This window comes from Stomoxys calcitrans, chromosome 1 (assembly GCF_963082655.1).
Source record: "Stomoxys calcitrans chromosome 1, idStoCalc2.1, whole genome shotgun sequence".
Taxonomy (NCBI): domain Eukaryota; kingdom Metazoa; phylum Arthropoda; class Insecta; order Diptera; family Muscidae; genus Stomoxys; species Stomoxys calcitrans.
The window spans coordinates 31,071,342-31,125,791 of NC_081552.1; the positions used below are offsets into that span (position 1 = coordinate 31,071,342).

Consider the following 54,450-nt stretch of genomic DNA (forward strand, 5'->3'; position numbering starts at 1 on the left):
CACCTGTTGAATTACAAGCTGTGTCTGATAGACTGGTTCATTGGCTAGGGAGATATACTCTGCTTGTGTCAGCATATAATATATACTTGTGGGAAGGAGGGACACGAAGGTCATTTTCATTCCGAAAGCAGGAAAACCTTACCACACAAAGGCGAAAAATTTTCATCCTTTATGCTGAAGACTCTTGAGAGGTTGATAGAATCATATCTTAGGGCAAAGTCCCTGGAGATGGCAGTGGACTTGCCTCCACTGAAGCAGCCCTTCACGGCCTAGTCGGTTACATAGAGAGTTCTCTCGCTGTCAAGGAATATACAATGGTAGCATTTCTTGACATTGAAGGTGCTTTCAATCATGTAAACCCGACGTCAATCATGAAAGAGTTGGAGTTTCTAGGCATCAACTCTACCGTATGAAAGTTTATGAATAACTTACTTACTAAAAGATGCATTACGGCAGGTTTGGCATCTGTGGATCTAAAAAGATGGCTCAGCAGAGGAACGCCTGAAGGAGGAGTACTGTCTCCACTACTTTGGCATATAGCCATTACCAATATATTATTGTCTCTGGAAAAAATGTGTAAAAGCGTATGCTGATGACGTGGCTATTGCGGTTAGGGGAAAGTTTCCCAGCACTCTAAGAGATATACTTCAGGAAGCTCTATGTGTAACAGCGAAGTGGACTACCGAAAGTAGTCTAGGTATGAGTCCGTGCAAGACAGAAGTAGTTGTTTTCAGCAGGAGATACAAGGTGCCTACAGTGGAACCTGTCTCATTGGGAGGAGAAAAAGTTCCATTTACAGAAAGCTCAAAATAGCTGGGTGTTTTGAGGGACAGGAAATTGAACTAACATTTTGGAAAGGGCAGGAAAGGCAACTCTTGCTCTATGCACCTGTAAGAGAGCCATTGGCAAAAGTTGGGGTTAAGACCGCGTATCATGAATTGGTATATATACTGTAGGGGTCAGACCTATAATGCTATATGGTTTTGTGGTCTGGTGGAAGGCGCTTCAAAAGTCCACCTACTGCTCAATATTCAACCGGATCCAAAGTATGGCTTGCTTGTACATCACAGCCGCACTGAGGACGACACCATCTGATGCACTGAATTGAATGCTACATCTAATGCCTCTGGACATTGTGGCCACACAAATTGTGGCGACCACTGCCTTGAGGCTAAGGGAGCTTTCTTTTTGGCCCTGTGGCGGCTACGGACATTGTGTTATCCTTGATACAATATCCAATGTTCCAGGCAGTGTGGATTACACCCTACCTGAGCCGCTTTTTGATAAAAAAAAAGTACTATACCACTCACTATTCCTGATAGAACCGCTTGGAACTACGATATCCCTGGTAATAGAAGTTACATAGACTTCTATATGGATGGTTTCAAACTAGATGACCAGGGGGCTTTGGGGTGTACTCTAAAGATCTAGAACTGGTCATATCGAAAATGTTACCCGAACATTGCAGTGTTTATCAAGCGGAGATCTTTGCAATTTAGGAAGTGATGGAATGGCTAAGATATAATGTCATAACAACGATTGGCATAAATATCTTTTTCCGACAGCCAGGCAGCCATTAAATTTCTAAACACAAAAACCGCTCTCGACTGTTGCAGAGCTCTCAACGAGATGGCTGAACAGTTCAAAATTTATCTGTTCTAGGTGCCGAGCCACAGAGATATCCCAGGGAATTGTAAAACGGACCCTTTACATTCCAAGGATACTGGAATCTGTGGGTATGCCTCTAGCGACATGATAGCTAAGTTTTCAGGATCAGGCCCGAAAGACTACGAATGATAGATGGTCACAAAGAGGGGGCTGTGAGCATTCCAAAACTATGTGGCCTAATCTAGACTGGAAGAGGTCTACCGCTTTGCTGTCATTGGCTAGAACGGACGTCACAGTCATTGTGTCCGTCATGACAGGTCAATGTCTAATCGAAAACATGCTAACAGGCTGAAGGTTGCCAGCAACGACTTTTGCAGAAGCTGTGAGGACTTCGGAGAAGAAGAGACTATAGAACACTTTAGGTTCTCGCTTCTTTGAGCACCTCTCTGATTTAGCGGATATGAGCATTCGCAAGTTTTTGGGCTTTTTAAAGCGAGCTGGATGGTTCAACGATAGGAACTAGAAGGCATTTTTCTTCTTCTGTTCCTGTGGTATCACAATGGACGAAGACGTCTAAGTGAGTCTGATGGCAGATTGCCACTCAAACCTAACCTAACCTACCTTGGTTTGCACAATTGACAAAACATTACTATGAACTATGAAATACTTCTCTATTAGAAAATATTTAGGCAATCTTATAGAAGAGCTTTACTGTAATCTACTTTTGTCTCCCACTCTCTCTTTCTCCTTGCAAGTACTTCAAACTTCAAAATACTCTCAGCTGTATAACTTAATGTCCGTTACTTGCAATACAATTAAGCTTAACTTAAAAATGATAGAGGCGTTCCGAGAAATGTCATATACAAGTACATGTATCAACATACAAACATACATACCAACGCAGTTTCTTAGCATACACAGATATGTATGTGTGTAGATATTTGTAGAAATGTGAATAGTATATTAAGTTTCGATAAAACATTTTAATCGTACTTGTGACTACACTTGCAACACACTCGCTTTGCTATGAAAATAATCGCGTAAAAGTATAAAACACAACCAACAAACACTCAAACAAAAGTAAATGGAATAAAACTCATATAATATAGAAGAAGAGGAAGAGGAAAAAAACAACATACAAAAAAAGTGGGAAATCAACCAGCATGCGGTTGATTAAAATAAAATAAAATAAAAAAACAACAACAATGGCAACAAAATGTGAAACATTAAAAATTCACAAAAGTTAGTCAATTTATTTCACTTGCAGCCAGTTGCCATTCGAATCTTGAAAGCGATCATTGTCTTCGACATTAACTCCTCCCAAGACGACTTTGTTTAGTTATTGCACACGGAAAAAAACTGAAAATAGACTTGTTAAGCGCGCAACCAGGCAATAGAGTCTGCTAGTAAAAAATCGATTAATCGAAAGTAAAAAATTATTAAAAAAAAAAATACTCATAATAGAAATAAAACAAACTGGAAATTATTATTTAACCATGAAAGTGAATAGTGTTGCACTAAAGAAATCTGTTTTGTTAAGAATATTCAAAATCTTAAAACATTTAGAGTTAATGGCTTTTGTGTAATTTTAAATATTTAAAATGTTTGAAATGACAAGTGCTAAGTTCGGCCGGGTCGAATCATATATAGCCACCACCATTGATCGCATTTGTCGAGTTCTATGCGCGGTATCTCTTTTTAGACAAACATAGAATATTGAATAAGAAATGTTATGCTATTTGGAGCTATATCAAGTTAAAGTCCGATTCGGACCATAAATGAATGCTGAACATTGTGGAAGTCATTGTGTAATAATTCAGTTCATTCGGATAAGAATTGCGCCTTGTAGGGGCTTAAGAAGTAATATCGGGTGAAAGGTTTATATGGGAGCTGTATCAAGTTTTAGATCGATTCCGTCCCTATTAGACCCGTATGTTGAAGGTCATGAGAGAAGCCGTTGTACAAAATTTCAGCCAAATCGGGTGAGAATTGCGTCCTCTAGAGGTTCAAAAAGTCAAGATCCCATATCGGTTTATATGGCAGCTATATCAGGTTCTATACCGATTTACGACATGCTTAGTTCAGTTATTGGAATTCATAACAAAACATCTCATGCTAAATTTCAGCCAAATCGGATGAGAATTGCCCGCTCTATTGGCTCAAGAAGTCAAGATCCAAGATCGATTTATATGACAGCTATACCAGATTATGAACCGATTTGAATCATACTTAGCACAGTTGTTGAAAGTGATACCAAAACACTACGTGCAAAATTTCAGTGAAATCGGATGAGAATTGCGCCCTCTAGAGGCTCAAGAAGTCAAGATCCAAGATCGGTTTATATGGCAGCTATATCAAAACATGGACCGATTTAAACCATATTTAGCGTAGTTGTTGGAAGTGCTACCAAAACACTACGTGCAAAATTTCAGTTAAATCGGATGAGAATTGCGCCCTCTAGAGGCTCAAGAAGTCAAGATCCAAGATCGGTTTATATGGCAGCTATATCAAAACATGGACCGATGTAAAGCATATTTAGCGTAGTTGTTGGAAGTGCTACCAAAACACTACGTGCAAAATTTCAGTTAAATCGGATGAGAATTGCGCCCTCTAGAGGCTGAAGAAGTCAAAACCCAAGATCGGTTTATATCGCAGCTATATCAAAACATCTACCGATGTAAAGCATACTCAGTACAGTTGTTGGAAGTGCTACCAAAACACTACGTGCAAAATTTCAGTTAAATCGGATGAGAATTGCGCCCTCTAGAGGCAGAAGAAGTCAAGATCGGTTTATATGGCAGCTATACCAAAACATGGACCGATTTGGCCCATTTACAATACCAAGCGACCTACACTTATAAAAAGTATTTGTCCAAAATTTCAAGCAACTTGCTTTACTCCTTCGAAAGTTAGCGTGCTTTCGACAGACAGACGGACGGACACGGCTAGATCGACTTAAAATGATAAAAAACACTGTTTTTATACTCTCCACCATAGGATGTGGGTATACTAATTTCGCCATTCTGTTTGTAACTCCTCGAAATATTCGTCTAAGACCCCTAAAGTATATATTTTCTTGATAGTCATGACATTTTAAGCCGAACTAGCCATGTATGTCCGTCCGTCTGTCTGTCGAAAGCACGCTAACTTTCGAAGGAGTAAAGCTAGAAGCTTGAAATTTTGCACAAATATATCTTATTGGTGTAGGACGGTTGGGATTGTAAATGGGCTATATCGGTCCACGTTTTGATATAGCTGCCATATAAACCGATTTGGGATCTTAACTTCTTGAGCCGCTAGAGGGCACAATTCTTTTTCGATTTGGCTGAAATTTTGCATTAGGTGTTTTATTACGATTTCCAACAACTGTGCTGAGTATGGTTCAAATCGATTAATAACCTGATATAGATGCCATATCAACCGATCTGGGGTCTTGACTTCTTGAGCCGCTAGAGGACGCAATTATTATCCGATTTGGCTGAAATTTTGCATGAGGTGTTTTATTATGACTTTCAACAACTGTGCTAAGAATAGTTCAAATCGGTCCATAACCTGATATAACTGCCATATAAACCGATCTACGGTCTTGACTTCGTGAGCCTCTACAGAGAGCAATTTCTATCCGATTTGGCTGATATATTGCGTGACGTATTTTTTTGTATGACTTCCAACAACGGTATTAAGAATGGTTCAAATCGGTCCATAACCTGATATAGCTGCCATATAAACCGATCTGGGGTCTTGACTTCTTGAGCTACTAGAGGACGCAATTATTATCCGATTTAGCTGAAATTTTGCATGACGTGTTTTGCTATGACTTCCAATAACTGTGCTAAGTATGGTTGAAATCGGTCTATAACCTGATATAGCTGCCATATAAACCGATCTGGGGTCTTGACTTCTTGAGCTACTAGCGGACGCAATTATTATCCGATTTAGCTGAAATTTAGCATGACGTGTTTTGTTATGACTTCCAATAACTGTGCTAAGTATGGTTGAAATCGGTCTATAACCTGATATAGCTGCCATATAAACCGATCTGGGGTCTTGACTTCTTGAGCTACTAGAGGAGGCAATTATTATCCGATTTAGCTGAAATTTTCCATGACGTGTTTTGTTATGACTTCCAATAACTGTGATAAGTATGGTTGAAATCGGTCTATAACCTGATATAGCTGCCATATAAACCGATCTGGGGTCTTGACTTCTTGAACTACTAGAGGACGCAATTATTATCCGATTTAGCTGAAATTTTGTGCACTGGCTTCTCTCATGACCTTTTACATATGTGTCGAAAATGACATGAATCGGTTTATAGCCTAATGCAGCTCCCCTACAAACCGATCTCCTTATTTTACTTCTTCAGCCCCTAAAGTGCGCAATTCTTAATAGATTTTTCAGAAATTTTACACAATGACTTCTACTATGGTCTCCAATATTCAGTTCAATTATGGTCCGAAATGAACCATAATTTGATATTATTCCTTTCATTTGAGTCCCATATTGTCATTATCAGTTTATATTTTTTTTGGTTGGTGGCTTTAAAGTTGGGGCGGCCCCCTATATATCCCACCCTAAATAAGGATACAAATTTCTGTATTCAAGCAATTATAAATAAACTAAATTGTGCACCCACGTCCTTAGCCCTGAAAATATATCAGCATCAAGCTCTACTCTCAAATTTCTTTAATTTAAGCCCCAATTGCCATTGGTTGGGGGTAAGTTTATGGGGTGACACGATCCCCAAACATTTGGGCTCAAAATTGGATATCAAATTCGTTTTCTACTAACAAATGGGCAATCATGATCGGTTTAAATGGAGTTCAGGGGCGGCAGCATCGTGCTACAGAACGATTTTGTTTGAGTCCCATAATGTCAAACATTTTGAAGGAGCCTATCAAAATATTCAGAGCTAGGGGGTCTCGTTCAGATTCACACTTATTAAATTTTTTTTATTGGTTATCTACATGGAAAATCATATTTCAAAGCGACCACAACTGGGGTACCACATTCTTAATGATCCGCAGGTCCTCCTAAGTCCATCCCAATTTGAGGGTAAAAAGTGTACTCTACTACCAAAGACCTTTTATTTCTGTCGTATTCTATCCTGATCGGCCTTCATATATTATTTCATATTATTCATATATTTTTTTTTTAATTCCTTTTTTTGGGTAGAATTGGGGGAGGGGGAATGCCCTCTGGCACGTCCTTTCATTTGAGTACAATATATTCTCGGTCATCCTACATGACAGTTTGGCGTTGCATTTATTGGGAGGAGAGAGTCGTTCCCCCCGACGCTAAGAACCAAACGACAATTTATTTGAGTCTTTTATTGTCGCGATCTACTGTCTTGCGGAACGGTAGGACGTGACCTAGATACTTGAATCCTTATAACAACATTCGATTTGAAATATATTGTCATATACCTTTCGTTAAATTCCCATATTATCCCAATCGAACTACACGTCCTATTGGAGGGTATTTTGTGGATGGGCCGGTCCCAGACGCTGTCCTAATTGTGAAAACCAAATTTATAGTCAACTCCCAAAGACCTTTCATTCGATACCCATTTTGTGACGTTGGACATTTATGGCCGTTTTGAGGGTTTTTTGGGGTTGGGGAGGCCCCGTAGACACCAAAAAAAAATTTTTTGTGTCAGATTTGTATTCTAATTTTAAATAACTGTATTTGATACCCATATTGCACAAAGTGGTTAAAGTGTCCTGTTGGGTGGTGTTTTTTTTTTTTGGGGTGGGAGGCCCCCGACACTTAGGGTAACATTTTAATCCCAAGTTCGTACTCTACTCTTAAATACCTTTCATTTGATACCCATATTGCCCAAAGCGGTGAAAGTGTCCTCTTGAGTCTTTTTTGTGGGTGGGGGACCTCCACGAAAATTAAGAGTAAAATTTGTACACCAAATTCGTACTCTACTCTTAAATACCTTTCATTTGATACCCATATTGTTCCAATCGGTACACATGTCCGTTCGGGTGAGTTTTGGGATGGGGCGTCCCCCCAGTTTATTTGGCCCAAAATATTTTTACCAATTTCGTGTTTTTGGAGTATCATAAAGTGGCATACAAATTTTCGCTTAAATCGGTGCACGCATCTCCGAGATCTGGCGTTTTTGAAAATTGTCTTCAAATAAACAAATTTTGTCTTCAAAAGATAATTTCGAGGCGGGTCCGGCCCGTGATGAAGTTTTATCATAAGAAAGTAATTTAAGCTCGGGCCTGAGGTAACTGTCTGTATCAGTTACCAGATTTCCTTCTTTGTCTCTGCAGGAGGTTCACGAATTTATTTCTTTGGTAAAATTTTCGGACTTCATTGTGGAATATATCGATTCACACACACTCAGGACTTTAAATTTCCTCCTTCTTCTTGAGGAAGAGACGTTTATCCTCTCTCCTTTTCTCCCGATACCTCTCCTTCGCCGCGTTGCTACTGACTGCAAGGCTGTCCTGTATGCCACATTCTTGGCTTCAGTAGCTTTTTGGCACTACTGGTCGTACCACGGCTTCCATGGGAGAGGCTTTTGGTACCCAAGTATGGATGTTGCGGCTCTTTGCATGGAGGGGCAATGGATTCTCATTGCGCCGCTATACTATAGCGACAGGCAGTACTTTCATCAAGCAATTGGGTCAATCGAGTGGATTATGCCGATGCCACCTGTTTGCAGCTTTCCGATGTCCAGCTTCCGTGCAGTGTCAGATAGTACGTTTCTCGCCGTACTACGAGTGCGAACCTTTGTTGTAACCAGGTAATGATCCGAATCTATATTTGCCCCTCGGATCGTTCGTACATCTAACACACAGGTTGAATGACTTCCATTTCTCATAATATAATACATTTGGTTTCTCGTGTTTTAATCGGGTGACAACCATTTGGCCATGTGAATCCTCCGATGTTGGAATCTGGTGCTGCTACCTACCACATTCTTTGCCGCGGCGATGCCTATTAGCCTCAACTTATTATCGGAAGTTTCTAACATTTCCGACTTTTGGGCCAAAGGTATTTTGGCCTAGATCGGTTCAGATTTGGTTATAGCTGCCGTATAAACCAATCCTCCGATTTAGGGTCTTAGGCCCATAAAAGCCACATTTATTATCCGATTTTGATGAAATTTGGGACAGTGAGTTGTCTTAGGCCCTTCGACATCTTTCTTCAATTTGGCCCTGATCGGTTCAGATTTGGATATAGCTGCCGCTATAGCTATAGACCGAACTCTCGATTTAATGTTTTGGGCCCATGAAAGGCGCATTTATTGTCTAATGTCGCCGAAATTTGGGACAGTGAGTGAAGTTAAGCGCCTTCACATGCTTCTGCAATATCGCTCAGATCGGTTCAGATTTGGAAGCTGCCATATAGACCAGTATCTCGGTTTTAGGTTTTCGGTCCATAAAAGGCGCATTTATTGTCCGATGTCGCTGAAGTTGAGACAGTGGGCTTAGTTAGGCTCTTCGACGTCATTCTTCAAATTGGCCCTGTTCGGTCCAAATTTGAATATAGCTCCATATAGATTGATCTCTGGATTTAAGGTTTTGGGCCGTTTACATTTATTGTCCGATTTCGCCAAAATTTGAGACAGTGCTTTGGGTTAGGCTCTTCGACTTTTTACTGCAACTTGGCTCAAATCGGTCCAGATTTGGATATAGCTGCCATGTACACCGATATCTCGATTTAAAGTCTTGACCCCATAAAAGGCGCATTTATAATCCGATTTCACTGAAATTTGACACAGTGACTTATGTTAGGCTTTTCGACATCCGTGTCGTTTATGGTTCAGATCGGTTTATTTTTAGATATATTGGGTTGCCCAAAAAGTAATTGGTCAAATAACCGATTTTGGGAGGTAAAACACCACCTAGGTTCTTGGACACAAAGTTTAATGTCATATTCGTAATCTGCTCTCAAATACCTATCATTTGAGTTTCATCAAGCTATGATTGAGTAGTATTCCCATTTGAGGATCTTATCGGGGATGGGGCGACTATCAATTATTTGGACCTCGTTTTTTTATGTCATATTCGTAGTCTACTCCCCAATACCTTTCATTTGAGCCCTATATTGATATATACGTCCAATATGTCTAATTGAGCAGTTTTCGGGCTTGTGCTGCCCCTTGGATACTTGAACCCACGTTTTTATACCACATTGGCTTTCTATTCTCCAATATCTTTCATTTGATACCCATATTGTCCCTATCGGTCAACTTTTGATTTTGGGTGGCGTTTTTCAACAAATTACATAGCCTATGCCTCCTTTCTGACGATATTCGTAATCTACTCCTGAATACCTTTCATTCGATTCCCATTTTGTCATTATCATCCAATAAACCTATTTTGGGGGCGCCTCCCCCAATTACTTGGAACCAATTTTTAATATGAAATTTGTACTCTACTCTTGAATACCTTTCATTTAAGTCCCATATTGTCCAAATCGGTCCACTTTTATTTTTGGCTGGTACTTTTAGGGTGAGGGGGAGGGTCCGCCCCCAATGCGATATCGAGAAATTATTTAGCCTATTGCTCCTTCCGGACCACTCCCCACAATCTGTGAAAATTTCAAAGAAATCGGTTCAGCCATTTTTGAGTCTATACGGAACAAACAAATTTACACACCCACAAACAAACACAAACAGATAGATAGATAGATAGATAGATAGATAGGTAGATAGATAGATAGATAGATAGATAGATAGATAGATAGATAGATAGATAGATAGATAGATAGATAGATAGATAGATAGATAGATAGATAGATAGATAGATAGATAGATAGATAGATAGATAGATAGATAGATAGATAGATAGATAGATAGATAGATAGATAGATAGATAGATAGATAGATAGATAGATAGATAGATAGATAGATAGATAGATAGATAGATAGATAGATAGATAGATAGATAGATAGATAGATAGATAGATAGATAGATAGATAGATAGATAGATAGATAGATAGATAGATAGATAGATAGATAGATAGATAGATAGATAGATAGATAGATAGATAGATAGATAGATAGATAGATAGATAGATAGATAGATAGATAGATAGATAGATAGATAGATAGATAGATAGATAGATAGATAGATAGATAGATAGATAGATAGATAGATAGATAGATAGATAGATAGATAGATAGATAGATAGATAGATAGATAGATAGATAGATAGATAGATAGATAGATAGATAGATAGATAGATAGATAGATAGATAGATAGATAGATAGATAGATAGATAGATAGATAGATAGATAGATAGATAGATAGATAGATAGATAGATAGATAGATAGATAGATAGATAGATAGATAGATAGATAGATAGATAGATAGATAGATAGATAGATAGATAGATAGATAGATAGATAGATAGATAGATAGATAGATAGATAGATAGATAGATAGATAGATAGATAGATAGATAGATAGATAGATAGATAGATAGATAGATAGATAGATAGATAGATAGATAGATAGATAGATAGATAGATAGATAGATAGATAGATAGATAGATAGATAGATAGATAGATAGATAGATAGATAGATAGATAGATAGATAGATAGATAGATAGATAGATAGATAGATAGATAGATAGATAGATAGATAGATAGATAGATAGATAGATAGATAGATAGATCTATCCGATCTCCCAACATGTGGTCTAAAGATGCATTTATTATACGATTTCGGTGCAATATGAGACATTGAGTTTTATTAAAACTCCCGATATCCAACCCAAATATGGTCCGTATCTGACTATATTTGGATATAGCTACCATATAGATCGATTTGCCGTTTAAGGGTATTAATCCAATAAAAAGTAATTTATTGTCAGATTTCGTTGAAACTGTGACTTGTATATGATCGGCATGGCTCTCATATCTCCACTTATGCTATGGCAACACAAAGTCTGTTGGACTTGCAGTATTATTATGCTGCAACGTAGCTAAATCGTCCTAGGTTTTAATATCGAAATACTTTTATCGGGCCTGAAATGTGTTGCTAAGGAAATGACAAATTTGTATATCCCATACAATGGGAAGATGTGCCTTATACCCACAGCTACAAGGGACATCCTTCGAGGGCTTCAATAATATCGCTTATATTCACCATCATAGGTGGATATGGACACCAATGAGTCTCTCGTTTCATTGTTAACTAGTGTAACTATCAAAAAGAGTCTATTCCCATCATATCACACTTGCAATAATGACAATAAATTAAACGTGATTCACTATACACTTTGTATTACGGTGGTGTTTTGTAAACTTAACTCGTTTTGTTAAAAGTGATCTCTTAAAAATACGTGATTTGAATAAAATAGGCAATTTTGATATAAAACATCTCAAGCAATCTGAGAAACGTATTGTATATGCATAAGGGCGGGTAGATTTTTTTTTTAAATCGTATAGCACAAAAATAAACTAATACTAAGAAATTTTCTTCGAAGATACCATGTGTCTAAAAGAAGCCAAACAATATACTTCTAAGATTAAAAATGATGAGATTTTGTACGCTTTTGTGTGTGTACGTTAGGGCGGGTTGATTTGTATGGATGAAAAAAAAGATGTATATCGTATAGCTTAAACATAATCTACATAAAATTCTCCGAAGAACCATGGATCTAAAATAAAATCCTAATCCGCGCCTCTCGACTTAAAAACACATATGACAGTCTTTCCCAAAAAAATAAATAAATAAATAAATGGTAGAAATAATAGCTTCGAATTGCAGATCAGATCTAGTGGTTAAAGGGGATATTAATGAAGGTATATTCGATAATAAAATATCAAGGGTAGATGGATTGGACGCAGATCGAGAAGACTTAAGATTGGTTTTAATATGTGGAATTTCGGTGAAACTAATAGTTCTTTTAACAATAATGGCCACACCTCCGGCTAAACCATCACGGTCGCGCCGTAATATTTTATAATTTACGCTGTGAAATTTAATATGGGGTTTGAGCCAAGTTTCTGTAAAAAAACATATGTCAATGTTATTCCTATTTAAAATATCAAAAAATTCATGAATTTTGTTGCAGACGGAAGGTTGGAAATTGTTTTGTTGTTTTTGGATATTCGTAGCTCTCCTTTAATGGTTTTCTCTCATTTCTAGATAAGCAGCGGGATTTGGTTTGATTTGTGGTTGTTGTTAAAATTTGCACAACAGTCACATGTCTGCCAGCACATACACCACATTTTGGTTTAACATTACATCCTCTTTCTCCATGCCCATACATCTGGCATTTACGACATTGTACAGGCTTGAATTTATGTTTTCTCTGGAAATCCCATTGGGCAATTGTATAGAACAAAGCTTTCGTGTTTTTACAAAGATCATGCATTCTTACGATGGCCCTCTCAAAGTAAATGATGTAAATTGAATCAGAATACATATCACATGTCCGAATGACTTTTTTTAACATGTAAAAATTTATATCCGAAACGAATAAGTTCGGTTTTGACTTCAGCTTCTGTCTTTCCATAAAGAACGACCTTAAGTGGCCGACCTTAAATGGTTCCTCAAATTTTCTTTCATGGATAAAGAACTGGATATTTTCCGATTTAAGCAGCATAGTTATTTTTTCAAATATTTCGAAATCAATGGTTATTATTTTGAGACCGTAAATAATTTTAAAAAATACTTAAAAATTTGGATATCCACCACCTCGGGCATATGTGTATGTAAACCCCATTTCGTCACAATCCGGTGAAAATTGGATAACTTAAGCACCCAAGTTCGGCACGCACATTGAATGGTCTAATATATATGTCACTAATCAATTTTGCAGATATATCCAATTATAAACCGATCTGAACCATATTAAGGTCGGATATCGTGAAGCTCAAAAAAACTCACTGATTAAAATTTTAGCGAAATCGGGTAATAATTAAATTTTTTATGGCCTTCAGACCGTTTATCGGCAGATCGGTCTATATGACAGCTATATCTAAATATAATCCAATCTGTACCATATTTAGGTAGGATGTTGGGATGTGTTCACCTACTCACTGCTTCAAATTTTAGCGATCTTTTAGTCCGATCTGAACCACATTTAGGTTAGATGTCGGGAGGCTTAAAATAATCCACTCCATGGTCTTCAGACCCTTCATCGGGAGATCGATCTATACGACAGCTACAATATATCTAAGTATAGTCCGATCTGAACCATATTTACGTCAGATGTCGGGAGGCTTAAAATAACCCTACCGTTTTAAATACCAGCGAAATTGGGTAATAAAGAAAGCTTTTATGGTCTTCAGAACCTCTATCGGGAGATCGGTCTATATGGTAGCTATATCTTAATATAGTCCGATCTGAACTATATTTGGGTCAGCCTAAAGCTGCTCACTGTTTCAAATTTCAGCGAAATCGGAGAAAAAAATAAACTTTTAATGGGATTAGACCCTTTATCGGAAAATCTGTCTATATAGCAGCTATATCTAAATATGGTCCGATTTGGCCCGTTCAAGAACTTAACCAGCGTGCATCAAAAAACCTATCTGTGTCAAATTTCAGCTCAATATCTCAATTTTTGAAGGCTCTAGAGTGATTACAACAGACGGACGGACAGACACACGGACATCGTTAAATCGTCTTAGAATTTTACGACGATCCGAAATATGTATACTTTGTAGGGTCGCAAAATTGTTATTTCAATATGTTGCAAACGGAATGACTAAATGAATATACCCCTTATCCTACGGTGGAGAGTATAAAAAGGGGTGCAAATTTTAGATATTTTTATACTGCTGTTGTACAAGGAAAAGTGATAGACCCATTAACAAGCATACCGATCGACTCAGAATCACTTTGATTCGATTTAGCTATATCCATCTGTCTGTGTGTTTGTCTATCTGCCTGTCTTTTTTTTGTGTCACTGGAGGTGTGGAATCTTCGAAAGATGAACAATTTGCACGATTTCTACGTAATAATCGGCACCGCCATCTCTTGTCCCGAACTGCCAGATGGTATTATTTTGCGGGGGTCCGACTCAAGTATAGCCTTCCTCCCCTTTCTCAGCCACCATCTACACTTATATACGCGTCTAGCATGACGGTTCCGGTTGCCCAAAAAATAATTGCGGATTTTTCATATAGTCGGCGTTGACAAATTTTTGTCACAGCTTGTGACTCTGTAATTGCATTCTTTCTTCTGTCAGTTATCAGCTGTTACCTTTAGCTTGCTTTAGAAAAAAAGTGTAAAAAAGTATATTTGATTAAAGTTCTTTCTAAGTTTTATTAAAAATGCATTTACTTTCTTTTAAAAAATCCGCAATTACTTTTTGGGCAACCCATATTTTGTCTGCCATTAGCTGCTCATATATGAAAACCTCCAATATGTTGCGACACATAGCGAATCTTGGACATGTAAATACCATATGTTCTGTATCCTCCTCTATTGTAGGAAAATTTGGGCACCGTGGAGAGGTGTCATGTCCGAAGTGATATAGGTAGCTATGGGAAATTATCCCATCGCCTCTGCCAATTTTCCATCGTTGCTTTTCTCATATATCAAAGGGGATCATACCTGCTACCACGTGTGCTGCGCCGCTTGAGATGGTTCTGTAGCCATTGCACACTCGGATACAGTTTCGTCGAGCTATGGATGTCATGTATTGTAGGATCTTGAAGACGTCCTTAGCTACGGTTCCCAAACAGGGGCCCCATACAATAGACAAGAATTTACAACACTTGCAAGTAGTACTCTTCGGCTTTATCTCGGGCCGCCTATGTTTGGCATCCTTCTGGAAAGTGCGCTGTGCACATTCGATGCGTTTTTAACAGCATATTCTACGTGCTGATTGAATTTCCAGAGGTCGTCTATCAGGACTCCAAGGTATTTCAGACTTTCGGCTTCTTTTTATTCTTCTTTTTATACCCTCCACCATAGGGTATACTAATTTCGTCATTCTGTTTGTAACTACATCTGAGACCCCAAAAAGTATATATACTCTTGATCGTCGCGACATTTTATGCCGAACTAGCCATGTCCGTCCGTCCGTCTGTCTGTCGAAAGCACGCTAACTTCCGAATGAGTAAAGCTAGCCGCTTAAAATTTTGCACAAATACTTCTTATTAGTGTAGGTCGGTTGGTATTGTAAATGGGCCATATCGATCCATGTTTTGATATAGCTGCCATATAAACCGATCTTGGGTCTTGACTTCTAGAGGGCGCAATTCTTATCCGATTGGAATGAAATTTTGCACGACGTGTTTTGTTATGATATTCAACAACTGTGCCGAGTATGGTTCAAATCGGTTCATAACCTGATATAGCTGCCATATAAACCGATCTTGGGTCTTGACTTCTTGAGCCTCTAGAGGGCGCAATTCTTATCCGATTGGAATGAAATTTTGCACGACATGACTTCTTGAGCCTCTAGAGGGCGCAATTCTTATCCGATTTGAATGAATTTTTGCACGAAGTATTTTGTTATGATATCCAACAACTGTGCCAAGTATAGTTCAAATCGGTCTATAACCTGGTATAGCTGCCATATAAACCGATCTTGGGTCTTGACTTCTTGAGCCTCTAGAGTGCGCAATGCTTATCTGATTGGAATGAAATTTTGCACGACGTGTTTTGTTATGATATTCAACAAATGCGACAAGTATGGTTCAAATCGGTTCATCTTTTGATATAGCTGCCATATAAACCGATCTTGGGTCTTGACTTCTTGAGCCTCTAGAGTGCGCAATTCTTATCCGATTGGAATGAAATTTTGCACGACGTGTTTTGTTATGATATTCAACAACTGTGCCGAGTATGGTTCAAATCGGTTCATAACCTGATATAGCTACCATATAAACCGATCTTGGGTCTTGACTTCTTGAGCCTCTAGAGGGCGCAATTCCTATCCGATTTGGCTGAAATTTTGCACGACGTGTCTTCTTGAGCCTCTAGAGGGCGCAATTATTCTCCGATTTGAATGAATTTTTGCACGAAGTATTTTGTTATGATATCCAACAACTGTGCCAAGTATGATTTAAATCGGTTCATAACCTGATATAGCTGTCATATAAACAGATCTTGGGACTTGACTTCTTGAGCCTCTAGAGTGCGCAATTCTTATCTGATTGGAATGAAATTTTGCACGACGTGTTTTGTTATGATATTCAACAAATGCGCCAAGTATGGTTTAAATCGGTTCATCTTTTGATATAGCTGCCATATAAACCGATCTTGGGTCTTGACTTCTTGAGCCTCTAGAGTGCGCAATTCTTATCCGATTGGAATGAAATTTTGCACGACGTGTTTTGTTATGATATTCAACAACTGTGCCGAGTATGGTTCAAATCGGTTCATAACCTGATATAGCTGCCATATAAACCGATCTTCGGTCTTGACTTCTTGAGCCTCTAGAGGGCGCAATTATTATCCGATTGGACTGAAATTTTGCACGACGTGACTTCTTGAGCCTCTAGAGGGCGCAATTCTTATCCGATTTGAATGAATTTTTGCACGAAGTATTTTGTTATGATATCCAACAACTGTGCCAAGTATGATTTAAATCGGTTCATAACCTGATATAGCTGTCATATAAACAGATCTTGGGACTTGACTTCTTGAGCTTCTAGAGGGCGCAATTCCTATCCGATTTGGCTAAAATTTTGCATGACGTATTTTATTATTACTTTCAACAATTGTGTTAAAAAGGTTTAAATCGGTTCATAACCTGATATAGCTGCCATATAAACCGATCTGGGATCTTGATTTCTTGAGCCTCTAGAGGTCGCAATTATTATACGATTTGCCTGAAATTTTGTACGACGGATCCTCTCTAGACCATCAACATACGTGTTTAATATGGCCTGAATCGGTCTATAGCCCGATACAGCTCCCATATAAATCGATCTCTCTATTTTACTTCTTGAGCCCCCAAAGTGCGCAATTCTTATTCGAATTGGCTGACATTTTACACAGGTCTCCAACATATATGATATTGCTCTAATAGCAGAGCAAATCTTTTCTTATATCCTTTTTTGCCTAAGAAGAGATGCCGGGAAAAGAACTCGACAAATGCGATCCATGGTGGAGGGTATATTAGATTCGGCCCGGCCGAGCTTAGCACACTTTTACTTGTTTAGACTAAAATTTGAATATAACATTTGCATATTTTTAACTAACCCTCCGATGGTTGACTGATTCGTTGCCCTTATACGAAGTACAATGTCCACAGGGGAACGATGAGGCGTCCCTCAAACACATGGCCCCAATATTGGTTATCAAATTCGTTTTCTTATCTCAAATACCTTTAATTTTAGCCACATATTGGCATGGTCGAAAAATGTTTACCCTTTTTGGGGTGTTTTAGTCAAGGGGTGATGCCCTAAATACATGGTCCTACATTTGGATATCAAATTCGTATTCAACTCCCAAATACCTTTATTTAATCCCCATATTGCGCTACTCAGTAAAAAATTGCTGTTTGTGGGGTATTCTGGGAAAGGGGTAGAGGCCCAGAAAATTGGTGCCGAAAGTGGGTTTAAATTTTTGCTCTGCCCCCAATACCTTTCATTTAAGCCCCATATTGACATGGTCGGTAAATATGCCATGGTCGGTAAATATGGTAAATATGTTTGTGGGGTATTCTGGGAAAGGGGTAGAGGCCCAGAAAATTGGTGCCGAAAGTGGGTTTCAATTTTTGCTCTGCCCCCAATACCTTTCATTTAAGCCCCATATTGACATGGTCGGTAAATATGCCCGATTTAGGGGGTGTTTTGGGGAGTGGGGTGGTCCCCCAAACATTAAGCCCTGAAAATATATCAGCAACGTGCTCTATTCTCATATAACTATATATCATTTATTTGAACCCCATATTACCATGGACCGCAAAATTGGATATCAAATTCGTTTTCTAATCTCAAATACCATTCATTTAGACCCATTATTGCAAAAGCCAGGTTTGGTTTAGGGTATGGGCCCTAAAAACTATGAGTATCGAGCTCCACTGTCTTGAAGCCCCAAATTGTCTTGGTGATCAAATACGTCCTATTTGGCGGTTGTTATGGTGGAGGGACGTCCCCCTAGACAGTTGGTCCCGAATGTTGATATCAGATTCATGGTCTACTCCCAAATACCTTTAATTTTAGCCCCATATTGCTATGGTCGAAAATTGTCCGATTTTGGGGTGTTTTGGGGGTTGGGGTGGTCCCCCAAACACTTGATCCGACAATTGGATATTAGATTCGTTTTCTAATCTTAAATGCCTTTCATTTGAGTCCCATATTGCAGTTGTCAGTAAATAAGTCATGTTTGGGGGGTGTTTTGGGGGAGGGGTGGACCCCCAAAAACTTAGACCCATATTTGGATATTAGACTCGTATATCACACTCAAATACCTTTTATTTAAGCCCCATATTGCCATGGGCAGTAAATAAGTCTTGCTTGGGGGTGTTTTGGGGGAAGGAGTGGACCCCCAAACACTTGGTCCCTCATTTGGATATCAAATTCGAATTTTAAACCCGAATATCTTTCATTTGAGCCCCATATTGTCATGGTCGGTAAATATGTCAGATTTTGGGGTGTTTTGGGAGTTGGGGTGGTCCCTCAAACACTTGGTCCGTCAATTGGATACCAGATACGTTTTCTTATCTTAAATACCTTTCATTTGAGTCCCATATTGTCGTGATTGGTCCAAATATATGTTTGGTAGGTTTTAGAGTGGGGCGGTCCCCCTAGGTACCCCATCCGAAATTTGGATACCAAATTTTTATTTTTAGGGTACTATATGAGAGCACACAAAAAATTCGCACCACCCATCTCCGAGATCGGGCGTTTCTGAAAATTAGGGTAAGGGGGAGGGTCCGCCCCCCCTTCAGATATCAAAAAATGTAGTACCCTATTTTCACCTCGTGATCATTATGCACCATCTGTGAAAATGTCAAGAAAATTGGTTCAGCCGTTTCTGAGTCTATAAGGAACACACAAATAAACAAACAAACACAAATTGGTTTTTATATATAAGAAGATAAAGGTATAATGAATGTTAGAAGAATAAATTGTATACCCACCATCATAGGATGGGGTATACTTATCAAGTCATTTCTTTTGTAACACCTCGAACTATTTGTCTAAGACCCCATAAAGTATATATATATATATATATATTGATTTAGTTGAAATTTTACACGCAATGTTCTGTTACGGTTTTCAACAACTGTTCCAAGTACGGTTCAAATCGGTCTATAACCTGGTATAGCTCCCATATAATTTTTGTCCGATTTGGATAACATTTTGCACATAGTGTTCCCCTTTGAATTCCGACAACTGTGCCAAGTCAGATCAAATCGGTCAATAACATGATATAGCTCCCATATAAACCGATCTCTCGATTTGATTTCTTGAGCCCTTGAATGCCGCAATTTTTGTCCGATTTAGCTACAATTTTGTACACAGTGTTATGTAATCACTTCCAACAACTGTGCCAAGTATAGTTCAAATCGGTCTATAACCTGATATAGCTCCTATAGAAACCAATCTCTCGATTTCACTTCTTGACTCGGTGTTCTGACGTACGGTTCTGTTCTATTCAAGTACGGTTCAAATCGTTCTTTAACCTTATATAGTTCCCATAAAAACCGGTCTCTCGATTATCCTTGAACATTGGAATTGTTTTTTCTTACCTTTACATTAAATGCTTCCATTGCGATCCGTATCCTTGGATATGGAGTTATGCTGTTATGCAGTTATGCAGCATCAGTAGAAATGACCGCCGTCTGTCACTTCTTTTTATTGGCTTCATCTCGTTGTATGAAATAAAAGCAGCTAATGCGGCAATGTCCATCATATTATAAAACATGGCCAATGGCCGGCGGTTTGTTGTATTTGTACCAAGCATCTGGTCCATTGTATCAGCGCGAGATTTGTTGGCGTTGTAATCCAAAATAGCAAACGGCTTCTTCTTTTCAGTTTGCATGTCCACACCGCAAGTACAATGTTGTGTCTATAGCAAAATAACCGCTTTCTTCTTCTTGGGCACATATGAACATAGTGCTATATCGCCTTCGTCGAAGCCGAACAATGTGCTGTTGACAGGACGCGTATGATTTTTTTTTTTTTTTTTGAATTCCCGAGGCACATTTCCAACATATGCTGTTTTCTTCCTGATCAAAGTACGCGCCAAATCCAAAGTTTTGAGAAAATTGTCGGCATAAATTGTGCGGTCTGTATTCAAATATCTCTCAGAATGTTGAATTACAACATTCTGCCCTTGATTCGCCTCTCGTGCCTGGTCAGGCAATTTCCCAGAGTAAAGCAATGCTTTGACAGGATAAAATGATTTTGAGTCGCACAACCACCATATCTTTATATCGTACTTGGCAATAACGGCTCTTCATGCGGAGTGTAAGCTGCTGCCAAGTGAGTCTGGAACATCTGCCATACATCACCAATAGCCGCAGTTTTGCTGTTGATTAGTAGCTGCTGTCGCATATTTCCATTATCGAATCTATGGCATTGTTTTATGCACTTCATACGATCTAATTATAATGCAACTTTGTATATTGGACAGCACGCGTGGGCCTCATAACTCTTCAAGAGGTTCACTATTCGATTTAGTGAGTCCAGGATACAAAATAATAGCCCAAAAAAAGCATGGAACTCTTTCAAAGTGATTGGTTTCCATTCCGATTTAATACGCGTATTATGATGTACGCCATGTCTTCGGTGATGAACGAGGATCATATGTGTTTCCTACTGGTCAGTCCAGAGACCCTTTTCATACGTCCCCGTACTAAACACATTTAAATCTCAATAGAAACTAAATAATAGTTTAGTTGAGCAATTGGTCGGATCGCTTTGCAAGTATTTTTTTCTAAACGATCCTAGATAAAATTTCCTTCGAATACATGTGGGGGTGGGGCATACTTCCCATGGACTATCAAGGAGTAAATTCGATTGAAAATGAAAAGGAACCCCAGGGACCTTCTCATTTCGATATTACGGAAATTTCAATCATAGTTTTAATTGGATCAATTAAAAAATTAGTTGAAAATTTCAGTCACTTTTTGAATTGAATATGGAATTTTTTTTATACCCACCACCGAAGGATGGGGGTATATTCATTTTTTTGTCATTCCGTTTGCAACACATCGAAATATCCATTTCCGACCCTATAAAGTATATATATTCTTGATCAGCGTAAAAATCTAAGACGATCTAGACATGTCCGTCCGTCTGTCCGTCTGTCCGTCTGTCTGTTGAAATCATGCTACAGTCTTTAAAAGTAGAGATATTGAGCTGAAATTTTGCACAGATTTTTTTTTTTGTCCATAAGCAGGTTAAGTTCGAAGATGGGCTATATCGGACTATATCTTGATATAGCCCCCATATAGACCGATCCGCCGATTTAGGGTCTTAGGCCCATAAAAGCCACATTTATTGTCCGATTTTGCTGAAATTCGGGACAGTGAGTTGTGTTAGGCCCTTCGACTTCCTTCGTTAATTTGGCCCAGATCGGTTCAGATTTGAATATAGCTGCCATATATACCGATACTCCGATTTATGGTCTTAGGCCCATAAAAGCCACATTTATTATCCGATTTTGCTGAAATTTGGGACAGTGAGTTGTGTTAGGCCCTTGGACATCTTTCTTCAATTTGGTCCAGATCGGTTCAGATTTGGATATAGCTTCCATATAGACCGATTTTTTGATTTATGGTTTTGGGCCCATAAAATGCTCATTTATTGTCCGATGTTGCCGAAATTCGGAACAGTGAGTTGCGTTAAGCCTCTTGACATACTTCTGCAACATCGCACAGATCGGTCCAGATGTGGATATAGCTGCCATATAGACCGATATCTAGGTTTTAGGTTTTGGTGCCATAAAAGACGCATTTATTGTCCGATGTCGCTGAAATTTGAGATAGTGAGTTTGGTTACGCTCTCGACGTCCTTCTTCAATTTGGCCCAGATCGGTCCAGATTTGAACATAGCTGCCATATTGACCGATCTCTCGATTAAGGGTTTTGGGCCCATAAAAGAGGCATTTATTGTCCGATTTCGCCGAAATTTTGGATAGTGCTTTGTGTTAGGCTCTTCGACATTTCGACAAATCGGTCCAGATTTGGGTGTAGCTGCCATGTGGATCGATATCTCGATTTAAAGTCTTGGCTCCCTAAAAGGCGCATTTATAATCCGATTTCACTGAAATTTGACACAGTGACTTATGTTATGCTTTTCGACATCCGTGTCGTATATAGTTCAGATCGGTTTATTTTTAGATATAGCTAGTGTACTTAATAATGTTTGGTCCAAATCGGAACATATTTTGATATAACTAATATGGGACATAAAGTATGAAATTTTCACCGAATTTTAATGAAAGGTGGTTAAATATATACCCGAGGTGGTGGGTATCCAAAGTTCGGCCCGGCCGAACTTAACGCCTTTTTACTTGTTGTTATTATCATTTTCGTGATTGAAGCAATTTAAATTAAAATATTAATTGGATCAATTAATTTTGTGATTGAAACCAATTTTTATTTTTTTCTGTGTTCTATAAAAATAACAAATTTTGTTTTTTATTCCAAAACATTTTTGAAATCATTTTTTTTTTAAACATTTTTTTCTACATTGTCCGGAGTTGGGCAAATTGTTCGACTCCGACGCCGCAGCCCTGGTCACAATGATCCATTAGATAGAAACCTGTTATCAAATATGTCACCAGCAGGCTTCATCAATGTTTCTTACGGCAATACATTTTGTTGTCTTCTTTATCGCAATATAAAAACATTGTTGAGTCTCCAACCCCAACCCCCATCAAAAAGCGGAAATTCCCTTAGTATTTTTTTTTAACAAATCATTGGCTATATTCTCAATGGCTTCAAAGTAAATACATGTGTATAAACAATTAAATAAAACTCATTAGGAATATGATACCTAATCGTTGGGTTGTTTGTTATATCTAAATTGTTATATATTAACTAGGCGGATGAGAGTGTGACATTATTTACCAAGCCATGGTAGTTTCTAAGATTTAATATTTAATTAATTTCCAGAAACTCAAACTAACTCCTAATGACTGCCCAAGCTAAAATTGTGTAATCAAGTAAAAATGAATTTAAAAGTAGTGTTGTTAATTACAACTCTCTCACAAACACTACAATGGTCAAGCTGTGTCATTACCAAAGATTATATAGGTAAGTTAATATGGCTTATTTAATTATATAGACACTCAAAGAAATAAAATATGTAGTTACATTTTAAAAGTGTGAATAAAAATATTGTTAATCGCGAGTGGGAGATTTATGGTGAAATTAAAAATTATGCGTGGTACAAAAATGGTTTAAATACCAAAGTAATTAAATAAACATATTTTTGTAATAAAAAATAAATTTTTTTATATATAAAAAAAAACTTGAAAAATGAAAAATTCGGCAGAGCCTGGCCAGGATTCGAACCTGGGCACACAGAGCAACAGCGAGAGCCATTGCCTTTGTCTTAGCGTTCGAAGCCATCAATACAACTTCCAAAAGATGAACAAAATCATGTGCGCTACGGAAGAAGTGTAATTTACCACAGACAGAATGTCTGCCATTGCACAAAAATACATGCATTGGGAAAAAGTACAGCTAATAGACAGGGTTGTCGAGCGTGGTTAATGTGGTAATTGTATCATAGATGCGTTTTCGCAATTAATACGATTCAAATACAACATACCAACGCATGACCCTTTAAGCCATCACACCTAATATGGTTGAAAAGTCTTCTAACCAAAGACGAAACGCGTCCCATAGTGTGTGTTGCTATCTTTGGCTTTCCTTTTCCGATCAGTGAGCTCGTCTCCAAAAAGAAACAAACAAAAATTGTAAAATTTCATGATCTCGCCCTAACAGGCAAAAACAAAACTTGAAAAATATAAATTTGAATTAAAGTTAATGGGTCGATTATGGATGGCAGCCCAACTTTATAGTTTTTCACAAATTACTTGGTAGCTCAACGTTCAAAACACTGATATTTACTAAAACTACCCAAAATTGACAACGTTGTACTAATTATACCCACCACCGTAGTATCGATTCCGACGCTACAAAGTATATATATTTGGGATCGTTGTAAAATTCTAAGACGATTTACCGATGTCCGTGTGTCTGTCCGTCAGTCTGTTGTAATCACTCTACAGGTTTCAAACATTGAGATATTGAGCAGAAATTTGACACTATACGTCTTTTTAATGCACTCTGGTTAAGTTCTTGAACGGGCCAATTAGGACCATATTCGGATATAGCTGCTTATAGACCGATCTGCCGATAAAGGGTCTAATGCCGATAAATGCTTTATTTTTTATTCGATTACGCTGAAATTTGAAACAGTGAGTAGTTTAAAGCTTCCCGACATCTGACCTCAATATGGTTCTGATCGGACTATATTTAGGTATAGAGCTTTATTTATTACCCGATTTCGCTGAAATTTGAAAAGTGAGTTATTTTAAGCCTCCCTATATGTGATCTAAATATGGATCAGATCGGACTATATTTGGATAAAGCTGCCGCATAGACCGATCTCCCGCTAAAGCGTCAGAAGTCCATAAAAGCTTTATTTTTCATCCGATTTCGCTGACATTTGAAACAGTAAGTCGTTTTAGGCCTCCCCACAAAGGGTCTTAATACGGTTCTGATCGGACTTTATTTAGATATAGCTGCCATGTAGAGCGATCTCCCGGTAAAGGGTCTGAAGCCCTTAAAAACTGTATTTTCTACCGATTTCGCTGAAATTTTAAGCTGTGAGTATATTTAGGTATAGCTGCCATATAGACCGATTTGCCGATAAGGGGTCTGAAGCCCATAAAAACTTTATTTATCACCCTATTTCGCAGAAATTTGATACAGTAACTTTTTTTGAGCCTCCCGATCAGAATATGGTTCTGATCGGACTATATTTAGGTGTAGCTGCCATATAGACCAATCTGCCGATAAGGGGTTTGAAGTCCATAAAAGCTTTATTTATTACCCGATTTCGCTGAAATTTTAAAGAGTGAGTAGTTTTTAAGAGTAGAGTAGTCCCAACATTCGTCCTCAATATGGTTCTGATCGGACTATATTTGGATATAGCTGCCATATAGACCTGTCTTCCGATAAGGGGTCTTAGGCCCATAAAAACTTTATTTATTACCCCATTTCGCTGAAATTTGAAACAGTGACTTTTTTGAGTCTCCCGACATCCGCCCCAAATATGATTCAGACCGGACTATGTTTAGATATAGCTGCCATATAGACCGATCTGCATCCGACCCAAATATAGTAAATATCGGAATGTATTTATATATAGCTCCCGATATGCCGATTAATGGTCTGAAGCTCATTAAAGTTTTATTTATTACCCGATTTCATCGAAACTCGAGGCTTTGTTTAAGCCTCGCGACATCCGACCCACATCTAGATAAGATCAGACTATAGACTGTCATATAGACCGACCTTCCAATTTATGGTCTTAATCCCTTAAAAAGCATATTTATTGTCTGAAAATGTTACTTGTACATGAGTTCTCGGGACCTGAAAAAATATGATCGAGACCAGCCCTATTAAGATATAACTACGTATAAAGTAGTTGAACTATAATAAAATAGGATGATTAATTTGGTCCAGATTTCTTTATAGATGCCATATAAAACACTATCTCGATTTAAAATCTTTGCCCTATAAAAAGCGCATTTATTATTCGATTTCGTTGAAATTTTACGCAGTGATTCATGTCCTATTTGGTTCAGATCGGTCTATATTAGGATGTAGCTACCAAAAAGATCAATATTTTGTTCTACAAAATTGAACAGTGACAATTGAATGTCCGTGCCGAATTTGGGTGCTTAAGATATCCAATTTTCACCGGATTGTGACAAAAGGGGGTTTACGTATATACCCGAGGTGGTGGGTATCCAAAGTTCGGCCCGGTCGAACTTAATACCTTTTTACTTGTTTTTATTTCATTGGTTTATCTCCTGGCGACACAACTATAGTTGAGTTGAAATCCATAATAGAGCCATTAAGAGATCGCGATTTCGAAGGAAACCAATGCTTCATTTTAATTCCAGTAATTGAAATGCAGGCCTCCGTCTGTGAAGCTGAATGCATACATTAAAAACTTCTGCCCTGAATGGACTCGGCTATAAAAAGTAGGTCCCTTATGGCTAAGCTTAAACTTGAATCTGACATCACTAATCGATATGTGAATAGTTTGCCCCTGTTCCTTAATGGAATGTTCGTTAGAAAATTTGCAAAATTTCTATTAAAATGGGCCTTTGATGGTATATGGTATGGACATTGGAAAGCATTTTTATAAGAAAGCAAAAGAAAATGTTTTAATTTTTTTGTTTTTTTGGGTAGTTGTCCCCTTTTCCCCCAAGGAAAATATCTAGCTACGCCAATGGCCATAGCACAACTCATTGTTCCAAATTTAAGCGAAATGATGGGTCCAGCGGTTTTTACGGGCCTATGACCCTAAATCGGCAGGTCGGTCTGTATGACAGCTAAAGGCCAAATAAAGTCCGATTTGGCCTATTCAAGAACTTAAGGTGTGTATGGATGAAATACGGAACTGTGTCAAATGTCAGCTCACTAACTTAATCTTTTAAGTCTGTAACGTGATTACAACTGTAGAATATACAAACAGACGGGCACGAGGATATCGTTAGATCAACTTAGAATTTTATTACGTTCACAAATTTATGTATTGGGTTGCCCAAAAAATTATTGCCGATTTTTCATATAGTCGGCGTTGACAAATTTTTTCACAGCTTGTGACTCTGTAATTGCATTCTTTCTTCTGTCAGTTATCAGCTGTTACTTTTAGCTTGCTTTAGAAAAAAGTGTAAAAAAAGTATATTTGATTAAAGTTCTTTCTAAACTTTATTTAAAATGCATTTACTTTCTTTTAAAAAATCCGCAATTACTTTTTGGGCAACCTTGTAAGGTTGGAAATGAATATGCCTATCTTATAAAAAAATGTATGGGTAATTCAGTCAATGATGGCTTGAAGCATTAAATGGGAATAAATAGACATTGGGGGTTGCATTAATATTGGGTTGCCCAAAAAGCAATTGCGGATTTTTCATATAGTCGGCGTTGACAAATTTTTTCACAGCTTGTGACTCTGTAATTGCATTCTTTCTTCTGTCAGTTATCAGCAGTTACTTTTAGCTTGCTTTAGAAAAAAAGTTTAAAAAAGTATATTTGATTAAAGTTCATTCTAAATTTTATTTAAAATGCATTTACTTTCTTTTAAAAAATCCGCAATTACTTTTTGGGCAACCCAATATATTTACATAATTCAAACTCTATTAGGACAAGGCTTGAAATAGCCGTTTAACATTTACAAAGTTGTCCACCGAGTCGTATACGCAACAGGCCTGATATTCTTCGCTTATGAAGTATACGTCACCTAGGCAAGTGAAGCAAACCATAGATAATCTCATGGTACAATTAAGAGGTAGTGTCAATAGCACAACAACAAAGATCTACCCTCAAAGAAACTACCTTGCTTGATAAAATGCCGTCAATGCAAATGTCAAAGTAGGTTGAGAAATAAACGTTGTTTTACAAATAGTCTTCTTCACATGTGTTTTAAACTTGCATCATTATAACACTGTTTTGTTGCTTATGTGCAGAATACCGGATCAAATAGAACATCTTTCTAAGATTTTTGAAAAATATCACAGCTGTGATATCAAACCTTTGACAATAAGATTTATTGCAAAATCAAAACAAAAATAAGACCAGTAAAGAAAGGCAAAAGTCGGCGGTGCCGACTGTATAGAACCCTACAAAAATATGCAAATATTGCCCATGAACATTCCACTAAGGAACAGGGACAAACTTCTCACCTATCAACGAGTGCAGTCCGATTCAAGTTTAAGCTCAATGGTAAGAGGCCTCCTTTTTATAGCCTAGTCCGAATGGGGTGCCGCAGTGCGACACCTCTTTGGAGAGAAGTTTTACATGGCATAGTACCTCACAAATGTTGCCAGTATTAGGAGGGGAAAACCACCGTTGAATTTTTTTTTCTGATGGTCTCGCCAGGATTCGAACCCAGGCGTTCAGCGTCATAGGCGGACATGCTAACCTCTGAGCTACGGTGGCCTCCCTACACCTACCCCAAAAAGTACAAAGTGGGAGCTATATCTTATTGTGAACCAGTTTTGATGGACCTCGCCGGATATTTTCAGATGGGCTATTAAACAATCCGTATCAAGTTTCGAGAAAATATGTTGCAATTGTAAAAACGACGGTTGACAAATGACAACATTATTGCATATTTTTATATAATATGTAAATCTAAACCGATTTCGACCAAACTTCTTAGATAATGTGGTAATCGTAGAGGAAAGCGTTTTGCAAATTTTTGGCAAGATTGGTCAATAAATGCGCTTGCAGTGGCTTTAGAAGTGAAAATCGGGCGAAATACAAATATGGCAGCGATATCTAAATCTGAACCGATTTCTATGAAATTCATCAGTAATATTAAGAGTCATAAGAAAATCCTTCCTGCCAAATTTCGAGAGAATCGGTTAACAAATAATCATTTTTTAGCAATATTTCTCAAAATCGAATGAACATATATATGAGAGCTTCATCTAAATCTAAATCGATTTCTACCAAACTCTATAGATATTGTATTGGGTTGCCCAAAAAGTAATTGCGGATTTTTTAAAGGAAAGTAAATGCATTTTTAATAAAACTTAGAATGAACTTTAATCAAATATACTTTTTTTACACTTTTTTTCTAAAGCAAGCTAAAAGTAACAGCTGATAACTGACAGAAGAAAGAATGCAATTACAGAGTCACAAGCTGTGAAAAAATTTGTCAACGCCGACTATATGAAAAATCCGCAATTACTTTTTGGGCAATAGTAGTCGTCAGAACCGATTTCTATGAAATTCGCCAGTTATGTTGAGAGTCAAGAGAGAATCCTTTCTGTTAAAATTCCCGTTCCCGGATCCGTTAACAAATGTCGGTATTGCAATATTAGTCCAAATCGGACGAACATATAGAAGGGGGGTATATCGACTTCGTCTCTGCGCCAAATTAACATGGACAGACGCATAGACAGTCGGACAAACAGATAGACGCACAGACAAGGACATAGCTAAATGAAATCAGAAAGTGATTCTAAGACGATCGGTATACTTATCGATTAGTGTATCTCTCTTCCATCTGGGTGTTACAAATAAATGCACCAAGTTATAATACCCTGTACCACAGTGGTGGTGTAGGGTATAAAAAAGGGCTTTTGGGGTGGACTGGCCAGCAACTATAGGGTTCTCAAATAAGAGGTCTTATTTTAAATCACCCGGTATGGTCCATTAATGGCATACCTTTCTCTTTATTATGTTATAAATTTCCTATCATTTATTTCAATAAATGAAATTTTTCTTCGAATACCAAAATTACACATCTTACAGGAAAACCCTGTGCCCAGGGGTAGGAAACACCATATAGGGAGGACACACCATGTGTTCTTTCAACAATCAAGGTAGCAACCGTCTTCTCCCTTCTTAATAACTCCCTCGGAGTTGAATTCATCAACATGCGACTGCAGCCTTTTGGACTATTGGTGTGCCTTTGGTAAATAAGAAAAAGGGCCTTTTGGGGTAGCCTGGCCCACATCTATGTTCAGATACCTATCAAGGGAGTCCTTCTTTTTATATGTATGACACACCATGCATCTTATTAAGAGGATTGATGTGCGTAGCATTAGCATTAAGATATGCTATTCCTCCTTTTGTCGAATGGCGAGCTTCAAATTTGCCACACCCCTATTTAAGGTCTACTTTAGTATCTTTTACCGAAAGCCTTACTGATCTTCTTAGCCTCGTTTTCTTACGATCCTGATCTCACATACGACTTTCGTCGTTCTGCCGACCGTCTCACTGTGCCACATTGCAAGATGCGCGTTCTTTTCCCAAGCTCTTAAATTGGATTGCATCGCATTGAAGGGCTTCGTATTCGCAATGTTTACAGATAGCGGCCCTCTGGCACTTAGAACCTAGTCGTCTACTTGGTCGTTCCCAACTTACTCCGTTTTGCTCCTGCATGACCGAGTTATGGTCAAGCGGCCGAAAACTGTCTCTGTCAGTCTTTTGGGTCTTCTGGTCTTCTGGGGACAATAAAAGCACGTTTGTTACTCAATTTCGCTGAAATTTCGACACAGTGAGCTGTGTTAAGCTCCACAAAATTTGTGTTCCACATGGTTAAGATCGGTCATTATCTGGATACAACTGTCATATACATATACCGATCTACCGATTAAAGTTCTTAGGCCCATAGTAGGTGAATTTTTTAACCGATGAATGTGGTACAATGAGGGATGCTAGACCTTTACATAGCCTTCTTGAAAATGATGGAGATCGGACTATATTTTGATATAGCTGCTATGGGATCATAAATAAAGCATTTTTCACTGTATTATAACGATAGGTTTTTAATATTGGGTTGCCCAAAAAGTAATTGCGGATTTTTTAAAAGAAAGTAAATGCATTTTTAATAAAACTTAGAATGAACTTTAATCAAATATACTTTTTATACCCACCACCGAAGGATGGGGGTATATTCATTTTGTCATTCCGTTTGCAACACATCGAAATATCCATTTCCGACCCTATAAAGTATATATATTCTTGATCAGCGTGAAAATCTAAGACGATCTAGCCATGTCCGTCCGTCTGTCTGTTGAAATCACGCTACAGTCTTTAAAAATAGAGATATTGAGCTGAAATTTTGCACAGATTATTTTTTTGTTCATAAGCAGGTTAAGTTCGAAGATGGGCTATATCGGACTATATCTTGATATAGCCCCCATATAGACCGATCCGCCGATTTAGGGTCTTAGGCCCATAAAAGCTACATTTATTATCCGATTTTGTTGAAATTTGGGACAGTGAGTTGTGTGAGGCCCTTCGACATCCTTTGTCAATTTGGTTAGATCGGTCCAGATTTGGATATAGCTGCCATATAGACCGATCCTCCGATTTAGGGTCTAAGGCCCATAAAAGCCACATTTATTGTCCGAATTCGCTGAAATTTGGGACAGTGAGTTGTGTTGGGCCCTTTAACATATTTCTTCAATTTGGTCCAGATCGGTTCAGATTTGGATATAGCTGCCATATAGACCGATCCTCCGGTTTAGGGTCTTAGGCCCATAAAAGCCACATTTATTATCCGATTTTGACGAAATTTGGGACAGTGAATTGTGTAAGGCCCATCGACATCCTTCGTTAAATTGGCCCAGATCGGTTCAGATTTGGATATAGCTGCCATATAGACCGATCCACCGATTTATGGTGTAAGGCCCATAATAGCCACATTCATTATCCGATTTTGCTGAAATTTGGGACAGTGAATTGTGTAAGGCCCATCGACATCCTTCGTTAATTTGGCTCAGATCAGTCCAGATTTGGATATAGCTGCCATATAGATCGATCCACCGATTTATGGTGTAAGGCCCATAATAGCCACATTCATTATCCGATTTTGCTGAAATTTGGGACAGTGAGTTGTGTTAGGCCCTTTGACATATTTCTTCAATTTGGTCCAGATCGGTTCAAATTTGGATATAGCTGCCATATAGACCGATTTCTTGATTCATGGTTTAGGACCCATAAAATGCTCATTTATTGCCCGATGTCGCCGAAATTTGGAACAGTGAGTTAAGTTAAGCCCCTTGACATACTTCTGCAATATCGCACAGATCGGTCCAGATTTGGATATAGCTGCCATATAGACCGATATCTAGGTTTTAGGTTTTGGGGCCATAAAAGACGCATTTATTGTCCGATGTCGCTGAAATTTGAGAGAGTGAGATTGGTTAGGCCCTTCGACGTCCTTCTTCAATTTTGCCCAGATCGGTCCAGATTTGAATATAGCTGCCATATAGACCGATCTATGGATTTAAGGTTTAGGGCCCATAAAAGAGGCATTTATTGTCCGATTTCGCCGAAATTTGGGACAGTGCTTAGTGTTAGGCTCTTCGACATGTTTATGCAACTTGGCCCAAATCGGTCCAGATTTGGATATAGCTGCCATGTAGGCCGATATCTCGATTTAAAGTCTTGGCCCCCCCGCATTTATAATCCGATTACACTGAAATTTGACACAGTGACTTATGTTCGGCTTTTCGACATGCGTGTCGTATATAGTTCAGATCGGTATGAGGTATATGAGTATAAGGTATGAAATTTTTACCGAATTTTGATGAAAGGTGGTTTACATATATACCCGAGGTGGTGGGTATCCAAAGTTCGGCCTGGCCGAACTTAACGCCTTTTTACTTGTTTTACACTTTTTTTCTAAAGCAAGCTAAAAGTAACAGCTGATAACTGACAGAAGAAAGAATGCAATCACAGAGTCACAAGCTATGAAAAAATTTGTCAACGCCGACTATATGAAAAATCCGCAATTACTTTTTGGCAACCCAATATATATGTGCGAGGTGGTGGGTATTCAAAGTTTGGTCCGCCCGAACTTAATGCCTTTTTACTTGTTAACACCGGTAATTGTTCAAGGATTGGCTCAGTATTTCGCTCGCATTGTTAAAAGCTTCTTTGATGTCAATGTTTATGGCCAATGTGGACATCGTAGAGTATAGTGGATACCATGACAAAGTGTAGGACACCCTGCGAATTGCTTTGTAACAAGCAGCACGCCTTTATCAAGGGAAGATCGGTGGATACCACCCTGCACGAGGTTGTGCATTGAATAGTAGAATCATTCGATGTTATAATGAGTCTTCTATTGGAGCACAATCTCGTGCAGAGTGGTATCCAACTATCTTCCCTTGATATAGGAGGCGTGCTGCTTGTTCCAAAGCAATTCGCTGAGTGACCTACACTTTATCATGATATCCTCTATACGGTGCATGGCTTCGAGTAGAAAGGATGGCTAATAGTTCTATAGGCATTTGGTGCCGCAAACTATGCTTGCCGGACATTCGATTTTCCCAGAAAATTTCGAGATAGTATTTATAGAAAACTTCACCGAAATATTACATACGATAATAATGAATATTTTTCTTTGAGTGTATTGATAATTAAATCTATATTTCCTCTATAGCTGAAAAACAGTAGAATAACGTTGTTATTTGTTGCGTCAACAAACTATGATATTTCTGTCCGCTTTGCATTAATGCTAAATAACTGTTGTTAATTGTATCTCTTACTGTGCGCATGAAGATCTACTCGATTTACCGGATAATGACGAATTCTACTGGAGCAGACATGAAAACGATGACAGTAACGGCGTTTTATATCAAAGTGAATCGACAGCTATGAATGGAACACATTTTCCAATACGTCATCATATGAGAAAACGCCAAGCTAATAATGTGCCAGAAATACAGGTAATTGAATTGTAGTCAGCAATGTGTGGAAGTGATGGAGAGATAATATCGTGGAATGGTGTTTAATGGTGTATTAGGGTGCAACGAATTTTTGAATAACAAAAAAATTTTTAATTTACATTTCATTTAAGCAAGGCGTTAAGCGTCGCGGTGAGCTCGCATTATCAGTGGGTGGGTCTTGAGTTCGATTCCCACCAAAGGCTTTTGTTAATCGCTACTGTAATACAGCAATGGTAAAAATTGTTATAGTGAATCACCCAACATAGGCTAAGGGTGTGCCTCAAGTAGTTCAGTAAAGTTAGTTTCGTTACACCCTAATCGACAAATGTGTATATATTTATATTTGGCAATAAAACATTTTTAATCGTATACAATATGTTGACACTAATTTGAGATTCCCGATAAAAGTGGCTACTGTTCTATCTAAATGTTCTATTATTTTTTTTTTCGTTTAGGAGAATCGCTCTTATGGATCATGCCGTACCCCAGGAGGGGAAGAAGGCACCTGTCGTCACATTGTTTACTGTCGTATACCGGAGCTGAAAGATGATATTTGGCGTTTAGTATCACATTTGTGTATAATTCAAGGCAGGTAGGTTGGTCAGACAAAGCATACTAATTTTGCAAAGATAAAATCCATTACACTTAAAGAAATTTGTAAATTTTGCAAAGATAAAATCCATTACACTTAAAGAAATTTGTAGGACAGAGTTTTTTGTCATCTCTCTTTAAAATGAAATGAAATTTTGATCATAACGATTGACTCGTTGAGTTTTTATTCGGCACACTTCAAGTACTTGCCTCATCCCAATATCCCAAAACAGGCATATACATCCCAAAACAGGCATATAGGCCGATCTGTACAATACATCCCAAAACAGGCATATAGGCCGATCTGTACAATATAGGACAGTATGGAAATTGATGAAATCTTGTAGATATATTAGGATCAGCAACAAAACGATCCGTACCAAATTTTGTGCAGATCGGTTGAAAATTGTAGCTACTACGGCCATTTAAGTGGAAATCGCATGCAAAATTGCAGCCAAATCGGAAAAAAATAACGGCTTGTAAGGGCTTAAGAAATAAAATCTGGAGATCGGTTAATATGGGAGCCATGTCAAGTTGTTATACACCGATTTAAACCGTACTTAGCACAGTTGTTGGAAGTCATAACAGAACACCACACGTAAAGTTTCAGCCAAATCGGACAAAAATTGCGGCTTCCAAGGGCTCACGGAGTCAAATCGGGAGATCGGTTTATATGGAAGCTATATCTAAATCTGAACCGATATGGCCCATTTTCAATCTCCAACGACTTTAATTAATATTAGGTATCTGGCAAATTTTCAAGCGGCTAGCTTTACGCGTTCGACCGCTATCGTGATTTTGACAGACGGACGGAACCCATCAAGAATATATATACTTTATAGGGTCTTAGACGAATATTTCGAGGTGTTACAAACACAATGACTAGATTAGTATATCCCATCCTAAGGAGGCGGGTTTAGCAAGAAAAAACGGTGCGGCCGTCCCGAACTTTGGATACCCACCACCAAGGATATAATAATCATTCTATTTTATTATAACTACACTATTATTGGGTTGCCCAAAAAGTAATTGCGGATTTTTCATATAGTCGGCTTTGACAAATTTTTTCACAGCTTGTGACTCTGTAATTGCATTCTTTCTTCTGTCAGTTATCAGCTGTTACTTTTAGTTTGTTTTAGAAAAAAAGTGTAAAAAAAGTATATTTGATTAAAAATGCATTTACTTTCTTTTAAAAAATCCGCAATTACTTTTTGGGCAACCCAATATATCCATAGTAACATCTAAATAGGAGCTGGTTTCGATCATATTTTATTCAGGTCCCGAGAACACATATACAAGTAACAGTTTCCGCGAAATCTGGCAATAAATCCGCTTTTTATGGGCCTTAGACCCCTAACCGGCAAATCGGTCGGCATCTTTATCTAAATATAGTCCAATCTGAACCATACTTAGGTCGGATATCGGGAGGCTTAAAACAACTCACTGCTTAAAATTTTAACGAAATCGGGTTATAAATGCAGCTTTTATGGGCTTCTTATCGGCAGATCGGTCTAAAAGGCAGCTATATCTAAATATAGTGAGATCTGAACCATGTTTAATGTTAGGAGGCTTAGAACAACTCACTATTTAAAATTTCAGCGGAATCGGGTAGTAAATGCAGCTTTTATGGGCCTTAGACCCCTAACCGACAGATCGGTCTAAAAGGCAGCTAAATCTAAATATGGTGCGATCTGAGCCATCTCGATATCAGGAAGCTTAGAACAACTCACTATTTAAAATTTCAGCGGAATCGGGTAAAAAATGCAGCTTTTATGGGCCTTAGACCCTTTATCGGGAGATTCGTCTATGTGGCAGCTATATCTAAATATGGTCCGATCTGAACCATATTTGGGTCTGTTTACTGGTCACTGTTTAAAATTTCCCCCAAATTAGGTTATAAATGCAGCATTTATGGGCCTAAACCCCCTAACCGCCAGATCGATTTATATATCAGCTATATCTAAATATAGTCGGATCTGAACTATATTTAGGTCGGAGGCTTAAAACAACTCACTGCTTAAAATTTTTGCGAAATCGAGTTATAAATAAGGCTTTTATGGCCTTCAGAGCCTTAAGCGGCAGATAGGTTAAAGGTAGACTTTAACCTATTTGAAGACAGTAGTAAGGTACTCAACTCCAGGTAGATCCAGATTTTTCAGCATCAGTGTAGAGATTCCGTCGGGGCCCAACGCCTTGGATGACTTGTCGCAACGGATGACATTTGAAACTTCATCCACTGTAAATTGTAATGGCTGTATATCGGTTCGCATACGAAGGACTTTCCTCCTTGCCTTGTCTGGCGCTTCTCTTCGGGTCACTCACAGTTACGTCGCCAAAAGTGGCTAAGGTCCTGTCATCCCTTCTTCGGGGGTTCAAGAGTGACTTTACAGTAGACCACAGCTATCCTAAACCGGTAGCAAGTGTTCCAGCCACAAATCCCGCTTATGTTCATTGACTACCCTGTTTATATCCAGATTCAACTCGCTGATTCTGGGGTTAGTGGTGTTCAAGCAACGAAACTGGGACGCACTTGAAGTATTCGACCAGCTGGTACAAAAGCGAGCGGCTGCTGCGTTAATGATGTCTCAGAATTTCCTCTCGAAAACTAGCACATGCAATGGAAATGTCTAGCGAGATATTGCACCTCTTCGTAATCCTAGTTCACTGTGCAAAACGTCGAGCTTTCATCCGCTCTGCCAAAGCTATGCCCCATGAAACGTGATGCGCATTAAAATACCCTATGGCCAGACAGTAGGCCCGTAATGTCAGGTCTGTAAACCCGGCCATTATCTGAGACACAACTACCAACTATCCCCATACATTCCATGTAGAGGTCACTAGTGCCAGGCGCAGGCAAGGTGGGTCTATACTGCACGGAATGGTGCATCAAGGCCAACCCCCAACCTCCACTCCTTAAGCGATCCTTACGTATCCATACATTATATCAGTGACAACTGTCCGGGCTGCAGGTCTCCTGGATCGCTGCAACCAATACGTTCTTCCGACTCATAAAATCTCGTTGATCTTGCCTCTTAGACCGAACAGAAACAGGGTCTGGGGTTCTTTTCAATGCCGGCACTGGCCACAAGCGTGCGGAGAAGGCACTCCGGGATGTTCCTCTCCCATGACGAAAAAAGGACGAACACGTACACTCAGGTGTCAGCCCCTGGCCGATGAAGGGTTTCATCGGGTTAATCCGGTACACAGAATCGGCTGCCATTGGATTGTCCGTCATGACAGATTGCTGTAGGATTGACTAGGAGAATCAAAATTTCACTGAGTCAAAAGAGGTAGATATTCACTGCACGGGATAAAAGAGGTCTATCGCATTACTGTCGTTGGCTAGAACCTAAGTCTCGCTAATCGTGTTAGTCATGGCAAGTCACTGTCTAATTGGATTGGACAGCTGAGCGTTTTCAAAAGACCGGTCCGGATGGGTTAAAGCAGCCATTATCAGGGATGGCTTAATACCTTAACTTAATTCTTGAGCTAGAGAAAACCATGATTCAGACGATTTTCACCTTAGGTGTATAGTCTGGGATAGCGCTTTGAAAAGACGAAATATCTACAGGCTTGCCGAGGGTGTGCAGAGCACTGCCACGGTGGTACTATTGAGGTCTAAAAATAGTACCCTCAGGGATGCACTTACTACCGTACTAGGTCCGAATCCATTGTTCTGTACGTTAAGTGCACACAACGAAATTTGCCTGTAGACGGAGGAAGTTGGTAAACTGGCCCTGCTCGGAGTTCGAACACTTCTTCGTCCTATTGGAAACTCCAAGCTGTCTGAAAGAATTTTGTCCTTCTCCGGATCCTCAATACAAATGAATGGGGCTATCGGCGCCGGGGTCTTTATTGAGTTATTGGGCATTAAGGTATCGTAATGACTACTTGGCGGGACTAATGATTTCTCCGATTTGTCAGGCCTTAGACATGATTTCTAGATAGGGATGGCAATCCTGTGATGTTTTTGATTACAAGGAAATTCACGTGATGTTGATTAGTTTCAAACAATTGGTCCTTTTGTTATTTCACCTTATATAGGTGTCTGAAGTGACTTATTAGAAAAAAATACCGCTAAAGAGAGTTATTTTGGGTCTACTGGGCTTTAACCCCTGCTTAGCCATGTGACGCCTAACCTAAGGTTAAGGATTAAGATTGAGTCAGACGGATCCTTTCGCCGGTGGCAGGCGTTAAACAGGAAACACAAACTTTATGAAGACAAGTTTTAATTTGCATTTAATATATGATTTGGTGCAGGAAAAACTTAACTCTTTAACCTTTGCCTGCTTGATGTTTTTCTTTCTACCAGCACCATTGGCATGTGTTGCCCATCACGTGTTGTAACCCGTTTGGGACCTCAAATAATAAACGATGTCAATGAATCCCAGCCGCGTGTTGTTAATAACCATGCAGAACAAAGAGGTTGTGGCATAACCACCAAACAATTTCCCCGTGTCTCCGGTGGCCGCCCTGCCGAACCCGATGAATGGCCTTGGATGGCTGCGTTGCTAAGGCCACGTTTGCCGTATGTTTGGTGTGGTGGAGTTTTGGTAACAGATCGTCATGTTCTAACCGCTGCTCATTGCATCTATAAAATTAAAAAGGAGGAAATGTTTGTGCGCCTGGGTGAATATAACACTTTGCTGCTGAATGAGACCAGAGCTCGTGATTTTCACATAGGAAATATGGTGACCCACATCGATTATGATCCCTTGACATATGAGAATGATATTGGCTTGATACGAGTCAATAGGCCTACCATATTTAACACCTATATATGGCCTGTGTGTATGCCTCCGATAGGTATGGAGTGGAATGGAAATATGGGAATTGTCACTGGTTGGGGTACCCAAACCTTTGGGGGGCCTCACTCGGATATTTTAATGGAGGTGAGTAGGTGTGAAAGGTGATAGGGCTAGAAAATTAATTTTTTTTTTTGTTTTTCCCCCCTTAGGCTTCCCTGCCCATTTGGACCTTGGAGGAATGCCGTCAAGCCATAGTTGAACGTATACCTGATACCATGCTTTGTGCTGGCTTACCCGAAGGTGGTCAAGATTCCTGTCAGGGTGATAGTGGTGGTCCTCTATTGCTGCAACTACCCAATATGCGTTGGGTCACCGTGGGCATTGTATCATGGGGCGTACGTTGCGGTGAACCCAATCGACCTGGCATGTACACACGTGTCGATAAATATCTACATTGGATTATTGAAAATTCCGATATTTAGTTGATACACTTTTTATATAAATCTTATAAAAATATTCAAATTTATATGTAAAACGGTGTTTTGAATATATGATTTTCGTATATATAAGTGTTGAGTGATAAGATGTCCTAAGTTATTGTTTAAAAGTAAAAGCGTGCTAAATTCAGCCGGTCCGATTTGTTATATAAGAATCGGATCGCATATCTCGTGTCGTTTTCCCAATATCTTGTTTAAGGCAAACAAAGGATAAGAGAAAAGAATTACTATGATATTGGAGCTATATCAAGTTATGGTCCGATTCGAACCATCATTGAAATGAATATTGGAGACCATAGTAGAAGTCATTGTGTAAAATTTCAGCCAATTTGAGTAAGAATTTCGCCCTTTAGGGGCTCAAGAAGTAAAATAGAGAGATCGGTTTATATGGGAGGCGCATCAGGCTATAAATCGATTCAGACCATATTGGACACATATGTTGAAGGTCATGGGAGAAGCCGTCGTACAAATTGCAGCCAAATCGGATAAGAATTGTCCCCTCTAGAGGCATTAGAAGTCAAAATCCCTGATCGGTTTATATGACAGCTATATCAGGTTATGTAATGATTTAAAGCATATTCACCACAGTTGTTGAAAATCATATCAAAAAACCTCATGCAAAATTTCAGCCAAATCAGATGAATTGAATTGAGCCCTCTAGTGGCTAAACAGAAGTAAAGATCCAAGATCAGTTTATATGGCAGCTATATCAGGTTATGGATCGATTTCAATCATACTTAGCACTGTTGTTGGAAGTCATAACAAAGCACCTCATGCCAAATTTCACCCAAATTAGATAAAAATTCCGACCTCTAGGTCTTTGGGAGTAACACACGAATTTGATATCAATATTCGGGAAAAGTGTCTATGGGGCCACGCCACCCCCTAAACACCACCCAAATGGTAAGTATTTTTTGATTATTGCAATGAGAGGCTCAAATAAGAGGGTTTTTGGGTCTTTAAGAGAGTGGAACTAAATATTCATAGTTTTTAGGGATAATACCCCAAACCGGACATATTTACTGACTTTTGCAATAAGGAGTCTAAATGAGATTAAAAAACGAATTTGATATCCAATTTTGAGGGCAATGGCAATATGGGGTTCAAATAAATGATATATAAAGCACGTTGCTGATATATTTTCCGGGCTTAGTGTGTGGGGGAGCACTCCAATCCCCAAAACACCGCTAAATCGGGCACATTTACCGACCATGTTAATGTGGAGCTTACATGAAATGTATTGGGGGGTAGAGCCAGAATTGATACCCATTTTCGGGACCAATTTTCTGGGGGTCTTCCACTCACCCCTTCCCCAAAACACCCCCCAAAGGGGTAAAAATTTTTCGACCATGCCAATATGTGGCTCAAATGATAACTATTTGAGATTAGAGAACTAATTTGATAACCTATTGGGTTGCCTAAAAAGTAATTGCGGATTTTTTACAAGAAAGTAAATGCATTTTTAATAAAACTTAGAATGAACTTTAATCAAATATATAATTGCCATTTTGTTCGATAACCTTTTGCCATCTTCCTGGCAAATTTTTGTATTCCACGCTCATAGAACTTCTGGCCTTTATCTGCAAAAAACTGAACCAAGTGCGATTTTATAGCCTCATCATTGCCGAAAGTTTTACCATTTAAGGAGTTCTGCAAAGATCGAAATAAATGGTAGTCTGATGGTGCAAGGTCAGGGCTATATGGTGGATGCATCAAAAGTTCCCAGCCAAGCTCACTCAGTTTTGGGCGAGTGACCAAAAATGTGTGCGGTCTAGCGTTGTCCTGGTGGAATATGACACCTTTACGATTGACCAATTAGAACAAACTGTCTTCACATCACCACATATCAGATGTGATATGTGGGATTAGGATTAGCAATTTGGACTGTATTTTGGCATAAAACAATTTTGGCTGACTTCTCCCAGACCAATATTTGGAGGAGTCAATATTTTCTTCGCTTTGGTTGCGGTTGGCTTTGAGCTTGCCGATATCTTTAAGGAACACAAAGAGAAAACGCATTCACACACATGCCTAACATTTAAGTGGTTTTTTATAAAATTCATTACATTGTTTTGCACGCACCAAAAACATATGTATATGATTGCTCACTTTTCATTTGCCGGTATGCACAGAAAAACAGTCAAATTAAAAAAAAAATTATAACAACAAATTCAGCAATAGTGTTTTTTTGACGCCACCAATTTTATTGTGCAATGTTAATCCAATTCCAAAGATTATGAAAAGCTGTTTTTTTATTATTTTCGGCAATTACTCTAATTATTCCATTCACTCCAAACAAATTAAACTTCATTAATTAAGTGCAATCACAAATTAAGCCCGTAAACAAAGTTAAGCCAAAGAAAATAATAAAAATGATTAGATGATGTCCTACTGTTGTCGTCGTAGCAGTGTGTTGTACACTGAGGCGGCAGCCCTTGCCGTTGAAGGAATCCATCAGGGCAACCCGGTACGTACAACCGGCTGCCATGGGATTGCGCGTCCTACTTATTTCCTTGACCTCATGGCATGGTTCTCTTAAAGAGACATTTAAGAGGCTGAGAGATTGATGCTTGCTTTAACATACAGTGGGCCCTGGGTTAACGAACACAATTCGTTCCAGAAGCGTGGTCGTTATGCGAAACGTTCGTTAAGCAAAACCATTATTTCCATACATATATATCAGTGCAAAATTAAATAATGCTTTCCAAAGTGGAAAATGTACATACTAACATATTTCAGTATCAATTATTTATTGAAAGTAATATAATATATAATTATCAACATTTTTAAGGAACTGAAATGGAACAAAATGAGACAATCTGCAATTGGAAAAAACGAAAAAAATTACAAAAAAAAAAAATATATATATATTTTGTATGATAGCTGGACGCATATCTAGTTCTTCTTTAACAAAAAACTGTCTAGAGTCGTTTGTTTTGGCGACGCTTCAAAATTTGTTGAAAATGCGAAACAGCATTATCATTGAATAAATCTGTTGCGCGTTTAGCCACTGTCTGATTGGGGTGATGTATGATTTTAATGTATGATGCCACAGACTCTCATGCCTTAAGCATTTCTTTAATTGCACTAGACGGTTGTTGTTCTTCTATAGCTTCCTTGGTTAATAAATTTTCCTCGACATCTTCTTGCTGTAAAGCACATTGTAAATCCATAAGCTCTTCGGTAGTCAGTTCCTCACTGTGCTCTGCCACAAGCTTATCGATATCATTGTTATCTACCCCTAGACCCATCTGGTTAGCCAGAAATATAATTAGTAATATAAATAGTACGTTTTTTAAAATTCTCGAACCACCCCTTGATTGCTTTAAATACTTCTTCTCTGACTGCTGATGTTCCAGGTGTTCTTTCAACAAGATCGGCGAATATCGCTTTAGCCTTCTCACAAATTACGTTCTGCAAAATGCTATCACCTTGCATTTGCTTTTCGTTAATCCATATAAGAAGTAATTTTTCAACATCATCGAGAATACGTGATCGTTGCGAAGATATTCTTTACACTCCCTTTGAAGCATTTACGTCCTTAAGTTTGTCTTTATTCTTTAGGATGGTGGATATCGTTGATTTTGATAGGTTGAATGTACGTGCTAGATGAGCTACCCCAACACCTTGCTTATGTTTTTCAATAATTTTATGCTTCATTGCTATATTTATTTTTGCTCTATTATTTTTCTGTTCTTGCGAATCTACGTTTAAAGGCATCTTTTAATGCTACGTTACACTTTCACAAAAAATGACAACACTTCTTCTTAATTGTACAAACACAAGTGATACTAAAGCTAAACACAAGCAGAGAACTTTTATGCGCAATTCGGTAGTTCCCCTGTTTTAACACAATCAAATACATAATGAACATGAACTATTGGGTTGCCCAAAAAGTAATTGCGGATTTTTCAAATTTTTTTCACAGCTTGTGACTCTGTAATTGCATTTTCTTCTGCCAGTTATCAGCTGTTACTTTTAGCCTGCTTTAGAAAAAAAGTGTAAAAAAAGTATATTTGATTAAAGTTCATTCTAAGTTTTATCAAAAAATGCATTTACTTTCTTTTAAAAAATCCGCAATTACTTTTTGGGCAACCCAATATATGTTTCTATGTCTCAACACGTCTTCTTAATTGTAAGAACACAAGTGATGCCAACAGAAGTTTTCCGCGCAATTCGGTATTTTCCATTTTGCGTTGGTCGTTATACGAAACTTTGTTCGTTAAGCGAAACTTTTTTTTTAAATGTGTTCGTTGTGCAAAACGTTCGTTAAGCGAGGCGTTCGTTAACCGAGGGTCGACTGTATAAGATTTCGTTATATATAAAAAACAACACCATACATTTTCAATTTAATCACAACATAAAACCATTACTGGGTTATATTATTATGATTATTATCAACAACATATGTAAAAACTCTCTATATTTAAAGATATTTTCATTTTCAACTTCTTTTTACAGAAAAATTGTAAAAAAGCCAAGGATAAATTAAAGTTAAAACATTATCGTATAATAATCGTTTATCATATTACAATGTGTGTATGTTCGAATTGTGTATGAGGAAGAAATATAGCGAAGTGAAGCAAGAATCATATCTTCTTCATTGAAATGTAGGCCCTTAAAATGCTTAGCATTAATCTAGAAATGACTATGAATTCTAATTGGTACTAATCCTATTGTTGTTGCTGATGCTGCGTTTTTAATTCCTGATCGGAATGGCCAAAGGCAATTTTGTAAACATCATCATAGGTTGAGGCAAAATGCACCTCGAGACCATCGGTAATAAATTTGGGTAATTCGTCATAATCTTTGCGATTTTCTTCAGGTAGAATAACGCAAGTAACACCACTACGTTTAGCCTGAAAGGGGGAAGAATGATTTCTTGTAGAAGAGTTGATAAAGATTTTTATTGGGATTTTTTACTTACTGCTATTGTCTTCTCTTTTATACCTCCCACCGGTAATACTCTGCCCTTCAGCGAAACCTCACCAGTCATGGCAATATTTTGCCGCACTGGTTTATCGGTGGCCAAAGACATTAAAGCGGTTACAATTGTCACACCAGCGCTGGGTCCATCTTTTGGAGTTGCACCTTCAGGAACATGTAAATGTACATTGCTGTAAAAAAAGGGAAGGGAGAGTGCGTGTGTGGGAGAGAGAGAGAGATAGAGTGAGACAAAGAAGACATAAATTTAAGACGAACAAGAGACTAGAATGTCTTTCAAGGCAAATATGTGGACCTTATTCTAACTGAAATTTGCATAAATTGTTACTGAAAGTTGTTCGCGTACTTTGTTTGCAAAAAAAAAAAACAAAAACTATAAAAACAAGCTGTTTCATTCAAATAAATACAAAAAGAGAGGAAACGATATTCTTACACTCCTGCAAATGTTTATTGGAAAAGTACGCGAACAGGCCTAATGTTGGAATATTAATATATGAGGGTGTGCCAATCGGTAGCAATCTCCTATGGTGAGATGTAAAAATGACGTAGGAGGTGCTTTTTTACACTGATGTGAAAAAATTACATTTTGCTGTGATAAACAGTAACTTTTTTACTATACAAATTCTTTACATTTCTGTCTGAGCAAAAAAGAAGCCAAGCTATTTTAAATAATTGAAGGTCCCTGGGGTTCCTTTTTCAATTTCAAACTGCAATTACCCCATGATGGTACATGGGAAGTAAACCCGACCTCCACATTTATTCCAAGGGAATTTTATCTAGAATCGTTTAAAAAATAAGAAACTTCAAAGCGATCCGACCAATAGTTTAGTTTCTATTGTGATTTAAATGTTTTTAGTATGGGAACGTGTAAAAAGTCAGCTTTTACTGAAGTTTCAAGAACTCGTTAATAAATGCACAGTCTTTTGGCTTGTTTTCCGGGACCGGTAGGAAACCACTCACAATCAATAATTGATCCAATTAATTTTGTATTTGAAACCGCTTCAATCACGAAAATGATAATATCAATCACATTTTTTGAATAAGGTGATTGAAAAAAAAAAAATCAATTAAAAATATTGCATATTCAATTAAAAAAATTATTGAAAATCATTGAAATTTCTAATTAATTTTTTAATTGATCCAATTAAAGAAATAATTTAATTTTTATTCCTTACAAACAAAACACCTCCAGGGATTTTTCCAAAAATGAAACAAAAAATATTATTTTCCGAATTATAAAAGAAAGAATAGCAAGGCAGTAACTTTATGAATTACATGCATTCGGGAAGGAAACCCAACAGAAAAATATTTATCTTGTATATGTTATAAAGGGTGATTTTTTTGAGGTTAGGATTTTCATGCATTAGTATTTGACAGATCACGTGGGATTTCAGACATGGTGTCAAAGAGAAAGATGCTCAGTATGCTTTGACATTTCATCATGAATAGACTTACTAACGAGCAACGCTTGCAAATCATTGAATTTTATTACCAAAATCAGTGTTCGGTTCGAAATGTGTTCATTCACCGTAACGTTGCGTCCAACAGCATCTTTGAAAAAATACGGTCCAATGATTCCACCAGCGTACAAACCACACCAAACAGTGCATTTTTCGGGATGCATGGGCAGTTCTTGAACGGCTTCTGGTTGCTCTTCACTCCAAATGCGGCAATTTTGCTTATTTACGTAGCCATTCAACCAGAAATGAGCCTCATCGCTGAACAAAATTTGTCAAAATTTGAACACATTTCGAACCGAACACTGATTTTGGTAATAAAATTCAATGATTTGCAAGCGTTGCTCGTTAGTAAGTCTATTCATGATGAAATGTCAAAGCATACTGAGCATCTTTCTCTTTGACACCATGTCTGAAATCCCACGTGATCTGTCAAATACTAATGCATGAAAATCCTAACCTCAAAAAAATCACCCTTTAATTAGACCGATGCTAAAGAAGCCGTTATGCCATTAATGCGTCTAGAAATTTAAAATGGTAGTCGAAAGACTGTTTGTGGGAGAGTTTTATCTTCTATATATAGGAAGTATTTATCAAAATTTTGATCGGCTATACTTTTTTTAAAAAAAGATAGTCATAACATTTCATTCCATCAAAATATGATTATGAATAACTGACTCCCTAGACCACTAAAATTTTTTTCTTTTTGTCACTCGATTCGTTCACCAATTCAATGAAAACAGCTGTGCAAAAAGAAAAAAAGTTAGTGGTCTTGGTCGTTATTGTGTAATTGAAAAAGATTACATTTTATATATAAATTGTTTATAGGTTTAATCAAAAAACTGATTGAATCAATTGATTTTTTAAATTAAATTTTTATAAATTACGATCGTAATTGAAAAAAATCCGGATTCAATTAAGAAATTAATGATTCAATCAATTTTTTAATTGAAAACATTATTATTTTCAATTACATTTTTAATTGAAAAAAAAATTTCATATTTTTTTTCTGCGTTAGATTCGACAATGGAAATACGCGACAGCAGCGACTAATCAACAGCAAATTGATGATATTTGGCAAATGTTGCAGTCTAACTTGGCAGCAGCTTACGTTCCGCATGATGCAGTGACCGTTGATGAATAGTTATTCCCATACAGAGGCCGCACCCGCTTCACACAATACATTTCATCGAAGATATGGTGTTTGTGCGACTCAAAATCATTTTATGCTGTCAAAGCAATGATTTACTCTGGGAAATTGCCTGACCAGGCATGAGAGGTGAATCAAGGGCAGAATATTGTACTTCAACTTTATGAGAGATATTTAAAACAACAGGATGCATAATTAATGCCGAAAATTTTTTCACAAATTTGTAGTTGTCGCGTACTTTGGTCACGAAATTACTTTGGCTGGTATATTGCGTTCGAATAAGACATGGGTGCTTCGGGTATTCCAAAAAATCATACGCGTCTCGTCAATAGCACATTGTTTAGTTTCAACGAAGGCGATATAGCACTATATTTATATGTGCTCAAGAAGAAGAAAGCGGCTATTTTGTCGACACGACATTATACTTGCGGTGTGGACATGCAAACTGAAAAGAAGCCGTTTGCTTTTTTGAATTACAACGCCAACAAATCGCGCGTTGATACAATTGACCTGATGCTTGGCACATATGCATGCAAGCACTCAACAAACGGCTGACTATTGACCATGTTTTATAATATGGTGGACATTGCTGCATTAGCTACATTTATTTCGTACGACGAGATGAAGCCAATAAAAAGAAGTGTCAGACGTAGGTCATTCCCACTGATGCTGACAAAAAAATTGGCACTAACAAACATAGAGGAACGAGCGCTGAACAACCGCAAAACTGCATATCCAAGGATACGGAACGCAATGGAAGCATTTGATGTAAAGGTAAAAAAAAACAATTCTAATGTTCAAAAACAGAATGACTACCTAATTTTGTCCTTTTTAGATATTATCAAGACCGCCAGAAGGAGCTGCACCGTTGTTTGCGTCTAAAACGAACAGACCAATGCCGTTCTGAGTACGGACGGCAGCGGAAAACAAGGGCCTATTGCCATTCCTGTAACAACCCAGCTAACGAAATTTTACGATTTCGGTCCGACAATCGGATAAATCATCCGATATCGGATCCGATGTTTTATCGACATCGTTACGAAAAACTAGAGAAGTTGTTGTCATGTTGTCGGATCGACACAGCTGAGGGAAATCTGATGTATTTACCGCCATATCTTACCGGAGCAAATTTTTAAGGGAAATTAGGATGGGACCGAATTCGTAGACGACACGCCGTACAGAAATCGTTACGATTACGTTTATAAAAGTCGGAACAGAAACAAAAACAATCGCTCAGACTTGTCGAACCGATTTCTTTCCGGATTTGGTAAAAATTGTCGTATGTTTTGTCCGACTATGTGTTACATGTCGGACGTCAGACAGAGTCGAATCATATTGTTAGCTGAGAATCCAGTTTGTGCAGAGCATTCAACACTTATGCATCGATGCTACACATGCACAGATAATATGTTAGACGAGGGACAATCTACACAACAAAAGTTTCTTAGGCTTTTTTTCATATAAAACTCATAGAAAAAATTAATAATCTTATATATAAAACAAGTTAAAAGGCGTTAAGTTCGGCCGGGCCGAACTCTGGATACCCACAACCTCGGGTATATATGTAAACCACCTTTCATCATAGTCCGGTGAAAGATGTATAATTTATGCCCCCATAGCACCTATATCGAAATATGGGACGATTTTGACTAAATTCGGCACGGATATTGAGTGGTCTAGTAAGTCCAAGTAATTGTTCAATTTTGTAGAACAAAATATTGGTCTTTTTGGTAGCTATATACAAATATAGACCGATCTGAACCATATACGACAAGGATGTCGAAAAGCCTAACTAAAGTCACTGTGTCACATTTCAGCGAACTCGGATTATAAATAAGTTTTTATGGGGCCAAGACTTTAAATCGATGGCAGCTATATCCAAATCTAAACCCATCAGGGCCAAATCGAACGGGGATGTCGAAACGTCTAACAAAACTCACTGTCCCAAATTTCGGCGAAATCTGACAATAAATACGCCATTTACGGGCCCAAGACCTTAAATCGAGAGATCGGTCTATATGGCAGCTATATCCTAATTTGGATCCATCTAGGGCAATTTGCAGAAAGATGTCGAGGGGCCCAACACAACTCACTGTTCCAAATTTGAGCAAAATCGTCCTAAGACCTTAAATGGAGAGATCGGTTTATGGCAGCTTTATCCAAATCTGGACCGATCTGGGTCAAATTGAAGAAGGATGTCGAAGGGCCTAACACAACTTACTGTCCCAAATTTCGACAACACCGGACAATAAATGCCCCTTTTATGGGCCTAAAACCTTAAATCGAAGGATCGGTCTATATGGCAATTATATCCAAATCTGGACCGATCGGGGGCAAATTAAAGAAGGATATCGAGTGACCTAACGCAATTCACTGTCCCATTATCCGATCAAAATCGGCCTCATGGGCCTAAGACCTTAAATCGGGGGATCAGTCTATATGGGGGCTATATCAAGATATTGTCCGATATAGCCCAACTTCGAACTTAGCCTGCTTATGAACAAAAAAGAATCTGTGCAAAGTTTCAGCTCAATATCTTTATTTTTATTGACTGTAGCGTAATTTCAACACACAGACGGACGGACATGGCTAGATCGTTTTAGATTTTTACGACGACCAAGAATATATATATACTTTATAGGGTCGGAAATGGATATTTCGATGTGTTGCAAACGGAATGACAAAATAAATATTCCTCCATCCTTCGGTGGTGGGTATAAAAAAATTTGTTTGTAACATTCATCATACATGTAAATTTAGTATATAATAATAAATCAAAACAAAAACAAATAAAAAGGCATTAAGCTCGGCCGGGCCGAACTTTGGATACCAACCACCACGGGTATATATACAAACCCCCTTTTGTCACAATCCGATGAAAATTGAAAAACTTAAGCACCCAAATTCGGCATGGACATTAAGTGGTCTAATAAATATAAGTCAATGTTCAGTTTTGCAGAACAAAATATTGGTCTTTATTGGCAGCTATATCCAAATATAAACCGATATGAACCATATGTCGAAAAGTCAAGTCATTGTCTCTACGCCAAATTTCAATGAAATCGGATAATAAATGTTTTTTTTATAGGGCCAAGACTTTATATCGAGAGATCGTTCTATATGGCAACTATAACCAAATCTAGACCGATCTGGACCAAATTAAACAAGGATATAAGAATCATCCTATTTTATTATAACTCCACTACTATATCCTTGGTTATATCTTAATAGGGGCTGGTCTTGATCATATTTTATTGAGGCCCCGAGTACTCATATACTAGTAACATTTTCTGTCTGATCTGACTCATATGTGGGTCGGATGTCGGGAGGCTTAAACCAACTCACTATTTCAAATTTCGACGAAATCGGGTAATAAATAGAGTTCTATTGGATTCAGACCCTTAATCGGCATATCGGTCTATAGGAGAGCTATATCTAAATACATTCCGATATTAAGTATATTTGGGTCAGATGGTGGGTAGCTTAAAACAACTCACTGATTCAGCGAAATCGGGTAATAAATGCAGCTTTAATGGCTTCCAGAGCCTTAAACGACAGATCGGTCTGTACGGCAGCTATATCTAAATATAGGTCCATTTGAAACATATTTGGGCGGATGTAGGAATGCTTAAAACAACTCACTGTTTCAAATTTCTGCGAAATCGGATGAAAAATAAAGCTTTTATGGGCTTCAGACCCTTTATCGAATGATCGGTCTGAATGGTGGCTATATCTAAATAAAGTCCGATCTGAACCATTTTTGGGTCCTATCTTGGGAGGCTTAAAATAACTTACAGTTCCATCTGAAACATATTTGGGGCGAATGTAGGAATGCTTAAAACAACTCACTGTTTCAAATTTCTGCGAAATCGGATAAAAAATAAAGTTTTTATGGACGTCAGACCCTTTATCGCAGGACAGATCGGTCTGTATGGCAGCTATATCTACATATGGTCCGATTTAGCCCGTTCAGAACTTAACCGGCGTGCATCAAAAAGACGTATTCGTTCCAAATCTCAGCTCAATATCAACATTTTTGAAGGCTGTTGAGTGATTACAACAGACGGACGGACATGGTTAAATCGTCTTAGAATTTTACGACGACCCGAAATATATATTGTACATTTTGTAGGGTCGAAATTTGATATTTCGATGTGTTGCAACGCAATGACTAAATCAATATTACCCTTATCCTAGAGTGGTGGGCAGAAAATTTTAAAAAAAAAATGCGTTCTTATACAAAAGTACAATGTGGATCTTGTACTTCGTATAAGGGATGACTCAACCGTAGGAGGGTTAAAAACAATTGTTTAGTAAACTTGCAATAAGAACAATTAAATACTTGGGCATTGTTCACGGATAAACGTCTCTTTGGATTAACGATTTTATTGTACCAAGATTTTATTAACAGGTAAAAGTCGAATGATTGCTGATGCCGACGACGTCCAACAAATATTTCACACAGAGGTTGCAAATGGCTCAAATAAAAACAATTTGTTTTGCCAATTTCTTTCAACAGTGTAGCATTTATCATCAATTTTCAAATGGCAATGTGAAAATATAATAGTTTTAACATTAATAAATCATAAACAAATAAATATGTGTGTGCAAGCGGCTAGTAATCGCCGCTCGTTAATTGAATTAGACCTTCATAACTGGTAACATGGAACTCTGCTTTATAAACGTTCAAATTTGCTTTGCTTCTGTCAAGGCTACTCAAAAATTATTCACCACACTAAACGTCATATTTTTACAAAACCTACAACTTTGCTTTCAATCGGCACACACTCTATAGAATTATCATAAAACATTTTTACTTACGTAATATCTAAGAAATTATTTTCGCCATCCACATTTCGCATATAATTTCGTGCCACTGTCAAAGCGATTTGTGCAGACTCCTTCATCACATCTCCCAAATTACCAGTCACATGCACCGTGCCTCCAATACTTTCCGATTTCGAAGATTTAACGGCATTACGGGTGGCTGTTTCGATGTATAAGGCCGAACCGCCCATAGCTGTCCAAGCCAAACCCATAACAACACCAGGTGGTGTCTGCTCATACATGCGATCCGATGAGAAGACATGTTTGCCCAAGAATGTTGTGAGATTATTTGTATTCACTTCAAAGTGATCACCTTCCTTTTGGACAATCTTAAAGGCCACTTTGCGTACAACTTTTTCAATTTGTTTCTGAAGATTACGTACTCCCGATTCACGGCAGTAACTGCGTATAAGGGTATTTAAAGCATCATCGGTAATGGTTATGTGTTTCTCCTCTACACCACAATCACGCATAGCTTGAGGTATGAGATATTGGCGAGCAATGGCTACCTTTTCTTCGGCTACATAACCAGACATTTCAATAAGTTCCATACGATCTCTTAGGGGTTCAGGTATGGTGTGAATTACATTGGCAGTGCAAATGAATAGAACATGGGACAAATCCACTGGTACATCCAAGTAGTGATCAAGGAAATTGGAATTTTGTTCAGGATCTAAAAGTTCCAATAATGCTGAACTGGGATCTCCTTGATAGCCTCTGAAAAGTAAAAAGAGAGAGAAAGAGGAGAACATTTAAAAAATATTTTGGTGTACAGAAATTGTTTTCCAAATTTGCACAAATTGTCACTGGAAGTCGTTCGAGTAGGAAGAGTGCTTGAGAGCAAGATAAATAATTAAAATTTCGTGATTGAGATCTTTGCAAATTTTTACTGGAGGTTTTTTCCCCAGCAAAAATGTGCAGCATTGAACAGCTGTTTTATGAAAACCATATATTTATTTCAAATAAATAGCCAAAGAGAGTAAAGGCTGCTCTTACTCTCCTGCAAATTTTTGCTGAAAAAGTACGCGAACAGACCTAATATATTGTCAATGCATTTGGTTGTTCTGCTGGTGTGCTACTTGATAAGAAGTTTTCACAACCTGGTCAGAATAAGGTGGGGCTTAGCAATAAGAAATCAGTAAAAGATCTAGAAACAAGAAGCTGTGTGGTGATAACAATACGTAAACTAATGCGAAAATATTGGTAAAGGTTTTTGAAGTTTTGTTTTTGTAGCATGTCCTCTCTTCCAGTTTGGAGGATTGGCAACCCTTCCAGACTCTATTCATTTCAGGATGTGGAAACATTTCTAGGACTGTAGATATGTCTAGACCCCAAGTCTTTTTAACTTTGATGATTGCTGACATCTTCAGATGCAGAAGGGTCATCATACCCAGATACCGCATCTTTCCTTTATTTTAGCCCTGAGAAATTGCCAACATTCCCAGATACCGCTTGTTTCCATTTTTGGTATCTGATGGTTTGTTGCCACCTTTAAAGAGTTTTTTCTTTTTTAACCTGGAGTATTGATGACATATAAAGTAATCCCCTGGAAGACGGGTCCATGTATCGGAATAACACAGTGGAATGCTCACAGGAGGTGGTTCCGCCCGAGGGTAATTTTTTTTGTGCATCTTAAAACACAGACACAGATCTGGAGGATTGCCAACTTCTTTAACTTATTGAAGATTTCAGAAAGTGCATGTTGTTAACCCCTGGATCATTGACATCTCCAGATTTAGTGTCACAATATGATGGCATTGGTGACGATCTACTGCGTCGGTTAACTAGTGGCAGAATCATAAACCGCTCCCAACATGAATAAAAGCCACGCGTGATTTACTGACTGCCTGATCACTGTCCAGACCAAACGGCTAAACCTAGAATTATGAAATTTTGCTCGAATATTGGTCTTAGGTCTTAGATGCGGAATAAGACTGGATTTGGCGATATTCGTTCGTTAAGGTACTAAATAGTACCAATATAGTACGAAATGGTGCATGTTTGTGCAGGGTGAACGGAAAGTGCTAGAAGAATGATTTTGGGCTCAAATTAAAAAGCGTCTTGAGAAAAAAACAAGTAAAAGCGTGCTAAGTTCGGCCGGGCCGAATCTTATATACCCTCCACCATGGATCGCATATGTCGAGTTCTTTTCCCGGCATCTCTTCTTAGGCAAAAAAAGGATATAAGAAAAGATTTGCTCTGCTATTAGAGCGATATCAAGATATGGTCCGGTTTGGACCACAATTAAATTATATGTTGGAGACCTGTGTAAAATGTCAGCCAA

The 54,450-nt window shown here is 38.1% G+C and overlaps 2 protein-coding genes across 3 annotated transcripts in view; one reads left to right on the top strand and one right to left on the bottom strand.

Moving 5' to 3' along the window:
* Nucleotides 1–2,874: 2,874 nt before the first annotated feature.
* LOC106086264 (venom protease) lies at nt 2,875–39,817 on the top strand. The gene is made up of 6 exons (XM_013250862.2): nt 2,875–3,036; nt 23,625–23,765; nt 33,786–33,952; nt 34,408–34,544; nt 38,856–39,435; nt 39,501–39,817. The coding sequence occupies exons 2-6, from the start codon at nt 23,681–23,683 to the stop codon at nt 39,771–39,773; spliced, it is 1,242 nt and encodes a 413-aa protein (XP_013106316.1). The 5' UTR covers nt 2,875–3,036; nt 23,625–23,680; the 3' UTR covers nt 39,774–39,817.
* Nucleotides 39,818–44,129: 4,312 nt separating this feature from the next.
* LOC106086277 (lon protease homolog, mitochondrial) overlaps nt 44,130–54,450 on the bottom strand; it is a 24,341-nt gene continuing 14,020 nt past the window's right edge. For both annotated transcript variants that reach the window (XM_013250882.2, XM_013250881.2), the window contains exons 7-9: nt 52,161–52,883; nt 44,716–44,905; nt 44,130–44,647 (exon numbers count right to left, since the gene is read on the bottom strand). In XM_013250882.2, coding sequence (XP_013106336.2) covers nt 44,462–44,647; nt 44,716–44,905; nt 52,161–52,883 — 1,099 coding nt within the window. In that variant the 3' untranslated portion in view covers nt 44,130–44,461. The remainder of the gene's footprint in view (nt 44,648–44,715; nt 44,906–52,160; nt 52,884–54,450) is intronic.

Excerpts from the sequence above, each read along its gene's own strand:
- LOC106086264 (XM_013250862.2), top strand. The coding sequence starts at position 23,681 with ATGAATTTAAAAGTAGTGTTGTTAATTACAACTCTCTCACAAACACTA. Across the intron at positions 23,766-33,785 it reads CATTACCAAAGATTATATAG|ATCTACTCGATTTACCGGAT; the intron begins GTAAGTTAATAT and ends GTGCGCATGAAG. Across the intron at positions 39,436-39,500 it reads ACTCGGATATTTTAATGGAG|GCTTCCCTGCCCATTTGGAC; the intron begins GTGAGTAGGTGT and ends TTCCCCCCTTAG.